Raw genomic sequence first — 72,089 nt, forward strand, 5'->3', positions numbered from 1 at the left:
GCAACTCAAAATGCATTTATTTTTAGTTTTTCTCAAGAACCCTAGTAAATAAGCACATAGTTCGATTGCTAGCTGAACAGTAGGGAATTTAATGCCTGATGGGAGAGGCTATTTAGGGCTCTTGCTATGTTCCATCTGTTGCTGAGCTAGCACAGACTGCTAAATCTAAACTGGCAAAGCATCTGCAGTAAACCCCAGAGCAGCTTACCCAATGCTTATTCCAAGACCAAAAATCCTTTTCCTGTGTGTCGAGGGTTTATGATTGTGGGGTGACAATAAAACCCTGGCAGATGTATTGTTAACCTCCTCTCCCCCCCACTTCCCCCTTTTGCCCCTCCCTCTCCCCCCTTCCCATTAAGGACAGGTGATCCGGAAGAAAAGAAGGACAGAGAGAAGAGAGTTGGAAAAATTAAAAATGTTTTACTAATGCTACTGATAAGAATAGAGAAAATAATACAAAATATACAAAACCAATCTTGAAAGTCTCAACAACTGCAGAGCCAGCACCCAAAGTCCTGGATTGGACTCTGCAGCCAACCGGAGCTGGATTCAGTCTCTCACTGGGCCTCAGTTCGCAGGGATGACTAGCAAGGTCCTCTCCTAATGTCGGCCATAAGCAAAAGGGAAAAAAGGGGAAAAAGGGACGAGATCCTCATGATCTCCCACTTTGTTGAAGAGATTTAAAAAAAAAACATTTATTGACAATTGCCTCATTAGGCATTCCCTTGAAAATTCAGTTATCAATAATGTATTACACACAAGTTACAAACACATGACATTTTCTTGTTTTCCAGGAAGAAAACACTAGTCTAAACTATGATTTTTTACTTTTTTTTTTTTTTTTTTTAAGCGAATGACAGTTTCAAGACCAGGAAGTATGGTTTCAGAGCTTAAAGACAGAACGGGAAGTGTCTTTTTTAGCATGCCCCTGTAAAGAAAGAGAAAGTTAACTTTAGTCCATGCAAATGAATTTGCAAAACATCCCAGTGCTTTAACAGCATTTTTAGTACTTGGTGAAACTGTAGCTACAGCCATCCTAGGGTACTCCTGAACCACAGTACAAGATTAAGTCAAAGGGACTGTTTGTATTGTTCTGTGCCTGTTGGACAGTTTCAAGTTCTGTTTGCCTTCACCAGTCACAAAGGGTCATGAGTTTTTAGCTTACACTAATATCTAGGCAACTCAGCCCACAAACCAGTTACGCTTTCTCTACTACAGGAAGCAATACAGACTGTGGAAGTGAGCTATTACTCCACAGAAATACAAGTAGATCAACAGATCATTTTTCTGGGTCTCACAACTGTTTTGAGAGTACCTTTGACTGGAGTACTGTAACTCATCTTCCAGCTCATCTGCTGTACCTGAGATGATAAGTTTCTAGTGTAACTGGTTGTGAGACCCAGAAAAATGATCTGTTGATCTACTTGTATTTCTGTGGAGTAATAGCTCACTTCCACAGTCTGTATTGCTTCCTGTAGTAGAGAAAGCGTAACTGGTTTGTGGGCTGAGTTGCCTAGATATTAGTGTAAGCTAAAAACTCATGACCCTTTGTGACTGGTGAAGGCAAACAGAACTTGAAACTGTCCAACAGGCACAGAACAATACAAACAGTCCCTTTGACTTAATCTTGTACTGTGGTTCAGGAGTACCCTAGGATGGCTGTAGCTACAGTTTCACCAAGTACTAAAAATGCTGTTAAAGCACTGGGATGTTTTGCAAATTCATTTGCATGGACTAAAGTTAACTTTCTCTTTCTTTACAGGGGCATGCTAAAAAAGACACTTCCCGTTCTGTCTTTAAGCTCTGAAACCATACTTCCTGGTCTTGAAACTGTCATTCGCTTAAAAAAAAAAAAAAAAAAAAGTAAAAAATCATAGTTTAGACTAGTGTTTTCTTCCTGGAAAACAAGAAAATGTCATGTGTTTGTAACTTGTGTGTAATACATTATTGATAACTGAATTTTCAAGGGAATGCCTAATGAGGCAATTGTCAATAAATGTTTTTTTTTTAAATCTCTTCAACAAAGTGGGAGATCATGAGGATCTCGTCCCTTTTTCCCCTTTTTTCCCTTTTGCTTATGGCCGACATTAGGAGAGGACCTTGCTAGTCATCCCTGCGAACTGAGGCCCAGTGAGAGACTGAATCCAGCTCCGGTTGGCTGCAGAGTCCAATCCAGGACTTTGGGTGCTGGCTCTGCAGTTGTTGAGACTTTCAAGATTGGTTTTGTATATTTTGTATTATTTTCTCTATTCTTATCAGTAGCATTAGTAAAACATTTTTAATTTTTCCAACTCTCTTCTCTCTGTCCTTCTTTTCTTCCGGATCACCTGTCCTTAATGGGAAGGGGGGAGAGGGAGGGGCAAAAGGGGGAAGTGGGGGGGAGAGGAGGTTAACAATACATCTGCCAGGGTTTTATTGTCACCCCACAATCATAAACCCTCGACACACAGGAAAAGGATTTTTGGTCTTGGAATAAGCATTGGGTAAGCTGCTCTGGGGTTTACTGCAGATGCTTTGCCAGTTTAGATTTAGCAGTCTGTGCTAGCTCAGCAACAGATGGAACATAGCAAGAGCCCTAAATAGCCTCTCCCATCAGGCATTAAATTCCCTACTGTTCAGCTAGCAATCGAACTATGTGCTTATTTACTAGGGTTCTTGAGAAAAACTAAAAATAAATGCATTTTGAGTTGCCTTTGACAAACGGAGTGGTTATTTTTCATTAAGTAGAGAGGATTTCCTGCTCTAGCTTTATGTCTAATTGATATTCTAAACAAAGCGGAACTTCCTTACAGACTATCTGTAGTGGGTTAACCTTGGCTAAGGGCTAGACACCCACCCAGCCACTCGCTCACTCCCTGTCCTTGGCAGGACAGGGAGAGAAAATAAAAGGCAAAAAAAAAGGCTCATGGATGGAGATAAAGACAGGGAGATCATTTACTAATTACCATCTCAGACAAAACAGATCCAACTTGGGGAAAATTTAATTTATTGCCAATTAAAACAGGTTTAGGTAGTGAGAAACAAAGAAAAACATTAAAACAACACCTATCTTTCCCCCTCTCTCAGGCTCAACTACGTTTCTTCATTCCTTACTCCTCTACCCCCCACCTCAAAGCAATGCAAGGGGAGATGGGTGGGGGTAGTCAGTTCTTCTCTACTGCTCCTTCCCTCTCATGTTTTTCCTCTGCTCTGGCATGGGATCTCCCATGGGCTTCAGGAAAAAAAAAAAAATCTGTTCCAGTGTGGGCTCTTCTAGGGGCTGCAGTTGCTATCAGGAAAGCTCTGTTCTGATATGGGTTCTCCATGGGCAACATTTCCTTCAGGAAATATCCATCTGTGTCGGCATGGGTCCTCCATGGGCTGAGGTGAATATCTGCTCTGGCACCATGTGGCATCTCATCCCCCTCCTTCTGCCACCTTGGTGTTCCTCTGTTGTTTCTCACTCTTTTTGTTCCCTCCTCCTCTCTCTCACATTTTTGCCCTTTCTTAAGTATGTTTTCATGAGGTGTCACCAACTTCACTGACTGGCTGAGCTGTGGCCAGCAGTGGGTCTGTTGCTGAGTTGCCTGGAACCGGCTGTCTCTGGCACAGGGCAACCCCTTGTCTCTTTTCACAGAGACCACCCCTACAGCCCCTCCTGGTATGAAAATGTTGCCACGTACACCCAATACAGTATCATATATGCATGCCTGTGTATTGGGGGATCCAGGTTTGTACCCAGATCTGCCAATGACTGAAATATAATGCACATCAGGTTAAACACTAGCAAAAAAAAAGAGCAAACTGCAGAAACAGTGTTCCAGAGACAGTATATATAAAAAGATAACAAAGTTTAGGTTAATACATCTTATACATTGGAAAACCTGTTTATACAGTGGAGCTTCTCTTGGTATATTTGTTTAGTAGATGAAGTAGTCATAATTACCCTCTTTGGATCAAAATTGCATTTTTTTTTTTCTAGTCCCTCATCAAGGCAAGAGAAATAAGGTTTTCCCATGGTGGTAGAACACATGGAGGTCATTAAAGGACATGGGTTAAGGAGTGCTCAGTTTCTGTGACTTCAGCTCAGAACTGCTAATTTTTCCCAAATCGAGGAAGTCAGACAATAAAAAAGTTTGTTCCTGTGTGATTCAAGTGTAAGGTTCTTCATTGTGTTACATCGCTCTCTACACTGTGTTAGATCACTCTCTACAACTATCTGAAAGGAGGTTGTAGCATGGAGGGTGTTGGTCTCTTCTCCTGAGCAGCAAATGATAGGATGAGAGGAAATGGCCTCAAGTTGTGCCAGGGAAGGTTTGGAATGAACATTAGGAAAAAAGTCTTCACGGAAAGCATTGTCAGGCATTGGAACAGGCTGCCCAGAGAACTGATGGAGTCACCATCCCTGGAGGTATTTAAAAGATGTGTAGATATCATACTTAGGGACATGGTTTAGTGGTGGACTTGGCAGTGTTAGGTTCATGGTTGGACTCGATGATCTTAAAGGTATTTTCCAACCTAAATTACTCTATGATTCTTGCCACGGTTTAAGGCAAGGCAGCAATAGTTGGTGGGGACATAGCTGTTATTTTGTTAATCACCTCTATCGGGATCTGGCGACACCCATCTTGCCATTTAATTCCCAGAAACTGAATCTCTCAGGTAGGTCCCTTGACCTTACCTCTCTTTATGGCAAAACCAGCTTTCAAAAGAATTTGAATTATTCTCTCACCTTTCTTGAAGACTTCTGCTGCTGTATCACCCCATACAATGATGTCATCAATGTATTGCAGGTGTTCTGGAGTTTTACCTTGTTCCAGTGCAGTCTGGATCAGTCCATGGCAGATAGTGGGCTGTGTTTCCACCCCTGGGGCAGTCGATTCCAGGTATACTGGATACCCCTCCAGGTAAAAGCAAACTGTGGCCTGCATTCTGCTGCTAAAGGAATAGAGAAAAAAGCATTAGCAATGTCAATTGTGGCATACCACTTGTCTGCCTTTGACTCCAGTTCATATTGCAGTTCTAACATGTCTGGCACGGCAGCACTTAATGGTGATGTAACTTCATTTAGGCCACGATAATCTACAGTCAGTCTCCATTCTCCATTAGGCTTTGGAACAGGCCATATAGGACTATTGAAAGGTGAGCGAGTCTTACTGATCACTCCTTGACTCTCTAGTTGTTGGATCAGTTTATGACTGGGGATCAGGGAATCTTGGTTAGTGCGATATTGTCATCTGTGCACCGTCATGGTAGCAATCGGCACCTGTTGCTCTTCAACCTTAAGCAGTCCTACAACAGAAGGATCATCAGAAAGACCAGGCAAATTAGACAGCTGTTTAATGTTCTCAGTCTCTACAGGTGTTATACCAAAGGCCCATCGATACCCTTTTGGATCCTTAAAATACCCACTCCTCAGGTAGTCTATACCAAGAATGCATGGAGCATCTGGACCAGTCAAAACGGTGTGCCTTTCCCACTCCTTTCCAGTTAGGCTCACTTCAGCCTCTAATACAGTCAATTCCTTAGATCCCCCAGTCACTCCATCAATACTGACAGATACTGACCCTTTATGATTTGATGGCATCATTGTACACTGAGCACCAGTGTCTACCAGGGCTTTATACTCATGTGGTTCTGATGTACCAGGCCACCGAATCCACACAGTCCAATAAGCTCTGTTGTCATTGTCCCTCTCCTCCACCTGGCTGGAGGCAGGGCCCCACTAATTGGTGCTTTGCACAGTTTCTGGTAGGGAGACACAAGAATCCCTCCTACTCTGTCTGGAAAGCCTCCCACTGGAAACTGGAGCAGCTTTTCTCTTGGGAGCTTTCTTTTTCAACTCATGTACTCGTTCCTGTAGGTCAGCAGTGGGCTTGCCATGCCAATTACTCATATCTTCTCCCTGGTCATGCAGAAAAAACTATAATTCACCTCGTGACACGTTGCGTTTCTCTTGGGCTGATGCTGCAGAAGGGCATCTCTTCCCAATAGCTGTGGCTCAGGCCCGTGCATGTGACGAGTAGGATCTGTCCTCCCTCTTGGACAGTTTGTCACACAGTTTCTCCACAGCTGCAACACAGGCTTGTAGGGGAGAAGACAGACTGTCTTCATACTGCCACAACGTTTGCTACTTCACCCACAGCTGACAGATCGTCCTTTGAAAGGGTGAATAACCCTGAAGTGCGGGCATAAGACGGTGGTGTGCTCTGCACAAACTTTTACATTATACCTCGGGTACATGGCACTTCATCAGGATCTATAATTGTCTGTGGGTCACTATAAATTATCTCTCGCACAGCCAGTTCTCTCAGATACCTAATACTTCTCTCCATACTAGTCCATTTGGTTGGGCGGCATATGATATCCTTTAAAGGGTACCTGATTTTTACTGCTGACAAAATTCTCCTCCAGAGGCTTTGACTTCGTTTCTTCTTTGCAATTGCCTTATCAATGCCACCATCTCTGGCCAGGGATCCCAGCTGACTGGCTTCACTGCCATCTAAGTCCAAACTATTAGCCCCATTGTCCCAGCATCAAATGAGCCAAGTGACAATTGGCTCACCTTCACGACGGCTAAAGTCTTGTTTCACAGCCCTCAGCTCCTTCAGGGATAAGGAACGTTCTATTACCTCATCCTTTGCTGGTCGCTTTGTTTTAGAAGGACCTGCTGGTGGCTTTGCTGTAGTAGCCTGGGATAGCGGTGGAAGGAGTTTAGAAAGGGCTATGGGAGGAGCTGTAGAAGGGCCCTCTTCTTCCTCCTCTGATTCTTCTTCATCATCACCTTGTTCTATTCCAGAAACAACCTCTCCCTGCTCTGTGGTAGAAGGACCCTGCTTCCTCTTCCTCTTCCTCATCTTCCTTCACAATGGATTCCAATTGTGCTTTCTTTTGCTTCCTCATTGTTGGGGCAACCAATACTGCTGAAGTCTGAATGGCCACATTACATGTTGTGGGGGTCTGAGTAGATGCAGAAACTGATGTTGCAGTTGTAGTGGCTGCTGTATCCAAGTCAGGAACTGGAGCTGCTGCAGAGTCTGTCGAGGGGGGCACTAGCTGTCACGGATGTTGTAGCTTTAAAAGCGGCAACTCCTGCCACAGGAGTTAGAATCGCTACAGTCCTTCTAAAGAGTTTTATCAGCAGCAAAGACTGACACACATTCCAGAGACCCAATAATACCAACAAGCTTCGCTCAAAGGTCCGGGGATATTCAGAATTCCCAAAAGCATCTGTAATTTTCTCTAATGACACAGGCAGAGAATAGTTAAATAGCTCTCCTAAAATCTCACTCCTGAAAGTGAGAAAACAAAAGGCACGGGTCGCTTTAATTTCTTCTGCTTCTACAGGAGAATTCCAAAAATGCATACTCCCAAAGTATGATAACAATGAGTAGAAATACATCATGGACTTAACTAAAATCACATAAATCAGTGATACACAACCCAGGGCCGCAGCTATTATAACAAGTTCATCTCTACTTCCAAAAGTAATGTTCTGCACAAAAACACAAACAAGAAGAATTAACCCCAAAAAAGGCATTATTAAATCCAAATAGATTTGCGACAGCATCCTTTAAAATCAAAAACAAACTCAAACCACAGTCTACTTTTATGACCTGTAAAGCACACAGATCTATCATCTCCCAAAGTTTCCTCCCACCAGAGGATTCAAACACAGGCCATGCACATAAAAGCCTGATGCTCTCTCACTTACACTACCTGGTAAGCTGTTTACAGTAACTGTCAGATACTGCTCATAGCCCGTCTCAGTCAAAACCCCATCCCTGCTCCAGCGCAATAAAATCTGTCACGATTTCTCATGTAAATCCAAGTCACGGCACCAATAAAATTTGTCACGGTTTCTTTTATCTCATCCCCATTCTCTCTCTCTCTCTGTACGGTCTCATTTCTCCCCGTACGGTTTCCTTTCCCCGTACGAGCCACCAATTAAATCTGTCATGGTTTAAGGCAAGGCGGCAATAAACCGTGGCAGACTCTCCCTGTTATCCTCTCACTTCCCACCACCCCTTTCCTTTAGATCGGAAAGATGATTGGAAAGATAAGAGGAAAGGAAGAGAGACTTAGACTTCAAGTTGGAGAGTTTTAAAGGGTTTTATTAATGCTACTAATAAATAGAGAATATATATACAAAATATACAAAACCAATCTTGAGTGCTCGATGTGGAGTTGGCGTCACTCCAGCAGCAGTGGAGCTGGGTGTGCGGAGCTGGTGTGGCTTCAGCAGGTGCAGGCCAGGCCCCTGAAAGTCATGGGCGGGACTTCACAGCAAACCGGAACCTGGTTGCAGGGATGCAGGGCCTGAGGCCTGTGAATCACAGGCAGACAGACAGGGTCTTCTCTAGATGCCGGCCATGGCCGAAGAGAACTTGACCCTCGTGATCACCCTCTTATATAGGGGGTATGACGATTATGGGATGGAATACTTCCGTTGGTCAGTTCTAGTCACCTTTTCCATCCACCCCTCCTTAAACACGCCCCTCTCACAACGGAACGTGGGAAAACTTACCAGTCTTTCTTAGCTACCATAGTAATAAATCTAAACACGAGCTTCTTCAGCATTCCGTTGGTCTCTTATCAGCACCGAGTACAGCATCCTAGGAAAAATATGCAGGCTAAAACTCAGAAAAGTACAGCCACCTAGAAGAACTTAGCTGAAAGAAAAATCACTAAAAGAGAACTGGTCTTGTTTTTAGCAAAACTAGGACATTCTATAATGGAATTATATTCAAGTTACACTAACCATATTGGGTGAGGATGCAATGTACTAATACTTTCTCAGATTTACCATGAGGTTCAATTAGCAAACAGTAATGTCAGCAACGTAGAACTAAAGTTACCTTGAAGTGACATTTTAGGATTTTCAAGCTGCGTCTTTGTTTAAAACAGACTCAGTGCAACTCTCAGCTGTTTGAAAACTACTGCTATCTTTATAGGAGCCCATAAAGAAAAGCGAAGACAAACATTTGCATTACTCAGACATGTTATAGCAATACAGGAATTAATACATATACTACATATAAATAGAAGTTTATAACAAAATTCCTGCAAACATTATGTATATACATTAAGCATATGTAAAGTGTACTCACTAAATGACTGGGCTTAGATAAAATGCTGAGCAAAGACAGATTCCAGGGCTAGCAATAGTATCCACGGGGATGCAGGGAGTTCCCTCAAGATAGGTTGGTTGGAAAGTAAGATGTGGGAAAGCAAGATGCCCAGAATATCAAGGTCTGATTACAAGCTCGCCCTCCCTTGGAGTTAACCCTCGTGGACTCTCAGCTAATGGCATTTGGCAGTCTGATGTTACACATGTTTCATTTTTTGGCCGTTTGAAATATGTACATGTTTCTATAGATACTTTTTCAGGTATGCTTTGTGCATCTGCGCATACAAGTGAGAAAAGCAGAGATGTTCAGCGTCACTGGACCCGTTGTTTTGCTATACTGGGAGTACCACAACAGATTAAAACTGACAACGGTCCTGGATACACTGCTAGATCCACGCAATATTTTTTACAGCAATGAGGTGCTTCACATGTCACAGGTATTCCACATTCTCCCACTGGACAGGCTATCATTGAACGAGCACATTCCACACTGTAACAGATGTTATTAAAACAAAAAAGGGGGAATATGACACCTCAGGAACAATTAGACAATGCAACATATACTTTAAATTTTTTGAATCGTAATATGCCTCCCTCCTCTATCGCAGCAGTGGAAAAACACTTCCGTGTTCCAGATTCACTGTCTCAGAGACCAAAGATTTTATACCGGGATCCCCTGCACAACAGTCAGTGGCAAGGGCCTGTAGAGTTAATCACCTGGGGAAAGGGGTATGCTTGTGTTCTTCTTCCAACAGGACCAAAGTGGCTTCCTGCAAAATATGTTAAACCTTTCTACCAGCTGGACAAACATGATGCGGGACCTAATGCCAGAGATACAGCATCTGTCCCTGCAGCAGAGGGCAACAAAGAAACAGAAGAGACCAAAGGAAGAGGCACTAGCACATCAGAATGATACAGATTTACATTATTTGGACTGGGGACTAACTGGCGAAAAAACTTTCAATGCATTTGTTTTCCTTATTAGTATGGCTAACCAGCTTTCTCCAATATTTGTTAATAACTGTAATTGTTGCAATTTGTATTATTCTGTTCTATTGTAGGTTAATTTGCAACAAGAATATGACACATAAGGTATGATGATCCGCAGTGGGCATTCAAACTCACCAACAGAATGCCCCCTTTTGACTTTGGAGGCAAGAGGTGACTGCACCACCACTCCAAAGTAGTTTGTCAGATGACTGTGGTCACAGGCTGGATTGTGAGGCAGTTACACATTCCCCTGAAATCTGGAGCTTTCAATGAGGAGGTTGATGGCTCTTTAGCACCTTCTGTGCCCCACTGTGCCTGTCCCCACATATATACACCTAGAATGGTACCAAGGTGTTGTCAATCAGCTTCACCTCTACCAACTGATGGGTCAGGAGGGGTGGGACCCTCGGTCAATTGACAGGGTCCTTAACAAAGGAGGTGCCCAGACTAGCTGAGAAGCTTCTGGACTATGTTGTGATGCCCACAGCCACATCTGGCCAAACAATGAAACGGGGTTCCCGCCAAAGACCCCCTTTGAGTGGTCTTCTCGGAGCTGCGGGTCTGTGAACTGGAGTCCTTTCCTTAGACAGGAACACCATCTAAGAAAACTTCCTGGGATTAATGACACCTCACTTCTTTGAGTGAGTGACTATTTCTTGTGAGTACCCTGAAGTAAAAGGCCTCTAGTTTTGTTTCTTGTGAGTGACTACATGCACGTTGTGAATCCTCATTATTCTTATGATATTGTATTTAAATAATCTCCTTAGCTGATACCTGAACCTGTATTTTCTGTTATCAGGGTGCTAAATATGTGTAACACCGTTGAAATTGAATTATAGTGTTTATGAGTGATTTGAAGTAAAATAACAGTCTTAGCTAATGTGCAAGGCCTGATTTAGGATTAAGCCAGTACCCTGCAAAATAATTACGTAATTTGTAAGAATTAGGACTGTAAGACAAAATGGCTAACATTATCTAATAGCATAAAGTGATTAGACCCTAAAACTTCATTTTCAGCTCTCAATCTGCATATATGGGTTTTTGTGGGAATTGGACATGCTTGTGTGATGTTTTTCCTTGTAGTCCTTCAAATCATCTGGAGAATGATACAGAATGCAAAGAAGAACAAAGCCAGGGTCCTTACTGCGCTCATTGAGAACCCGATGTTTAAAACAAAAAAGGGGGAAATGTTGGAAAGTAAGGTGTGGGAAAGCAAGATGTGCGGTTCCAGCCACCTGGATGATAAAGGAAGATCAATACTAACATGACCATCTGGACGGTCAAAGACATAATACTAACATAATAACATATAAAGGGCCTTGGACAGATTACTTTGGAGTACGTTTCTCGTAATTGTAAGAAGTTATAGCCCAGACTCGTGAGAATGGTATCTCGGGCCGGATAACCACCCCCAAGTGCATGGGATGTGTGAATGTCCTTGGGCCGGGTCTGTGAATGAGCGGAAAAACACGTGAGACAAACATCACATGAGTTTAGTGTGTTCTTAATAGCAATTAGTGGAAAAACACCTTTTTGTAAGCATCTTAGTCCAGGCCTGTATCTGTAAATCCTATAAATTGTCAATGGTGAATAGAGAAAGCAGCCTAGGCCTAGGTCAGCTCTCGGCTTGGCCAGACTCTGCGCTCCTTCCTGAACAAGATCTCTGCCTCTGCGTGAATTTCTGTCTGCGTCCTGGTATGCGTCGTTCCCAATCGCCGCATAGGTTTGCTTTTCCCAAGATTCCCATCCAAGATTCCTCAGCCAATCAGCCACCAAAGGGTAGGAAGAGGGGTTATTTGCTTTCCCAGTCTAGAAAAGCTACTGTAAAAATAAAGTAAGATAAGAGACAAACAAAGGATTGCAGAAGGGAAATGCAGCGTTCAAAAAGAAAAGCAGAAGTGCAAACTGAGGCAAAGGGAGGAATCTTAGAATCCTACTCCCACTAAAGGAGTTTGGCAAAAGCTATATTTCAGAATTTCTCTGATCTAAGCCTTTTATTTGAGTTGCTAATGAACTTCAGTCTTTCTCATTTCCCACATGAATTATTTTGGTAATTATTCTTTTGCAAGTATGAGCAAATGTCCTATTACAATGTGGTGAACGTCTGATGTGTAACCCTTGGAAACACTGGTCCGCGAGTTGGCTTCTGTTCATCGGAAGACAGAAGTCCTTCACTAGACTGGACCAGATTTTGGTGACTGAGAAGCACCTAGGAAAATGTACCTAGATTATGCTTAGTAACATCTCGTATTTCTGCAATTTTTTTATGATGTCTTGGGAATCTAATGGAGAGACTACCTAGGGGCTATCAGTTCCCCTAAATGTTTCATCACTTCACAGGAAGCTTTCAGTGTAAAGCAATACAAACTACTAAAGGGACCTTCTGACATTGCCAAATTTTGATTAACCAGGCCAAGACTTATGGTAGTCCAGGGCCATTATGGCCAAAGTGTTTAAAGAAAAGATGCTTTGAAATTCGTGGGAATTTTCACACAGAAGTGTACAAAAAGCCATTTGATTTCCAAGCAGGAGGTCGGGAAATGCCACCATAGTCCTATTGGTTCCCTGTTCCATGCAGCAATGTCTTTCTGTAGTGCTGGCTGTTTAGGGAAAATCAGTGCTGCTGGAAGATAATTAGCCTTGTAAATCATCATGCAGAGTAGGTGAGACATGGGATCTCCACCAAAAACAGTGGAGACTTGTCTGTTGACCATGTGCATTTTAGTCCTGAGGAGTGCAGCCTATTATCCGAAGGAATTTGATCTATAGACAGAAAGAATCTAGAAGAATAAAAGCAGAACAAAACTTGAGAAAGAAAAGTATACAAATCCACTGAGAGCAAAAGGAAGTGGCCTTTCCATAAGGTTCTTTTATCCCTCTCTATTAATATTACATGTTTTTATTTGCTGAAAGCTTATGCTATGAAATATTTTACACATCCTCTACTTTCATCTCCCCCACTGCTAGTGCCTCTTCTACTGCCTCACAAGGAAAATTCAAATTATTTAAATATTTTATGCTGTAGGAGCTAGCAATACAGTGCAATATATGTAGATACCATTGGGAAATGCATTTTAATATTACGTTTAGAAACACAAATTATTAATGCAGTGCAAATAATAAACCGGTGGAAAGCACAATCTGTGACAAAAGCACTTGCCTGTTTTTAACATTTTTTGGTGTAGTTGCAGTTGACAGCTCATCAGATGTTTAGTGCATTATTTATTAAATGTTTTAGCTTAACTTTTAAATATTCAGTGAACACCAAGCCCACAAAAGACGTGTGACTGAAGATGCAGTGACGCTGATGATAGAAGTATGTTGCATAGTTTACACTACTGCAACATGCAGTCTGCATTCTAAAAGAGATTATTTTTCTCTTCCTTGTATTACTCATTTGTTCCTTTTGGGACTATGCGGTTTATGCTTCACTGTGTTGAGAATGCAATCCAATATTTTATGGACTGCTGTGCATGGCTTTACTGTATTTAACTGTTGTGATGGACATGGTATGCATCTTGTTATGCCTTAAACAGCTGGGTTTTGCACCTTCTGGCAAGGAGGGAGAGATAAGCGCTGTGGAGACAGGGCTTGTCTCTTCCTTGAGGCCTAGCTATTTGCAAAACAAAGGCATCAGTCTTTGAGATACAGGCATTAAGGGTGTATCTTCCCTGAGGCCTCCCTATTATTTGAAAAAATGAAGGCCTCGTCAATGATATCTCTTCCTTGAGTCCTCATTAATTTGGCTTGAACAAAGGCAGGGTCATTCACTGACCAGCTGAGGGAAATAACCAACAACCCCTAGAGGATCAACCCACTCACTTCTAGGCACTTCTGGGACCACTGACTCATTTCTGAAACAAATCCTTCATTAGCATGAGGAGGGAAAAGAGGGAGGAGAAAAGCCACCCTCTCCTTTCTTGCGCATAAATGAACTAAAGTATAAAAACTTCTCACTTGGGACACTAATAATGAAGTTTCATTGCACCCACCGCCAAGAAAGCTACAGAGATCATCGCTGGATTGATGGACCGTTGCAGCGGTGAAATTTTATGTTTCTTCTGATATCTTAATTTATCTCTCTTTCCTCTCTCTTTCTAACTTTTTAGGCACATAAGGGTAATATTATTGTAAGTTTTGTTGTTGAAGTCTTGCTAAGTTTATTGATACAGTTACAAGCTTTTGCTAAGCCACTATTCAATATAATTGCAATGAGTTTTTAGCAAACGCGTCATTTAGTTGAACCTCTCAAGTAATTGTTGTTACTCCTAGTTACTGCACAGAGTATTTAAAAGCTAACTCTGCCCTCATCCCACTTTTTCTATGGTACCAACTTTAAAAGAATATATCGTAAATCTATGTCCACCTTAAGAATAAGGCTCGGTTACAGTTACCTGCCTTATAAGAATATACCATAAATCTATGTCAGCTTTAAGAACAGAGTTTGGTTACTGATTACAAGAGTTCTATGGCTACAGGGCTGGTTGCTATCCTAATATTAATTCAACTGTAACAGATCCAGCAGCAAAGGCCCACCCTGTCCTAACCGTAAGAGAACATGGAAGGAAACATCTTGTAAAGTTGATTCTGTTACTATCAGAACCTGACCCTCAAGCAGTTGCTAATTCAATTTGTAATGTTGAACAGAGGATGGCACCAGGACTGCGTCGAACGGAAGGAAGCTTTGGTCTGAAATAGTTGACATGCCTAATAGTGAGGCATGTTTGAAGGATGCATGCCTACATCAAAGTTGCTTACATCAGTCACACTGAGTTACGTTCTACCAGGGAACCTTGTACCTTGTGACTAATACAATTAGACGTGGTGTGCTGCAACTGAGGAAATTAAGAGACCTGAATCTGAAGAACCACTTACTCTATTTAACTGTTGGTAGAGAAGGCATTAGAGCTAACCCTCTGTACTCAAGTTTTTTAGTTTAGTTTTGTTTTGCTTTGTTTTTCCTTTTTGTTTTGTTTATTTTCCCCTCAGGAACAATAAGCTTTAAATTACCTTTACCTGGCCAGCATAACCATATCAAGAGTAAAGAAGAAACGAACTCCTTCAGAGAAGTAATAGTCACAGCAATTCTATAAAACGGTGATGTGGGTCTTCTCTTACCATAGAATTTGCAGTTTGTGAATTGAGTCCAAAGTCTCATTTCCAAAGAGATGTATGCCTCAATTAAGGCACAAAGTACTTCTCAGTAGCTGAACCTCACCTTAAAGCTACTCTTCTTCAAAGGTTTTCTTTTCTTTCTGCTGAGTATTGGCAGACATCTAGACCTTGTAGACTGATTCTCTGTTAAAAGAAAAAATCTCAGTGATTCAGATGGTTGCTTTGTTAGCATAACCTGCTTAATTTCTCCTGTTGAAAGAGTCAGTCAATACGTGCAGTGAAAATGCCACATTTTGGTTATCAAGAAAAACTCTGTTCCTAATCGTTGCATGGAAATAAAAACTGAAAATCATAGGACTGAAAGACTTTAAAGGGTCACTTAGTCCATGCCCCTATAAAAAGATGATCAAAAACATAGAGAATGTCTCTACCAAATGTCAGTTTAGTCATTGTTGAAATCTCCAAAAGACAAAATTCCTCAATCATGTTGCATGTGTGTATATTGCAGTATATAACTACACTTATAATTAACAACTGTTCTGCAGCCGCTCATCTAAATCTCCTTTGTTTTTAAATCCAATTAGTTTCTTTGTGTCATATAGCCAGTAAATTTAAAAAAAACTGTAACAGTTTTCTTCACAGAAGCTTTGCAAACATTGGAAGGAAATTAGTGTGCTTTCTTTCCTCTTCTCTTTCCTAGGCTGAGCAAGCCAAGCTCCTTCAGACATTTCTCCTAAGCTGTATTTTTCAAGTGTGTTATCTTTCTTGCTTTTCTCCTGCATAACAGGCCCTAAAGATGGTTCCTAAGTAGCACCAACTAGAGTAAAATGATGGTTTCCATCATGTTTCGGATGTTCCAGCCCTGTTAATACAACAGGGCATTTGATCTTTGATAGGACCATTGTGATGTGGAAGAAGAGACAAAGGGGTTGGACTAGATGACCTTTGAAGGTCCCTTCCAACCCAAACTATTCTATGAATCTATGAATCTATAAGTGTCGGCCACCATCTCTAAGCTAAGGACAGAAATAGAAAAGCAGCAGGAGATTCAAAAGGGAACCCATTTAGGTAAAGACTATCAAGGTTTATTTGGTTTACGTGGCAAGGTTTTGGTGGTATGGACAGGGAGCTGCAGGGTTGGCTTCTGTGAAAAGACACCAGGGGCTGCCTCCATGTCAGACAGAGCCAGTTCCAGTCGACTCCAAGACAAACCTGCCACTGGCCAAAGCTGAGCCAATCAGCAATGGTGATAATGCCTCTGTGATAAGAAGGAGGAGGGAGAGGAGATACTCCATGCACCCAAACAGAGAATCCTCTGCAGCCCATGGAGGAGACCATGGTGAAGCAAGTATTTTCTTGCAGCCCATGAAGAGGACCCTGCCAGAGCAGATACCAACACTATAGCCCATGAAGGACCCCCACTGGAGCAGGAGGATTTGCCCCGAAGGAAGTTGCAGTCTGTGGAGAGCCCACACTGGAGCAGGCTCCTGGCAGGACCTCTGGCCCATGGAGAGGAACCCACACGGAAGCAGGTTTTCCGGCAGAACTGTAGCATGTGACGAACCCATGGTTGAGCAGCTTTTTTTCCTGAAGAACTGTACCCCATGGCAAAGACCCATACTGGAGCAGTTAATGAAGAACTGCAGCTGGTGGGAAGGACCAACATTGGAGCAGTTTGTGAAGGACTGTATCACATGGAAGGGATCCGCACACTGGAGCAGGGGAAGAACGTTGTATTTGGTTTACATGGCAAGGTTTTGGTAGCAAGGGGGGCTACAGGGGTGGCTTCTATGTGAAGATGCTAGAAACTTCCCCCATGTCTGATAGACCCAGTGCCAGCCAGCTCCAAGATGGACCTGCCGCTGGCCAAAGCTGAGCCAATCAGTGACGGTGGTAGTGCTTCTGTGACAGCATATTTAAGAAGGGGGAAAACTGCTGCGCAAGAGCAGCTGGAAGAGAGGAGTGAGAATATGTGAGAGAAACAAGTCTGCAGACACCAAAGTCAGTGAAGAAGGAGGGGGAGGAGGTGCTCCGGGCACCAGAGCAGAGATTCCCCTGCAGCCTGTGGTGAAGACAATGGTGAGGCAGGCTGTCCCCCCTGCAGCCCATGGAGGTCCACAGTGGAGCAGATATCCACCCTGCAGCCCATGATGGACCCCATGTCGGAGCAGGTAGATGTGTCCAAATGAGGCTGTGACCCCATGGAGAGAGCTGGCAAGAGCTGTGACCCCATAGGGGACCCACACTGGAGCAGTCCATTCCTGAAGGACTGCACCCTGGGAGAATGACCCACGCTGGACCAGTTTGTGAAGAACTACAGCCCATTGGAAGGACCCACATCGGAGAACTTTGTGGAGGACTGTCTCCCGTGGGTGAGACCCCACACTGGAGCAGGGGAAGAGTGTGAGGAGGAAGGAGTGGCAGAGACAATGTGTGATGAAGTTGTGACAACCTTGAAGCGCTCCCCCTCCCCATCCTTAGCAGAACAAAGGACCATGTTATGCCTTAAACATCTAGGTTTTGTTACTTTGGGAGGATTAGATAGATGGCTGTGGAGGCAGACATCCCATCTTATCTTTCCCAAGGTTTTGTGATTGGTGGAAAAGATAGATAGCCGTGGAGGCAAACATCTTGTAAGATAAAGGCAATCAACAGTGTTGCTGTGAAGGCCCCATGGCCTAATTGGGATGATAATTGGAATGACAGAGGTGAACCATCTGTCGGACAACCAATTATCAGAAGAAACCACGAACCAACAGCTACCCCTGACAGGCAAAACAACTCACTTCTGGTCGGTACTGTGAACTTTCCCCTAGTTTGAAGACCCCAGACCCATTTCCAGAAGAGTCTTCCTAATTAGCATGAAGAGTGAACAAAGGGAGGAGATGAACCACCCACATGTAAATGAACTGGGTTATAAAATTACCCTGCGTGTGGCATCAAGTGTGGCGTGTATATGCTGTGCAGCGTGATCGAAGTCTTCAACGCGACCACCCTCTCTCCAGCGGACATCGCTGGACCGATAACCTGTGGAATGGTGATACCTTACTCTCTCTCTCTTATATCTTTGTTTTCCTTCTCTCTCTCTCTTTTCCTTTTTCTTGAACATATAAAAGTAATATCATTGTAAGTTCTACTGCTAAAGTCTTGTTAAGTTTTACATTATAGTTACTAGTTGTTGCCAATCCACCGTTTTTAGGAGGACTTTTGCTGTCGATGTATTGATAAGTTTTGCGATATTATACTTTTGCCAGGTCACTAATTGCTGTAATTTGTATTCCACCAAGTACTTTTAGAAAAACCATAATTGAATTGGACCTCTGGAGTGATTGTCTGTCATTAACTTTGCATTACCGCGCAGAAATACCCTAAGTTAACTCACACCTGATCTCATCTGTTGGGTCAGGGTGCGTATCGCGTTCAGAGTTAACTCATCCCTCATCCCATCTGTTGGGACGGGACAGATTTATGATGTCAGAAGTGGGATTTTCTGTGAGAAGTGGTTTTAGGGGTTTGGGGATAGGAGCCAGAGGCTTTAAAAGGAGAACTGATTTGCGGTCTGAACCGCGTTCTCCGGCAGTGGGTCATGGCATCCGGGGTTAAGCCAGACCTGGACTACTCCCCGTTGTTGAGTTTGCTAAAAGATTATAAGGCTTGCCTGACTCCTGAGGGTCTTAGGTGGGCATCTCCAGATATTGTAACTGAGTGAATAAGGGACATGGCAAAAGAAAGCAGATATGAGATCTGTGCTGTTTTGGGAGCGACATTGATAGCTGCCCAGAAAGACAAACAAACCCATCCCACACCCCATTCACCAGCTGTCCATGCGCTACCCATGCAGTGCCTCAACCAGTCCCTGGGCTGCAGTTTGTTACTTGGCCCTATCCTGATCGAGGTCATCCTTCTCTCAATTAGACAACGCCCTCCCTTATCATTGTTCTGTCTTCCAAGGATTTGTTTCTCATTCTTCAGATTACTCACTGTTCATTAGGGGCAGTCAACGGGGCTTCGCCAAGGGGTGACCAACCTCATAGCCTTTTATGAGGACATTAACGAGGTGGATAGATGATGGCAGAGAGGTGGATGTGGTGTACCTTGACTTCAGTAAAGCATTTGACACAGTCTCCCACAGCATCCTTACAACTAAACTGAGGGAGTGCGGTCTGGACGATCGGGTAGTGAAGTGGACTGCGGACTGCTTGAAGGAAAGAAGCCAGAGAGTCATGGTCGATGGGGCGGAGTCTAGTTGGAGGCCTGTATCTAGTGGAGTGCCTCAAGGGTCAGTACTGGGGCCAGTATTATTCAATATACTCATCAATGATTTGGATGAGGGAATAGAGTGTACTGTCAGCAAGTTTGCTGATGACACCAAGCTGGGAGGAGTGGCTGACACCCCAGAAGGTTGTGCTGCCATCCAGCGAGACCTGGACAGGCTGGAGAGTTGGGCGGGGAAAAAATTAATGAAATATAACAAGGGCAAGTGTAGAGTCCTGCATCTGGGCAGGAACTACCCCAGCTTCCAGTATAAGTTGGAAAATGACCTATTAGAGAGCAGCGTAGGGGCAAGGGACCTGGGGGTCCTGGTGGACAGCAAGATGACCATGAGCCAGCACTGTGCCCTTGTGGCCAGGAAGGCCAATGGCATCCTGGGGTGTATTAGAAGGGGGGTGATTAGTAGGTCCAGAGAGGTTCTCCTTCCCCTCTACTCTGCCCCTCAGTTCAAGAAGGACAGGCAACTGCTGCAGAGAATCTAGCGCAGAGCCACAAAGATGATTAAGGGAGTGGAGCATCTCCCTTATGAGGAAAGGCTGAGGGAGCTGGGGCTCTTTAGTTTGGAGGGGACTGAGGGGTGACCTTATTAATATTTACAAATATATAAAGGGTGAGTGCCATGAGGATGGAGCCAGGCTCTTCTCGGTGACAACCCATGATAGGACAAGGGGTAATGGGTTCAAACTGGAACACAAGAGGTTCCACTTAAATTTGAGAAGAAAGTTCTTCTCAGTGAGGGTAACAGAGCACTGGAACAGGCTGCCCAGGGGGGTTGTGGAGTCTCCTACTCTGGAGACATTCAAAACCCGCCTGGACACATTCCTGTGTAGCCTCATCTAGGTGTTCCTGCTCTGGCAGGGGGATTGGACTAGATGGTCTTTTGAGGTCCCTTCCAGTCCCTAACATTCTGTGATTCTGTGATTCCACTCAGCATAAAGTTAACCTGTAGTAACCCATGCCCTCTGTCCTACTTCTAAAGTACTCTACATCTCTCCCTTTTTTGTTTCTTCAATCAAGGAGCTGGCTGTGGCAAAGCCTCAAAACCCCCCAAGAGTTCAGCCTTTTCTTCATCTTGGGGTATTTCAATGTCTTCTTGTCAAATATCATTCATCTGGATGAGGTGTGCTTCTTTCTCGAGGGCAGCTTCTAATGCCGAGCCTATTAGTCCACAAATTAGTTTGAGCAGGCACGGTAAACGTGCAATGAAGACTAGTATTGCTATCAATATCATACATCCAGTGAGCAATAGTTGTTTCAGTCCTGCTACCCATTGTCCAAAAGGTCCAAAGAAATCTAGCTCATTGTGTATTTGTAGTTGTGATGTCAGCGCCTTCAGATTCTGGATACTTTTGTGAATAGACACAGAATGATCAGACAGGTTCATACAACACATTCCATCAAAATCCTCACAACCATGTCCTTGCGCTAATAGCAAAAAGTCTCTCGCGGCTTGATTTTGTAACGTAGCATGGCAAACCGAATCGGCATCAGCTAATGAGCCAGTTAAAGCAAGCAAAGTAGCATTATTTTGTTTTGCAAGCCAACATCCCAGCTTTGCAAGTTTATTCTGAGCAGCAGCTGCAGAACTCCTGGTGCGAATAGCGATGCTGATACTATTTCTCCAGTCCTAATGCAAAACAGTGGGTCCAGTGGCACTGAACATCCTTGCTTTTTTCATTAGTATAAGCAGATGCACAAAGCATACCTGAAAAAGTATCTATAGAAACGTATACATATTTCAAATGACCAAAAGATGAGATGTATGTAACATCAGTCTGCTAAATGGCATTAGCTGTGAGCCCGTGAGGGTTAACTCCAAGGGAGCGTAAATTTGTAATAAGTCTTTGACATTCCGGGCAAGAGTGAACTATGTCTTTTGTTTGTTCGAGTGTCAGATCAAACATCTTTTTTAAAGCAGCCGCATTTTGATGGAAAAAAATCATGTGATACCGTGGCAGACTGGAAGCTGACTGTAGCTACAGTATAGGAGTCCGCAACTGCATTTCCTTCTGTTATGGGACCTGGTAAAGTCGTATGAGAGTGTATATGAATAACAAACAATGGGTATCTGCAAAGCTGTAATGCAGTTTGCAATGATACAAACATTTCAAAGAACTACTGTTGCAAGATTTCTTTAAGAAAGGTGTAGGGGATGCATTGTAGGATCTCGACTATGTACTCAGAATCAAATTTAGAAGTTCCTCCTTAAAAAGCTCTAAGTCATGTAAAGCTGCACCAAGTTCTACTAATTGGACTGAGCCATCAATAATTTTAACAGAATGATGCCAATTGTTATCTTCACGCCAGACCACTAAAGCTTTATGAGATTTCCCCGATCCATCAACAAAAGCTGCGCGAGCATGTGGAATTGAAACAAATACAAGTATGGTCTGTGGCCTGATGTCAAAGACACGCAGATTCTGTAGTAATTTACATTTAGGCATGCCAAAAGCTGTACTGTTAAGAAAATCATCCAGTGCAATTTACAAGGACTGAAAAAAAAAAAAAAAAATCAAAATCAGATTTCAGACATGGTACATATATGACAGATGTGTCATGGCCTATTAAGACCTGGATCCATTCCCTGCCTTTTTTGATCAGAGTAACAATCAAGTCTAGAGGCTGAGTAATAGTTTTACAGAAAGAATTGGGAAAGAAAAAAAAAAATCCATTCCAAATATATCAATCTGCTTGCTTTCTCATCATATTGTCCTACAATAGCCACGAATTGTTTCTGTGTTGTAGCTATAAACAGACAAATCTGCAAGTGTAAGCCTGTAAGGCTGCCACAAACCCGTTCATCAAAGTCTCCAACCCCATTTTGGCTTTCATGTTTACTGGATACTGTTTTTCCTTACCAGATTGAAGTTCTGTTTTAGTTCTATCAGTGTAGTGTTGGCTTTACCAGATACTTCAGCTGCCCATACTAGTGGAAAGACAGCATCCAAAATTTCCTTGGAGATTTTTCACTTGCAGAAAGCAGATCTCTACCTTCCAACTACCTTCTTGCAGGACATGCAAAAAACCAGAATTCTCAAAAAATGTTATTTGAGCTTACAATTTACTTAACAAATCTTGACCTAAGAGAGATATAGGGCTTTCTAGCAAATACAAGGATTCATGTGTTAAAATTTGGCATTCGATTGGTTTGTTGCAGAGTCCAACTCAGGACTTCCGGGTGCCTGCCCTGCAGTTGCTGGAGCAGCGCTGAGTTTTGCTGGGGAATTCAAGATTGATTTTGTATGTTTGATATTATTTTCTCTATTTTATTAGTAGCATTAGTAAAACATTTTTAACTTTTTTCCAACTTGCAAGTCCTCTCTCTCTTTGCCTCTCTTTGCCCTCCTATTGCCTTTACTTAGTCGTGAAGTGGGGCTGAGGGGGGGGGAAGAAAGGGAATGGGGTTGACAAAGCATCTGCCACGGTTTATTGTCGCGCTGCAATCAAACCGTGACACCATATAACAGGCAAAGACTTATGAAAGTGTAATACGTTTAAACAGATAGCTACAAAGAAACAGGTTAATAATGAAAAGCATCTCGCAGAGTCTTCTGCGAGTTTTCTGTGACTCGTTTGTTATCAGTTAATTCTCTCTCAGCTTGTTGAATTTCAAACCGTTCTGCCTGTAAAACTGTCTGCAGTGATTTAATGATCTCTTGTAGAGATTTATTCAAGGTTCCATTCTCTGGCCACTTTTCCCAATCTTCTAACTTACACAGCAGCCACCATTGATTACAATATTTCACAAGATCCTCCTTCCTCATATTTGCAAGTGCTTTCTATGTTTTAAAACACCTCTCAAAACTGATTTCTTAGGAACATGGCTGAAAAGAGATGTTCCCGACCACATCTCGTAAGTAAAAACCATGAGAAGAGGAGGGGGAAGCACAGAACTGCTTGCAGTGCGAGTGGGAGAAGTGGGGAGAAGGTTTACAGTGCACTTACACAATACCACAAAGAAACAACTGTAACAACAACCAATAAAACAATTAACTCACATTCCTGACAAGCTGCTTGGCTTTCAGAGAGGCAACACACAGAAGCGTGTAATATGTACTGTAAAACTCGTGGATATAGCTTATACACAGGGGAAGTAGCTTGTTCCATTGCTAACGCAATCCCGCAACTCACTTATTCAGCGAGGGCTGCTTTCCCTGTTATACCCAGGGATTGTGTGGCCACAAAAATTTACTCAACCGTCGGATTGCGTGGTTGCCACCACATACACTGTTTGATGAAGAGCCTCACAGGGGTCAGACACTCCTAGAGCTTCTTGGCTCCTATCCTGTAGCTAGAGCTTCTTCAGTTACCGGTATCGTAGACGTTCTCTCCTGCGTCCATCCTGTCGAGCGTGCTCCACCGTATGATCCCCGATCGTCTATTTCTGTCCCTGTTCAGGCGCCAGTTGTGGAAGCACTGAGGAGCAGGGACTCTTGGTAGTGATCCAAGAGCATTTATTGTTCCTTTTCCAACTGCTTATATACCGTATTTGGAACCCTGTCCCACACCCCATTCACGAGCTGTCCATGCACTACCCATGCAGTGCCTCAATCAATCCCTGGGTTGCAGTTTGTTACTTGGTCCTATCCTGATCGAGGTCATCTTTCTCCCAATTAGACAGCACCCTCCCTTTTCTTTGTTCTGTCTTCTAAGGATTTGTTTCTCATTCTTCAGATTACTCACTGTTCCACTCAGCATAAAGTTAATGTGTAGTAACCCATGCCCTCTGTCCTACTTCTAAAGTACTCTACAGCCCTCTTACCTGCTTCATGAGTCCCCTACTCACAGGCTCGTCCAGCTTGATGCTCGCTAGCAGAAATGCATGCACTCTCACACACTCATTCCACATGCACTCCACACTCACAAGTGCCCCTAGGCATACCAGCATGGACCCTTTCCTGCCTAATACCCTTGCCCAGACCGAGAGCTTCCTACTAGCCATCTAGTCCAGCTTGAAGTTTGCTAGCAAATATGCATGCACACCCCACACACACCAGGTTTGGGGAAGATACATACACTCTGTTGGCACCAGCAGCCAGTGGGCTGTGCCCAGCATTCTCAGTCCAACTTGCCAGTCCTGAGCCCCTCACTTGCCCCACTCACTCTGGTCCCTCACAGTAGCTGGTTTTCAGGACACTGAAGGGGAAATCCTAATCACAACTGCTCAGCAGTGGTAATTTGTGACTGAGGAATGTTCTGGAATGGAGGGCAAGAAGGCCCAACTGCAAGAAGGGGTTAAACTAGCTGGAAGCAGGAATGCCAGAGACAGAATGACTTCTTGCAAGGGAGCGAAGTTTCCCTTGGTGATAAGAAACAGCTGCAGCATTGTCTTGTAGCCATCCTAGAATGGGAGTGCTCTGGGGCCCAAGCTCAGGGAATGCCTCTGGGTAGCAGAGCTGGGCTGGGAGATGGACTCAGGGCCAGGCTGAGGTGCCCCATGCAACCACTCAGGGCATTGGTTTATGTGCAAGTGTATATATGGAATCTACCCATGGCACATCTTTGCAGACTCCTTATACAACTGCTTATTGCGGTGGGCCTCCATCCAATGCACTGTTCATTAACACTGCTCCAAGGGGAAATGGTTAGTGACCTGCTACACCACTTGGACACCCACAAGTCTATGGGACCAGATGGGATACACCCAAGGGTGTTAAGGGAGCTGACGGAGGTGATCACTAAGCCACTTTCCATTATCTATCAGCAATCTTGGCTAACTGGGGAGGTCCCAGTTGACTGGAAGGTGGTTAACGTGATGTCCATCTACAAGAAGGGCCGGAAGAACAATCTAGGGAACTACAGGCCTGTCAGCCTAATCTCCGTGCTGGGGAAGGTCATGGAGCAAATGATCTTGAGTAATTTCACACGGCACATACAAGAGAACCATATGATGAGGCCCAGTCAACATGGGTTTATGAAAGGCAGGTCCTGTTTCACGAACCTGATCTCCTTCTACGACAAGGTGATCCACCTAGTAGATGAGGGAAAGGCTGTGGATGTGGTGTACTTAGACTTCAGTAAGACCTTTGACACCGTATCCCACAACATTCTCCTGGAGAAGCTGGCAGCTCATGGCCTGGATGGGTGCACTCTTCAATGGATAAAGAACTGGTTGGAGAACCTGGCCCAAAGAGCTGTGGTGAATGGAGCCAAAATCCGGTTGGCAGCCAGTCACAAGTGGTGTTCCCCAGGGCTCAGTATTGGGTCCGGTTCTGTTTAATCTCTTTATCAATGATCCGGATGAGGGGATTGAGCGCACCCTTAGTAAGTTTGTAGATGACACCAAATTGGGTGGGACTGTTGATCTGCTGGAGGGTAGGATGGTCATACAGAGGGATCTGGACCGGCTGGATTGTTGGGTGTGATGTCACAGCTATGTCCCTAAATGGCATTAGCTGTGAGCCCATTTTGGCTTTCATGTTTATTGGATACTGTTTTTCCTTACCAGATTGAAGTCCTGTTTTAGTTCTATCAGTGTAGTGTTGGCTTTACCAGATACTTCAGCTGCTCATACTAGTGGAAAGACAGCATCCAAAATTTCCTTGGAGATTTTTCACTTGCAGAAAGCAGATCTGCACCTTCCAACTACTTTCTTGCAGGACATGCAAAAAACCAGAGTTCTCAAAAAATGTTATTTGAGTTTACAATTTACTTAACAAATCTTGACCCAAGAGAGGTATAGGACATTCTGGCAAAAACAAGAATTCATCGGTTAAAACTTTGTTCCAAATTTGGCATTCGATTGGTTTCAAAAAACGGTCTGTCTTTCTTTCCCATGATCTCAAAAACTGTCACGGTAAATTTACTAAGAAGTCTCTTACAACCAGTTATCACAGAATAAGTCTATTAAAAAAAAAAAAAATTGTTTATTTTCCCAGCTTCATTAGAGCTATGTATGGATGCACTGGCGATGCTTTTAAATTTCACCCTCAGACTCCTTCATTCGGTATTACAGTTCTCTAGCAGTAACACTGCTGTGGGGGGGAGCGGGGGGGGAATAAAGCCCCCCTTTCACCGCTCCAGCAGCGGGCATGCAGGTTTTTTCTTTTTTTTTTTTCTTTCTTTCTCTTCTTGCTGCAGTTTAGACATAGCCAAGGCCATGCAGGTAATGTAATCAGTGATGCTAAGGGGGAGCTGCAAGACTACTAGGTTACAATGAGCTAAGTTTGTAGCTTGACACAGGCCTGAAATTTATGTTCAAGCTGTACAGCACAGGCCTGGGATATTTTGCTTTTTTGTTTTTCCATTTCAATCCAACCATAACACACTTTGTATGCAATTCTAATTAGCTAAGCTATAGTTACATTCCTCAGCCCCATTTACCTTTTGCAATTTCTTACAGCTATCAATAAACAGCATATTAAACATCAATCCGTTATTTTCATTTTCCTAGATCCAAATCAGTTTATATTCCAGCAGCTTTTAAATACAACCTCTTCCAAGTTCACATCCATCATAGCATTTAAGTTCCTTTCCCATATCTCCAACTATCACATAAATTCAATGCAAATCAGAGTTTAACAACTTAAATTCTTTTCTGGTCTCCAAATTATTAGCTAACAATATGAGCAATTACTCTAATGTGTAAGGATGCATCCTGAGGGGAAGCAAGGTGGTATTTTAGTATTTTAGTAGCGGAACCGGTTCCCATTTTATAATTATCTCCCCAAGCAAAATTCTTTTGGTACCAAATATAAATATGCAAATTAAAATACTGAGCTCAGATATGCGAACCAAACACCAAGTACAAATATGCAGATACTTATTCAAGACAATACCTCGAGTTTAGCATTGCAGCTTTGAACTGCTTACTGCTCAGCCAGGTGGAGGTGCCGCTGGGTCTCCCTGACAAAAGAGGGCAAGGCTTTTATTAGTGTCTTACCTGGGGTGCTACAATTGTTATCCCCAAAACAGGATTCTTTACTTGGTGTACATACAAAAGAGCCAAATGTAGTACACCGAGATGAGACAGAGCCTATCACAGAGTTGGGCAAGTCTGGATGTTGGAATAAAGCTAGCATGCTAGAAAGAAAAGTAACAGCTGTCACACACAAAATCTTATTGAGGTGCGGAATGACCTTACAAACCTTGAGGTTATAAGGAAGGTATGTATTTATTTACGACGTCGGACACACGGGGAATCATTTCATCTAATACGTGTGTAAAATTACAGTAGCTGTGAACTTGGTTAAAGGCAGTAAAGTGTTACATATTCATGAAAGTTTTAGGAACGCCTATACATATTCATAACCTGTCCCCGAGAAGGTGGTTCTTATTACTATGAGTTCCAGGAGACCATTTCCATAGTCTCCACCTCCGGTTCCTCCTGGTTGCAGCTGCGCAGTGATCGTGAACCCGGGTCCTCTTCCTCTGTACACGGTCACCTTTGGTCCAGTGTGATGAGTTGGTTAGGACTCAGACTGCTGAGTTGGTTAAAACTGGCCTATCTCCTGTGTTCAAGTTTCTGTAATCTAGTTCACCCAAGGATGCACCACGGACCGGCTGGATTGTTGGCTGTGATGTCACAACTATGTCCCTCTTAGTGACAACATTAACATGAGTTTAAATAGAATAGTTTAGACTAGTTGTGGTCAGAAACATGATTGCTGCATTTAGCAGGAGAAACAAACCCCTATTGAAAATTACAATACCTTGTTGTGATTGGTAAATATCTTAAGAAAATCCATTGTAGTGGGTTAACCTTGGCTGGCCTCCATGTGCTCAACAAGCCAGTCTCTCTCTCACTGCCCCTCCACGGCAGCATAGGGGGAGAAAATATGATGAAAAATTTATGGGTCTGATACCTGTATATCTGAATATTAAGATAGTATATGCCATGTACAGCTTAGAAAAATGTTGCTGATTGCTAGGGCCTTTGTGACCTTAAAGCTAACCATAAAGTTAAGTCTACTATGTAAGCAGACCATATACTAGAGATTTATGACATATTCTTTAGGAATAGGATGTTAAAGTAGTAATTAATTAGAGAAACTACAGGTGTTGCTCAAATAATAGCTTATGTACATAGCTATCTACTGAGCTTGCTCGAAGAACTGCCAACGTGGAGAGGTCAGTTGACAGACGTGATGAAGATGAGAAAAGACCCTTAAAGATGAAGATCGCGATCACCAAAGAGGCTTTAAGAGGCTGCAATAAAGGAAGCTAGATGGCAGCAAAGTGTGAAATAACTACGTTTATGTAATCATTTCTTAGTAGAGGTGCACTGTATGTTAAAAATTTCCAAGAATTGTTATAAATATGTAATTTTTCTGTCAAAATAAGCAAAACAAGAATGATCAGTTGTTGGCACAGTCATGGTGGAACATCCCCAGTGCGATCCCAGTGTTGAAGAATAAAAGAATGCTACTTTTAAAACCTTAAAATTGGTTTTAAGAGTTAATAATTTTTGAGATTTATGGTTTATTTTTGATGACCCAGATGGGACCAAGCTCCTGACCCTGATGACTCCTGGGGTTGTAGGAGTTCCGACCAGCACCAAGGGATTCTCAGGAAGCACCATCAACCCCCAGACTGGAGGGTGCTAGAACAAAGGACCATCCTATTCTGTAAGTAAAAGCATTCCCTTTAGGGGCTTGGGATGCTTGCCTCTAAGTCATAGTGAAAGCTTCGTAGGGTCGGACTAAGAAATCCGGATTGTGGGGTATTGGGGTCCAAGTCCCTGTTGGAACTGTTAAGTGCACTTTTGTTGAGCTATTTTAAGTTTGCTGCGGTAATTTTTGGTCGATTTATAGTGTATAAGTTAATTATTGTGTCGGAAGTTGTCACAGTTCAAGGCAAGGTGGCAATAAACCATGGCAGACGCTCCCTGTTACTCCCTCACTTTCCGCCACCCCCTTCCTTCAGATTGGAAAGATGATAGGAAAGATAAGGAGGAAGGAAGACAGACTTAGACTTCAAGTTGGAGAGTTTTAAAGGGTTTTACTGATGCTACTAATAAATAGAGAATATATATACAAAATAAACAAAACCAATCTCGAATGTTTGATGTGGAGTTGACGTCACTCCAGCAGCAGCGGAGATGGGTGTGTGGAGCTGGTGTGGCTTCAGCAGGTGCAGCTCAGGCCCCCGGAAGTCATGGGGGGGACTTCACAGTAAACTGGAACCTGGTTACAGGGGTCCAGGACCTGAAGCCTGTGAATCACAGACAGACAAACAAGATCCTCTCTAGATGCCAGCCATGGTCGAAGAGAACTTGACCCTCGTGATCATCCTCTTATATAGGGGGTATGACGATTATGGGATGGAATACTTGGTTGATCCTCACTTGGTCAGTTCTAGTCACCTGTTCCATCCACCCTTCCTCAAACACGCCCCTCTCACAATGTAACATGGGAAAACTTATCAGTCTTTTCTTGGCTACCATAGTAATAAATCTAAACATGAGCTTCTTCAGCATTCCGTTGGTCTTCTTATCAGCACCAAGTACAGCATCCTAGGAAAAATATGCAGGCTAAAACTCAGAAAAGTACAGCCACCCAGAAGAACTTAGCTGAAAGAAAAATCACTAAAAGAGAACTGGTCTTGTTTTTAACAAAACCAGGACAGAAGTGGTGCCCAGGTCATTACCCATGTTTAAATACAAAAATGGGGATGGGAATGACTATTCCTAAGGGGATACCTAAGAAGACAGCTTTGGAATGTGTTTTATGACACTGGAAAGATCTTGGGAATTTGTCGGGGGATAATACCAGGGGAAGATCTTATTAAATATTGTAACCAGTGGTGATTTTTGTTTTATTTAGATGATGGGAAGAAATGGCCGGAAAATGGAACATTGAATTATGACAGACACATTGTTGCAATTAATGTTGTTTTTAAGACAGGAAGGAAAATGGGATGAGGTTATGTATGCAGGTATGGTTTTCAGTCTGAGAAGACATTCTGAGTGGCAGAATGAGTGTGGAATTAATTTAGCCCCAAGGGATCCATTGGTATTAGCTTTGGAAAATGATAAGTGAGATTAGTGTAAAAGTAAGAAAAATGGAAAGGTGTTGCTCTTCCTGTGATATTGGACATAGGTGTTTGAAACTGACGAAAAGGGGGATGGAGGAAGATGTTGAATTGCTCATGGCATCCCGGAGACCGAGGGAAAGAGGAAAGGGGAAGGTGTAGCAGGTGGCACTGAAGGGGAGGATAATACTGGAGAAGGTAATGCTGGAGAGGGGGGCTCTAAGGGTAAAGAGACTCTGGTAGCAGGGAGAACTCATGCTAAACAAGGGAGTAGTATTCTGATAGCTCCGTTAAGACAGGCAGCTGGGTCAAAAGGGCAGATAATGGTTAAAGTACTATTCTCAATCGGAGATTTGCATAATTGGAAGATGGCTGCCAGGAATTATTGGGACGATCCAGAGAGAGTAACTAAGGTATTTAATACTATCATTTGGATTCAAGAATGACTGGAATAATATAGAGGCAATTATGGGAGAGTTGTGTGATAGTACTGAGGGAGATATGATACAGAAGATGGTCTGAAAACATGTGGAAGGACAGATTGCTGCTGGGACATTACAAGGGGGACTAAATACCCATTTACCCTTAGAAGATCCCCAGTGGGACCCAAATACTGGGGCAGGAAGGAGCTGGATTACACAGGATCAGAAGTTGATCTTGTATGGGATACAGAATGCTGTGCTATGAGTTCCAGGAGACCATTTCCATAGTCTCCACCTCCGGTTCCTCCTGGTTGCAGCTGCGCAGTGATCGTGAACCCGGGTTTGTAAATAACTGGAAAGGCGAAAGAAAAATCGCCATGCTCCATAGCCTTTTCACGGCATTTTTGCATCAGCCCTTTGTGTTCTGCTGCCTTAGTCATGAACGGGTTACTGTGTACTGTATAAGCATCATTAAAACCAAGCAAAGGAGGTGCTGAGGGCAGAGTTTTAGACTCCTGACCCAGTGTGGCAGGATGCAAACCTCCCCCCTCTCCCCCCCCCTCCTTCAGTATGGAAGGAGTAGGCACATCTCTCTCTCTATTACTTGAGGCTAACAGCTTCTTTTGTTTGGCCCCAGAGCACCCTGGCCAGGACCATTAGGAGAAGGGAGTGCCAAGGCGCCAGTGAGCCGCTGGGCACCTGTGACCAGTGTGGGGGATGTTTGGAGGCTTCAGGGGTACCCCCCCACACGGTGTGGGGGTGCAGAGAAACTTCTAGAATGCCTACAGTCAGGTCTGATCAGCCAGTATAAAAACGGGATTCTCGTCGAGACTCCGCCCATTGTCGCGGGTCTCTTGGAGCACAAGCAAGATGCTGCCACCAAGAGCCCCCCTCCCCAGGATGGGGACTCCACTTGCCTTGTTGCCACGTGTGTGAGTAAAACTTCTTGCAGGATTGCGAGTGTATTTATACTTTCCATGCACATGTGCACGTGTAACTTCCCATGTTTAATACAAGCACGAGTAACTTTCTGTGCACATTTGCACGCGTACTTTAAATTATTTCCTCGCACAATCGCGAGTGTATTTTCCTCCCGTGCTTCCACATAAGCACGTGTAGTATTCTGTGCACATTTGCATGTGTAAGTAAATTAACCCTCGCAGGATTGCGAGTGTATTATAAATTTACCCTTGTGGAATCTCGAGCGTACACTTTCCGTACTCACTATGAGTACGTGTATCTCTTTAAGAATAATCCCGCACCGTGTTCAGGCAAGTGTGTACTCCTCCTGGACTCAGGGACGGTTCCGGCATGGTTTTGGTGAAGCCACGTGCATGCACTCTGTGGACCGCCTGTTGTATTAGTTGCTGCCCCTTAATAATCCATGCTGGGCGAAGGAAGATGGCGGGGTGGAAGAGGATCCAGATGCCTTGGAAACGAAACGACACGACACCAGCAATGATGGGGTGGAAAAGGATCCAGCTAACATCAGCAAGCCATTCAGAAGGAAGGCAGTCACAGGAATGGAAACACTAACGAACTGTGACTGATGCTGGGACTCAATAATTACCTTGGGCGATTGTTGATTGTTGTAATTACTTTAATTCTATTGTTGATTGTTATTAATAACTGCTTTGTAAGTTTGTAAGTCAACATATGTTATATGGTGATCCACAGTGGACATTAAGGCTCACCGGCAGAAGTGTCCCCTTTTTACTTTGGAGGCAAGAGGTGACTGCACCACCACTCCAAAAGTATCAGACCATGACTGTAGTCACGGGGTGGATTGTGGCAGGATGCAAACCACCCCCCTCTCTCCCCCCCCCTCCTTCAGTATGGAAGGAGTAGGCACATCTCTCTCTCTATTACTTGAGGCTAACAGCTTCTTTTGTTTGGCCCCAGAGCACCCTGGCCAGGGCCATTTTCCTCAACTGATATCCGAACCTGTATTCAAGTCACTTCTGGAGTGCTAAAACCCTGTTTCTCATCGGTTTAATAAAAGTTGTTTTGGACCCTGTTGTCCCTTAAACTAACCTTGGGGTGCCTCTGTGACACCCTACTCCTCACAAATTTCTGCCTTATATTTACACAGTTGTGATGGCATTAATGATGGATATAAAACTGACTCTTTTTGATACCTACAGAGCCTGACTCAAAAGGATGAGTGCTGTCAAGACTCAAATAATTAGCAACCTGCTCATTTGTATTTTTCTGTCCATCCTCCCCTGTTTGCCCTTGCAGTATGTGCTCTACCGACTGCAACTGCGATAGTGCAGAGTACACAAATCTCCAAGTAATATGTAAACTATTGGGAACTGAATTCTTTTATGCGTGTAACTGTTCCCCGACCTGTTTCCAAATTTTACTGTCAAACGTCCCCTCACTCAGAAACCAAGCACAATGCTCTCTCACCCATACCAGGAGCAAAGTAAAACCTGCAAATACAATTTATGTTCCTGAGAAGTCGCTTGCCCCATACTAACCCAATCCCACAGTTCTCGTTCCACGAGGACTGCTTGTCCAGATATATACTATAGGGATTAATGTGGCCACAAATAAAATTTACTCACCTGTCAGACTGCATGGTCGCCGCCAAACACACTGCTCGATGAAGAGCCTCCAGGGGTCACACACTCACACAGGGCATCATTTGCAGCAATTAGAAATGATGCACACCGGGATGCAGACAAAGATTCACGCACAGACAGAGATCTTGTTCAGGAAGGAGCGCAAAGCTGGGCAGAGCAGAGAGCTGAGCCAGGCTGAGGCCTTCTTTATTAGTCAGTGACGGTTTATAGGATTTACAGATACGGACCTGGACTAAGATGTTACGTAAGATGTTTTTCCAATAATTGTTATTAAAAACACACCACACTGATGTTACCTTTGTTTCAGTTACGTTCCCACTCATTCACAGACCAGGCCCAAGGACATTCACACATCATACATATAGGGGCAGTTTTCTGACCCGAGATATTCTCACTGGCCTGGGCTATCACTTCTTACACTCATAAAAACCATACTTCTGTATAATCTGTCCATGGCCCTTTAGCTGGAACTGCTGTTCCCACAGCCTCCTCCCCTCCTCCACCTTTCTCCCAGCTTTAATTGCTGAGAATTCCATCATGTGGTATGGAATATCTCTTTGGTCAGTTTTGGGTCAGCTGTCCTGGCTATGTCCTCTCCCAACCTCTTGCTCGTCCCCAGCCTTTGGGGGCAAGGGGAGTTGGAGCAACAGCCTTAATGCTGTGCTTTGGCGCTGCTCAGCAGTAACCAAAGCATTGGGTTTGTTATTTACACTGTTCTAGCTACAAATACAAAGCACAGCACTATGGAGGCTGCTGTGGGGAAAGTTAACTCCATCCCAGCCAGACTCAATACATCCGATATTAATAGATTAGAAGTATTTACCATTTCAACTTCCCTACATTTTAAAAAATGTGCAGATGGCCTGTTAATTTGTTGAACTAGAATTAAATCATGTGGATATTAAGCCGATATTATTTACATCCACATGCTGTGTACCCGTGCATAGAGATAACAACATGAGCAAGTACTGTAGCGTAAACTTGCAGATTCTGTTTCTTCTGTTTTTCATTAATTCAGATCAGTAAAACTTTCATTGTTTGAAAAGATTTTGCTTTTCAGTGTCTGATTTTTACCTAGAGATAATTTTTCTTAAACACTCTAATACTTCTGAGAAGAAGAAATTTGAAAATAATGAACCTATTCTACACTCTTGTGAACATTTTTGTAACTAATTTGAAACACTTGAAAAAAAAAAAATGTTTAGTTGGTTGGGGTTTTTTTGTGAGACTGAATATTATGAATCAACAAAAGTGTTCAAAATTTTTAAATACTTTTAAAACAGTTTTGATTATAAAACTAGGAGTAGGTAGAAAATTCCTTTTTACATGTTTATCATTTAACAAGTCCAAATGCCAGATTCTGCACCTGAGATGGAGTAATGCTGGACACAAGTATTGATTGGAAGAGGAGTGACTGGAGAGCAGCCCTGCAGAAAGGGATCTGGGGATGCTGGTTGACAGCAGGCTCAATAAGAGTCAGCAGTGTTCCCTGGCAGCCAAGAGAGCAAACCACATCCTGGGGTGCATCAAACACAGTATAAGCAGCTGTTCAGGAGAGGTGATTATCCTTCTGTATTTAGCATTAGTATGGCCTCACCTTGAGTACTGTGTGCAGTTCCAGGCCCCACAATTTAAGAAGGATGTTAAACTACTTGAATGTGTCCAGGGGAGGGCAACAAAGCTGGTGAAAGGGCTGGAAGGCACATCCTATGAGGAGTGACTGAGGACGGTGGGTTTGTCTAGTTTGGAGAAAAGGAGGCTGAGGGGTAACCCCATTGCTCTCTACAGCTTCCTGAGGAGGGCAAGTGGACAGGGAAGTGCTGACCTCTTCTCCCTGGTATCCAGTGACAGAATACGTGGGAATGGCTCAAAGCTGCATCAGAAGAGGTTCAGAGTAGACATTAGGAAACATTTATTTACTGAGATGTTGGTTAAACACTGGAACAGGCTTCCTAGAATGGTGGTTGATCCCCAATGCCTTTCAGTATTTCAAAGACATGTGGACATTGCCCTTACTAAAACGTTTTAACTTTTGGTCAGCCCTGAAGTGGTCAGGCAGTTGGACTAGATGTTCATTGTAGGTCACTTCCAACTGAAATTCAGTTCTATTCTATTCTATTCTATTCTATTCTACTCTACTCTACTCTACTCTACTCTACTCTACTCTACTCTACTCTATTCTATTCTATTCTTACTTGGTTTTTTTAAATGTTATGAACTTGAATATTTTTTTTTAAAATGTGGAACGGTAACTTACTAAATCTCTTTTTTTTTCCCTTGTAATTTATCTTCTTGGTGTTTTCTAACACATTTCCTTTTTTTTTTTCTTTTTTTTTTTTCTTTTCCCTTCTCCTCCTGCTGTACCTCTCTTGCTTTGCATTTTTTTGTGACAAAGTCCACAGGAACTTTTTTTTTTCCAAAATAAAATTATATTATCTAGCTTTGATGGTTAGGACACAGAAGGGTATTTTGTTGAACACTGTGGAGTGCATATTTTCAACTTTACTCTTACCAAATTCTTAAGAGGAGCTTGACCTCTGAAGTTTTCATAGATATTTAGGAAGAAGGAAAGTTGAGTAAAACAATGTAGCAATTGTTAAAGGCCTATTGTCCTGATTAAATTCTTATGTGCTGAATTTAAAATTTTGCAGTCACACAAGGATTCTACAAGCTCTTGTTGAAAACTATGCACAGCAATTTTCTGTATACAACTGCTTTACTTCGCCATTTCCTGATTATTAGGGTTCATAGGTATAAAATAAGGTGAATTGTTTTTCTCTTTTAATGTCACTTTCAAGACATATGTGTCTTGCTCATCAGTGAATATAATATCTTAACAAGTATATTTTAAGATGTTTTGGGAGAAGTGATTCCCTTTATAAATTTACTTAATACACAAAAATATAAACAAACAGGCTACCAATTCAGAAGGGAGGGAATTGTGGATTTTGGAAACAAATAACAAACAAAAAACAGTTTGAACCTGAATACTCAAATTTTTAGCTGTTTGTATTGCACGTCATGATTATCACCAGTGATCTGTGAGACTCAGACTTCAAATTATTGAGTCTTTGTTTGTTTGTTTGTTTCTTTTTTCTGTTTTATTTTTGTGATAAAACTTTTTTCTGTCCTTTCTGTGAAAGCCTGGAAAGAATAATCAGAAAGACCTTGTATCAGCTTGAAGGTAATGTTACTGAGGAAAGAAATGCTATTTTTCACTTGAAGTCCAGCTATAAAAGCAGTGGTCTTATTAAAGACCAAATGTTTGTTAAGTAGTTAAATGAATGTATGTATGTGTTTTAAAAGCTTGTTTTCCATTGAAGATCACTTAAACCCCAGTAACTTAAGTGTTACTCATTTCCACAGTTTCATAAGTAAACCTCCATATGCCCTTAGGAATGAATATTTTAAATAAATGGGAAACATTTAATCTTTGCAGAATTAAATTGGAATTATTAGGAAAGGGACAACCAGAAACAGATATTTTTCGAAAAATGTAAATTTTCTAAGATGTGTGTGTGGTGTTTTGTTTGGTTTTTTTTTACATGTTTAGGATTTAACAAGTGAAACTGTTTCACTTTGGAAACTTCAGTTTTGGAAAAGGAAAATGTTGAGGCCTATAACAATATTTTAAATAGTTTGTATCTTTTTCAGAGCTGTACTGGTCAGTAATGGTGCCTGTCTCTTTGCTAGAATTTTGATATTTCCTGAAGGAAATGTAGCCCATGGAGAGCCCATGCTGGAGCAGGGAAAGTGTGAGGAGGAAGAAGTGGAGGAGAGGAACTCTTATGGACTGATCTAAATCCCCCGTTCCCCATCCCCCCTGCGTTGCCTGGAGTGTGAAGAAATATAGGAGTCAGGAATGAAGGAGTGAAGTTGAGTCTGGGAAAAAGAGCCGAGGAAAAGGTGTCGTTTTAATTCGTCTTTGTTTCTCACTATCCAAATCTATTATAACTGGCAAAAATTAAAGGAATTTTCCTCAAGTCTGTTTTGCCTGTGACAGTAATTGGTAAGTGATCATCCTGTCTTTATCTCAACTCATGATCTTTTCCATCTTATTTTTCTCCCCCTGTACTGTTAAGAAAGGGGAGTGAGTGGCTGGATGGGTGTCTAGCAGCTAGTCAAGGTTAACCCACCACAGTCCATAACTTGATGTTTTACAGTTGAAGATATGTGGCAGGATATAATTGATAAAGATTTCAGAAAATTTGTCATTCTGTGTGTCTGTGTGTAACTTTATTTCTCTTTACTACTACCCTTTCTCTGTGAGTGAGCCACTGGTGCTTTGAGTGCAACTGACTGAAGGCAGGATTTTTCAATAACATTCCATTTGGGCCTAATTCTTTGTTTCTGTAAATCAATGGAAATTTTACCACAAACTTCAAAGCAAACAATGAATTCTTCTTGGAATGGATTTTTCTAAACCCTAATACACCTTATCATCTTCACTTTTCTTTTTGTTTAATCCGTGATTAAGATTTAAAATTCTTCAATGCTGTTGTTCTTTACAGTGTTTCATTAAATAATATAGCTCTAGTCATCTGTTTTGTGGGGCTTTCTCATTATTTATAATGCACATTATAAGAAATATTCAGTTTCTCCTCAGTTCTTAGAAATCTTGGATGAAAAAAGACATAAATCTGTCACTGGAGGGTTCTTATTCACGTACTTTCTCTTTTTTAGTTAAAACAAACCAAACCAAAAAAACCAAACAACTACAAAAAATAAATTTAAAACCCAACATCTGTATCTGTGGCTTTGCACAGAGCTTGTTTAGTGCAGCAGTAATTTAGGACTCTGCCTGAGTTCACTAAATTTGGTTCAAGTTTTACTTTACGCATTGAATTATTTTAAATTATTATTGGCATTGACATATTTAGAGCATATTTTATAGCATCATTTTATATATCAAAATATAAGTCTTCTGATAGGCATCCTCCCCTCCTCTTATATTTGGCAGTAAACCACAGGCTAAAATTATATTTTTCTCATGAGTATATGATTAGACTTGATATACATGAGACGACCTTATGACATTACATTTCAAAACATTGGACAAGTTTCAGATTAGCTGCACTTGGTGGATAAAAACTATACCCTTTGAGCTAGGTAAACTTGGTTACTGTGTACACAAGCACAGGCACGTCGCGAGAAGAGCCAGAGACCACAAATGCAATTGCAAAGAGCAAGTTTTATTTTAGTTACCTCTCTACTGGGGGATCTCCGTAGCCGCACCTAAGCTCCCAAGCAGAGGCGGCGTAAGCGGGGACGCAGGTGCTGATAAGTTTAGCCCTGCTGGAAGATCATTAGGCCGACTACACTCGTCTATATTTAAAGGTTTAGAGCAGATGCAGCTTCTTGCTGTGCTCTGCTCTTTCTCAAAACAAAGCAGGAATCTCAGACATGATAAGGTACTATAGGGTTTCTCTCAGGCCTATGTTATCATCTCACACAGAGGTTCCACTTGTCAAGCACACAAGGTCAGTAAAATAATCAGTGTGATGTATGTGCTTTCTTTATACCCCAGCTGCGGGTCACTTGAGCGTGTTTACCTTTCTCCTCCTTGCCCAATCTTTTGCAATTCCCATACATTCCACTCCCTTGCCCAAGGGACCGGCTTTGCTGGGGCCAGAATAGCCATAGGTGTTCACGTGGGCGTGTAAAGTTCAGAACAGAGCAATTTACAGAGATACTCAACAAACATATACATCTACAAAGAGAGAAAAGGAACAAATATATGTGTGCAATAATAGGTTGCATCTGGCGTCCCGTCTATCTTCTCAAGAGATGAGATGAGTCTTTCAGCCAGGCACTGTCAGTGGATCTTTTAATTTGATGTGTCAGTCCCACAAGATGTTATCTTCTATTCTGGCTAGTTCATTAGCTGTCTTGAAGCCGCACTTGCCTTAAAAAAGTCAGGGTAGCATCTTCAGCCACTACCTACCCAAGGGAAAAAGAACAATGAGAAACATTAATGTAAAAAAAAAAAAAAAACAAAAAAACCCAACCGAAAACCCTTGGCATAATACATGTCTGTAACAGGACTATTGCAGTAATAAATGACAACAAGAGATCTGCAGCTATTAGTCCTGTGGAGGTGTGTCCTGCGTATTATACTTGTAACGTAGGGTTACAAGGCACGACGAGCCAATCTGTGATAAGGGGGGAAAACAGGGGCGTCTTCTCCTTCCAATAATACATACACTGTTGCTCCAGCTCCTTCAGCTAGTATTACTCCGGGTTTGACAACCTGGTGTGGGGTAATTAGCCACACAGACTGGAAAGCCGTGGCCTGTGCTTTCTCAGGTTGAACTTCAACACGATGTTGGGTCCACGACACCAATAACATCGTTCCAATGCTGTCTCCTCTAGACAAAACACAAGTAGTCATTGAAGATATCTGAAATACAAGAACTCGAGAGTCTGATATTAGGAAAGGATGCAACATAAGAGGAGAAGTCGGAGTACACAACCACACAGCATTCTCAGGAGTTATTATGTGGACTTTCACATCCAGATTAATAGGTTGCGGTCCCACTTTGCAGTCCATTGGGGTGAATAACTCCATTTCCCCTGTGGTTAGTATTTTGGGAGAAATACCATCTGGAAGGATTTCAATCTGCACCATGTTTTGCACTGGGGGTGTTGTGATGCGATCATAAGGTGTTTGATTATGGATAATCTGACTGTTAAGCAAAAAAACTGCTTTAGTCAGATGTGGGTTCCAATGTTGCAAAGTTTTAGCACTGGTTAATTTTTTCAATTGTTCCTTCAACATTCCATTCATCCTTTCAATTAAGCCATTGGCCTGGGGATGATATGCAATGTGAAACAACCAGTCTATCCCTAACCCTCGAGCCCAGTCTTGTACATTACATCCACTAAAGTGTGTCCCTTGGTCACTCTGTATTTGATGGGGAGGTCCATAGTGATGGATGAGTTGTTCTAGCGCCTCAATCGTATTATGTTGATTAGCATGTTTAGTGGACTTGGCAAATAATAGCCCTGACACCGTATCCACAGCAGTGAATACATATTGCCACCCCCTAGATGGGGGTAAGGGGCCCACATAATCAACTTGCCAGGTATTCAAAGCCCACTGACCAGGCTTTATCTGTCCCCATGGCCTACATAGTGCTCTCAGGTGTAACCGTGTACAAGTAGCGCAATTATGTGCACATGACATATAAGCATGTAGTGGCAAAGGGGTTTGGTTATGAACAATGTCCCATGCACGTGCGGTAGAAGCTGAGCGATGACCACAAGCAATATGTGCATGTAAGGCCTGAGCATGTATGTTGGCAGAGGTCATCTCATCTACCTCTCTGTTGTTCTGTGACTCAAGTGAGCCATCTTTTTGATGAGTTGAAACATGTCTCACTTTCAAAGGAGATGTCTGTACGTGCTGCCAAATTTGTTGCCATATATCTGCCCCCCATATTGGATATCTTTGTACATGCCAATCGTCCTGGGCCCAGCGGAGCAACCACATTGTGAGACTTTTATATACTACCCAACTATCAGTATATAAATAATGTGCCTTCCCTTCCAGGATAGCAAGGGATGCTGCAAGCAGTTCAGCCCACTGACTAGAGGCCTACACACCCGTTTGCCATAATATTATGCCTGGTAAAGGAGTATATGCAACCGCCCTCCATTGCCTTTGTCCAGTTGCAGTATATGTTGCACTGCCATCAGTAAACCAGGCATCCTTATTGTGCTCTTCTGTTAACTCGTCATAAGGAGGAGCCTCCTCCACAGGAGAGGTCGGGATTTCTCCTAGAGGAAGAGCTTCCCCAAGTGCAGGCACATGATTGAATGATATTGTACCAAGAAGGGTGGCATGTGGGGTAGTCACATGTGAGTTTCCTGGTAAAAATCGTTGCTGCAGATAGTGTTTCCACTTCCAGTGCGTAGCTACCTGAGCTACTCCTGCATGGGCCCTAACAGAGTCATCTGCAACCCAGCCATGAATAGGTATGGGGGTGTGTACGGTTACACTATCTTGACCCGTGATATGTTCAGTTTCCTGCAGTGCCCAAACAACAGCCAGAATCTTTTTTTCCATTGGGGTATAAAGAGTAGCAGACCCTTGCAGTGCTTTAGACCAAAACCCTACGGGTTCCTTCTGATTTTTTGGTCCAGTCGTCTGCCACAATCCCCAAGAGACTACATCATCCAAAATTGTTACTTCTAGTTCAAAAGGATATCCTTGCCTGGGAGTATATAATCGTGCATGTTCCATCAAGGCACTTTTACAGGCATCAAAAGCTTCTTGTTGTTGTTTGGTCCACTGCCAGATAGCTTTCTTTCTAGTTAGTTTCTGCAGAGGCCTCATTAAAATTGCCAAATGTGGGATAAAAGTCCTCCAATACCCCAGAAGTCCCAAAAAGGTCTGTAACTGCTTTACCGTTGCTGATACAGGAAATTGCTGAACTGTCTGCTGCACTTTATTTGGTATTTCCTTAATCTGCCCATGCCAGATGACCCCCAAGAACTGTACAGTGGTACTAGGGCCTTGTATTTTCTTTGGATTGATTGTCCAGCCCCGGTTCTGCAAATGTGACTGCAATGACTCAGCAACTGCTTCAATTTCTTGTTGTGACTCTGCCATAAGCAAGAGACCATCAATATAATGGTATACAGTAAGAGTACCTGACCATGATGCTACATCAGTTGCTACCATTTGATGGCATATAGAGGGGCTGTGCTTGTATCCATGGGGCAGTACCTGAAAGGTATATTGCTTTTGCTGCCAGGTAAAAGCAAACTGGTCTTGACTCTCTGGGGCAACGACAATTGAAAAGAAAGCATTAGCAAGATCTAGTACCATTTTCCATGGCAATAAGTTCTTGCCAATTTTTTCTATGAGTGTAACCATATCTGACACCATAACTGCAAGGGGGAGCTGACTTTATTCAATTCTCTATAGTCTACAGTCATTCTCCAAGTCCCATCTGTTTTTCGAACAGGCCAGATAGGATTATTGAAAGCCATCATGGTTTCATTAATAATCCCCACTTGTTGGAGTGCCCGAATAGTCTCGGTAATTTCTTCCTCTCCCCCTGGGATGCGATATCGTTTTATAGTCACCACCTTGGCAGGTGCAGGCAGCACAACAGGATCCCATTTTGGGAATTCACGCAAGACAGTTACAGAACAGATAGCAAATCCAGTGCGTGGAGAGCCGAAGAAAAACGACCATTTAAGGTTTCGACTGTCCGCCCTGCTAGGACATCAATACCCAGAATATATTCTTTAATTGGGGCAATCAACTCTGTTGCAGTAAATGGCTTGGCATTTGCGATTGTGAGGGCAACAGTAGCTTGGAGATCAGGGGTTGGATGTCCCCCCAAACCACAAATCTGTGATGTAGTGTCTTTGTTCTTAATATCACTATGTAACACCATGACCTCAGCCCCCGTATCCACCAGAGCTAACACATTCAAAATCCCCCCAGACCGCCACTCTATGGTTAAAGGAACATAAGGGCGTCGGTCCCTGTGAAGGGGTTTCGTTAGAAGGAGATATGTTGTTGAATTAGTCAGGCCCAAAGGAATCTCAAGGCCACTTCGAGAAGCTGAGAACAGAATCTGCTGTGAGAAAGAGGGGCGTTTCTTCATTAACAGGGTCTCAGCATGGCGTGAGTCGTCGGACCTATCATCGGTGGGGCTCCAGCGTGTGGACTGCCCATGATACTCATTTAGCGAATCCATGCTTGGAGCATGGATTCGTGATTAGGGAATAGTTGTGTATATAAGGAGACATGTTTCTGTAATAAATGGCTTTTGCGTGATTCACATTGAAGCGGAGTGCTGAGTCCTTTATCGTTCTAACAGGTCCCCTCATGATAGGAAGCTACAGTGGAGGCAACCTCGGGGGACCTGCCAAACCTTCAGTCCCGCTGTTTAGGCAACTGCCAAGCAGTGCCTTGCTTTGAAGCGGCAGGCGGGGTGGAGGGACGGTGCGGGGGGGCCGATGTGGCTGGAGATGGCTGGCTTTTTGCCATAGATATTAACTGTCGCCAGCGGCGGAACAGTTCTGCTGTTGACAGCCCACTTAGTTCCGATCGTGGGACGCCAACCTGTAAAAGATCATGCCACATCTGTCTCCTCGTCACCTGTGCTGTAGACCCTTTTGATTTTGCTGACTTTCCCTTGTTCACCATTTTACAGAGGGTCCTGAGAGCATAGTCTCAAGATCTTTCATGGCGGTCACCAGAGCACCTACATTACCCGCGGCAGCTTGTATTGTTGATATAAGGCAGGGTTTCACTGAGACAGGTGCTCCCTTCAACAACTCCATCCTGATACTTCTTGTGATTGGTATATCATCTGGACTAGTCCCCGTCAACAATGCATGAGCCATTCCCATTTGCTGTAGCAAAGTGGTACCATCTCATATTGTAGACCAGCTTCCAAGGGAAGACATTAACTCCCTAGGGTCTGCATGTGTTCTTAAAACTGCTGCACACAACCACTGATATACTGTAGGTGCGGTAATGTCTTCCCCATTTGTATTTCTAATATTCCGCAGCTGGACAAATTCTCTTTGTATCAAATCATTCTTAGATATAGGACATAACAGATCATTTTCAGCCGCTAACAAGTGGATTGATGCAGCTCCATTATCCCATGCTCGCAAAAGCCACTCCAATATACCTTCCCCATTCTTTTGCTGGTAAAACTCCAAAAATTCTTTTAACTCTTTCGGAGTGTAAGTACACATAAGCTGTATCCCCCCATCAGCCTGTTCCTGCTCTCCCATCATCTGTATGAGGGGTCATGCCTGCATCACATCCCTTCCGTTTGAATCTGAATCCAACTCAAATTCAACTTCAGAATCTGAGGATGCCCTGCAAATATTTCCATCCCATTCATTGGGATCCCAGGAATGTTTCATGGTGAGAGCACGAACCTCGGAAATCGAAACTCTACGTGACCCATGTCTATCTCGCTGTTTATTAGCAATACGCGCTACCAAACAGTCCACCTTGTCCTGCAACCCAGAGCAGAGCTCTGATTGAGATGCAATTACTTCATGCACCATCACCTTTGCCTCTTGCAAAGTCCCAATTTCCTTCTCTAAATCTGCGACTTTACTCCGTAATACAACAACTTTACGGTTAAGAGATCTAAGACCAGTATTAAATAGCCATCCCAATCTTCCCGCTAACTTGCGAGAAGATTTACAAGCCACTCTTCATGGAAACTTTAGTATGGCTGCTTCAATTCCCTGGGGAGTAACCACGCCCCCCCCCCCCCCCCCCCAGAAAGGCCTTCTTCCTATACAGGCCTTCTTTATTAGCCATTGACAATTTATAGGTTTACATATACGGGCCTGGACTAAGATGTTACATAAGATGTTTTTCCAATAATTGTTATTAAAAACACACCACGCTCATGTTATATTTGTTTCAGTTATGTTCTCACTCATTCACAGACCAGGCCCAAGGACATTCACACACCCCATGCACTTGGGGGCAGTCATCCAGCCCGAGATACCATTCTCATGAGTCTGGGCTATAACTCTTTACAATTATGAGAAACGTACTTCAACACAATCTGTCCAAGGCCCTTTATATTTTGCTATGATCTGATTACGTTACTATTATTTCTTTGACCGTCCAGATGGTCATGTTAGTATTGAACTTCCTTTATCATCCAGGTGGCTGGAACTGCACATCTTGCTTTTCCACAGTAGACAGAGACAAAGAAGGCCTTCAGTAACTCTGCCTTCTCTATATCTTCTGTCACCAGGGCACCCACCTTGTTCATCAGTGGGCCTACATTGCCTCTGGTGTTAGTTTTATCTGTCACGTATTTGAAAAAGCTCTTCCTGTTGTCCTTGACCCCTCTCACCAGATGTAATTCTAAGGAGGCCTCAGCTTTCCTAGTTGCCTCCCTACACCCTCTGACAACAGCCTTATATTCTTCCCAAGTGGCCAGCCTCTCCTTCCATGATCTGTAAACTCTCCTCTTCCACTTGAGCATACCCAGCAGCTCCCTGTTTAACCATGCAGGTCTCCGGGCTCCCTTCCTTGACTTCCTATGTGCTGGGATGCTCTGATCTTGAGCCTGGTAGAAGCAGTCCCTGAACACTAAACAGCTATGTTGGGCCCCTTTACCTTCAAGCAGACTTTGCCCATGGGATTTCCCCTAGCAATTGCTTGAAAAGGCCAAAGTTCACCCTGCTCAAGTCCAGGGTTGCAATTCTGCTTGCTGTTCTGTTCCTACCACACAAGATCCTGAACTCCACCACTTCATGGTCGCTGCAACCAAGGCAGCCCTCAACCTTTACCGCTTCAACCAGACCCTCCTTGTTAGCGAGGGTGAGGTCCAGCAGTGCACCTCTCCTAGTTGGCTCCTCTACCATTTGCATCAGAAAGTTATCGTCAGGGCACTGGAGGAACCTCCTAGACTGTGGCTGGCCGGCCGAGTAGTCCTTCCAGCAAACATCAGGAAAGTTAAAATGCCCCACAACAACCAGGGCCTGTGACTGTGAGGCTGCTCTCAGCTGCCTGTAGAAGGCTTCATCAACTTCCTCACCCTGATCTGGTGGCCTGTAATAGACACCCACAACAGTATCACCTCTGCCAGACTGCTGCTTAATTCTCTCCCATAGACTCTCAACTCACTCCTCATCCATGCCTGGACAATACTCAGTACACTGTAGTTGCTCTCTCACGTAAAGAGCAGCTCCACCACCACGCCTAGCTGGCCTGTCTTTCCTGAGAAGTACATAGCCATCCATGACCACATTCCAGTCATGTGAGCTGTCGCACCATGTCTCTATAATTGCCACCATGTCATAATCTCCTGCCCGAACACAGGTTTCTAACTCCTCCTGCTTATTCCCCATGCTGCATGCATTGGTGTACAAGCATTTCAGAGAGCGAGCTGGGCACACTGATTTCATGCTAGGGGTATGGGCAGCTTCCCAGTCTTCATCAGTTCTAGAGTACTGCCCCACTAATTCAAGCCCAGCTACAACCCCATCCCCCTTTGAGTCTAGTTTAAAGCTCTCCAAATGAGCCCTGCTAATTCCTGTCCCAGTATCCTTTTGCCCCTGTGAGATATATCTTTCCTGCGTATCACTGTTTGGACTGGTGTCTTGTAAAACCAGCCATTATCAAAGAATCCAAAGCCCTGCCTGTAGCACCAGTCTTGTAGCCAATTGTTTATGGACTGAATTTTTATTTTCCATCCCATGTCATCACCCAAAACTGGAAGGAGTGAAGAGAAGATCACTTGAGCCCCTGAGTCTTTCACCATCCATCCCAAGGCCTTGAAATCTTCCTTCATTCCTCTCAGACTGTGGGATGCAGCTTCCTCCCCATCTGTCTGGAAGATCAGCAGTGGGTAGTAGTCTGGTGGGTGCACCAGGTTGGGGAGTGCCCTCCCTGGTGATGTCCCTGATCCAGGCTCCAGGTAGACTACAAACTTTCCTACGATGAGGGTCAACTCTGCAGATTGGGCCCTTTGTCCCTCTCAGAAGGGAATTGCCTACACAATTACCCTTCTTTCTCATCTGAAGCGGTCTTGAGGTGTGGAGTCAGCTGCCTCTTTCTTTGTGACCTTGGAGGCAAGCCTTGCACTACATACTCACGTACATCTTCATCAAGATCCAGGTCCTCAAACTCCCCAGGGGCACCTGAGGAAGCAAAGCAGGTAAGGAGGGAGGTTGCCCGCGGTGCCAAACTGGAACTCACTTCCAACTTTCATCATCTTTTTGGTCCCCTTCCTCTGCCCGACAGCGACAGGGCAGGGACCGTCTCAGGTCTTCCCTCTCTGCCCGACTGGGCAGGGGGTCCATCACCTTTTCGGGGTTATCTCCCTGAAGCCTCTATGAGTTACTCCACCAGTCAATCTCCTTTTCACACTCCCTCATGGACCTCAGCATCTTGACGTCCTCCTTAAGTTTTGTGACCATGTAGAGCAGATCTTGCACCTGCTCACACCTCACGCAGGTAGAATGCTGGTCGTTCTCCCCTGGCAGCAGCAGGCTCTGGCACTCCCTGCAGCTGGAAAACTGAACAGCCACGGTTCGGGGCAGGTTGTCAGTCTGAGTTGCTACAGTCTTTTTGAGACAAGCTCTCTTTCTGGAAGAGACCATAGTAGGCAGTGGTCTGGGACACTGGCAATAGGTGAGAAGGTCTAATAAGCAAAAAGTGACAACCTCTGCGCCCTACTGCACAAGCTATCACACCCCCTGCTGCAGAACAGTGTGACTGGTACTCACTCGTGTCACGAGCTGGTTGCCCCTCACAGCGCCTGGTAGGCATCGCTGCCCTCCCTGAGGTGATACATGGAATTAACAACTAACTAATTAACACTTGAAGAACTAACACTTAAAGACACTTAGAGAGTTAACACTTTAACCCACATCACTATTGCTGAGCCTTGCTTAGCTTTGTGTAACTTATTATACGAGAAACAGGAGTTCGCTGACACCTTGCAAAGATAATAATCCTTGGGTGCATTCTTGAATGAAATAGATAACAGAAACTTGGGCAAAGGACAAGAGATATGCCAGTTTTAACCAGCTCAGCAGTCTGAGTCCTAACCAACTCATCACACTGGACCAAAGGAGATGGTGTACAGAGAAGAGGATCCGGGTTCACGATCACTGCACAGCTGCAAGCAGGAGGAGCCAGAGGAGGAGACTATGGAAATGGTGTCCCGGAACTCATTGTAGTAAGAACCGCCTTCTCGGGGACAGGTTATGAATATGTACAGGCATTGCTAAAACTTTTGCGAATATGTAACACTTTACTGCATTTAACCAAGTTCACAGCTACTGTGATGGAATTAAGGAGCTACATGAGCCTTTGAAGAACTTGGTAAGGCTTTGATGACAACACCTACTTTAGGACTCCCAGATGTGAGTAAACCATTTTTTCTATTCTATCAAGAGAAACAGGGAATAGCCTTGGGTATACTGCCACAGGATCTTGGCCAGTAGCGGCGAACACTGGTCTGTTTCTCCAAACACTTAGATGCAACTGCAAAGGAGTGACCTGGATGCAGTTAGAGCAGTGGTACTGAACATACAGGAGGCCTGGAAATTTAGCATGGATCAGAAAATGACCGTGCTAGTATCCCACATAGTGTCTACAGTTCTAGAAGCAAAAGGGAGACATTGGCTTTCCCCACAAAGATTTCTCAAATATCCGGCTAAATCATCGTTAATACCATTATCAATCCAGGTTCTCTCCTCAGTGGTAACATTGAAAAACCAGTTCATCATGATTACCTGGAAATCATGGAAGAAACATAGTCCAGCCGACCAGATCTAAAGGACAATCCTATGGAAAACACTGAGAACTGCTTTATGGGTGAAAGCAGTAATATCCTGAACAGCAAAAGACATGCTAGTTACTCAATAGCCATGAAGCGATGGAATCTGGACTTCCGCCTAGAAGTACTTCCGCACAAAAGGCAGAAATAATCGCCCTTATTTGTGCTCTGGAACTAGCTCTAAGTAAAACTGTGAACTTTCATATGGACTCTAAGTATGCTTTCAGGGTTGTGTATGTGCAGGGAGCAATTTGGATAGAAAAAGGACTCGAACTCTCAAGGCAAACATATCAAACATGCAGAAGAAATATTGGCAGTTCAACTTCCTAAGAAGGTGGCAATCATGCATATCAAGGCACACCAGAAAGTGAGCTCAGAATTGGAAAAAGGAAATGAGCTGGTGGATAGAGAGGCAAAACTGGTGACTAAGCAAAAGGTAAAAGCAAAAAGTGCCCTAGTCCCCAACAGACAGGTCTATTTAGAAGGTAAGCCAGAATACGCTAAGGAAGACTGAAAACTTATTACAGATCTAGAGGGATCACATAATTAGGAAGGGTGGGCTCACACCCCACAGGGAAAACCTATTGTTACCTCCTATTTAGTTTGGTCTTCGGTAAGGGAAGAGGACAGAAACAGACACTGAGGAGCAGAAGCACTATATAAACATTTGATCAGGGAAAATAAGAGCTAGAAATTTGTATACTACTGTAAGACAGGTGACACATCAATGCAATCTTTGCCTCCAGACTAATCCTAAGAATATACCCAAGCCAGAAACGGGTCAAATTGGGAAAGGAAATGGACCTGGGCAACAATGGCAAATTTATTTTTTGGAACTCCCAAGAAAAGGGGGATGCCGATATTTGTCGGTACTAACTGATACCTTTTCAGGTTGGCCAGAAACACTCCCTACCAGAACATCAAAAGCTCGGGAGGTGACTAAAACATTAGTACAAGAAATAATACCAAGGTTTGGAGTTCCAGCTGTTATATCCTCTGATAAAGGGCCACATTTTCTTTCAAAAGTTGTACAGCAAATCAGAGTATATATATTACATTGCCCACTTCTGCAGGAGAGAGCTTTAAATTTGTAGTAATTAACCAAAACCTTTCTGAAATTCTATCAAATAAATTAGGATCTCTTTACCTTGACATGTTTTAGTCCTTCTGGACCTTCTGGGTGATCTTTTGGTCCCTTTGGTCCTTTTGGTCCTTCTCGGTGACCAGGCCAGGTGGCACTTACTAATTCAGCAAGAAGAAACCCAAAAGAGAAGACAAATGCTACAACTGCAGTGAGCGGGGACACCACGTCAAAGAATGCAAGCTCCCGTTGCAGCCCAAAAGATGCTGTTTCTGCCAGAGCACCAGCCATATGGTTGTCAGCTGCCCGAAAAGAGCTCAGCAGTGCAGTAGACAAACACCGGAAGCCTGACGTTTGCATTAACATTTAAAATCTGTTTAAGGATAGTGTTACAGTTTAAGGCAAGGCGGCAATAAACCATGGCAGATGCTCTCTGTTATCCCCTTTACCTCCCACCACCCCTTCCTTTAGATCGGAAAGATGATAAGAAAGATAAGAGGAAAGGAAGAGAGACTTAGACTTCAAGCTGGAGAGTTTTAAGGGGTTTTACTAATGCTACTAATAAATAGAGAATATATATACAAAATATACAAAACCAATCTCAAGTGCTCAATGTGGAGTTGGCGTCACTCCAGCAGCGGCGGAGCTGGGTGTGCGGAGCTGGCGTGGCTCCAGCAGGTGCACGCCAGGCCCCCAGAAGTCATGGGGGGGACTTCACAGTAAACTGGAACCTGGTTGCAGGGATGCAGGGCCTGAGACCTGCACATCACAGGCAGACAGACAGGGTCCTCTCTAGATGCCGACCATGGTCGAAGAGAGTGTGACCCTTGTGATCACCTTGTTATACAGGGGGTATGACGATTATGGGATGGAATGCTCAGTTCATCCTCAGTTGGTCAGTTCTAGTCACCTTTTCCATCTACCCCTCCTTAAACACACCCCTCTCACAATGGAACGTGAGAAAACTTATCAGTCTTTCTTAGCTACCATAGTAATAAATCTAAACACGAGCTTCTTTAGCATTCCGTTGGTCTCTCATCAGCACCAAGTACAGCATCCTAGGAAAAATATGCAGGCTAAAACTCAGAAAAGTACAGCCATCTAGAAGAACTTAGCTGAAAGAAAAATCACTAAAAGAGAACCAGTCTTGTTTTTAACAAAACCAGGACAGATAGAGATGGGTTTTTTCAGGTAGAAGTAGCCTTCTTACCTGTGGCCAGAGAAAACATAGATAAAGAATCATCAGATTGGTAAAAGAATGTATTAACCTCTTAGAAAAAGGGGGATGATACAGGGAATAGACAGTTAACTAATTAACACTTAAAGAACTAACATTTGACACTTAAAGAACTAACCCTACCCCACATCACTAAAGACCCAACAGAGAGCTAACCCTTTAACCCACATCACTATTGCCTAGCCTTGCTTAGCTCTGTGTAACTTATTGTACGAGAAACAGGAGTTTCCTGACGCCTTGCAAAGATAATAATCCTTGGGTGCATCCTTGGTGAATCCTTGGGTGAACTAGATAACAGAAACTTGGGCACAGGACAGGAGATACGCCAGTTTTAACCAACTCAGCAGTCTGAGTCCTAACCAACTCATCACACTGGACCAAAGGTGACGGTGTACAGAGAAGAGGACCTGGGTTCACGATCACTGCGCAGCTGCAACCAGGAAGAGACAGAGGTGGAGACTACGGAAATGGTCTCCCGCAACTCACTGTAATAAGAACCACCTTCTCGGGGACAGGTTATGAATATGTATAGGTGTTCCTAAAACTATCATGAATATGTAACACTTTACTGCCTTTAACCAAGCTCACAGCTACTGGAAATTTACACAAGTATTAGGTGTAATGCTTCCCCGTGTGTTCGGCACCGTAAATAAATAGGTAAAATACATACCTTCTTTACAGTCTCAAGGGTTGTAAGATCATTTCCGCACCTCACTACTTAATAGTTCCTCGCTGCATAAGCGACTGTTTTTTATTTCCTCACAGGATTTGCGGGTGTTTTTGCTCACTAGACAAAGTGAGGGCATTCTGTGCTTAAATATGAGCACGTGTATTTGTTTCCTAAAGTCAGGGACAGCTCTGACGTTGTTTTTGTGAGCCACGTGTATGCACACTGTGGATATCCATTGTTACTATCTGCTGCACCCCAATAATTTCCTCAACTGATATTCAAACCTCTATTTATGTTATTGAAGTGCTAAAATCCCATTCTTTACCGGCTAATTTGCTGCATCTTTTTGACCAGAATTAAAGCTTGTTTTGGACCTTGTTGTTCGCCTAAAACTAACTTTGGGGTGCCTTTGTGACACCTTCTTTACAATCTCAAGGGTTGTAAGGTCATTTCTGCCCCTCACCAGAACCCAACAGGGCCTGTCAGATCCTGACAGTACCTGACAGAGCCCGACAGGGCCCATCAAAGCTTGAAAGAGCCCAGCAGCGCCCAATGGAGCCTTACAGAGCTTGACGATAACCAACAGAGCCCAACAAAGCCTGAATAAGGACAAGAAAGTCCGACAAAGCCCGACAAAACCCAACAGAGCCTGACAGACTGTGACAGAGACTCACTGTCTCGGTTGAGACGGACAAACAACATGCACCATGTTCTTCTCAGGATGAAAGTAGTAGATACCATTTATTGCTACAAGTGCATTTTTATACATTTCTACCAATTCATGTGTCTCTTCACTATTGGTTACAAGTGACAGCAAGTAACATCTCATTGGCTAATTTTTGCTGTCATCAATATTACTCTTTTACTCCCTTCTCCCTAACGGGTACATCCCTTCTATCTCATGGGTACAACTTAATATCTCTGGATACTCCTTTACTCCCATCCTTCTCAAGGGCGAACCTTAATATCTTCAAGGCTGTTCTCTGTTCCCATACCCTCTGTCAGGGATTCCACAGACCTGCTGTAGTTTCCCACAATTTTCCCTTTTTGTATTTGTGCTAAAAAAAATGCCTTCATTGTCTGCTGCAGGGCCCTTTGCAGCAGAGAAATCATGCATGGCAACATTAGTAACACAACCACATCAATCATCAGAAAGATCAGTCCCATTTTCACTACTGATAACAACAACCCTGAAAACCCCCAGCCACTAAACAATTTATTTAACCAATCCCATCCATCATCAACTTGTAACTTTTGTACTCCCTCTTTCAATAATTGTATACTTTTACGAATTGACTCAGAATGATCTGACAAGTTCATACAGCACATACCATAAAAGTCTTCACACCCATGTCCTTGAGCTAATAACAAAAGTTTACTGTGGCTCTATTCTGCAGTGTAGCATGTCTTACAGAATCTACATCTAACAAAAGTCCACTTAAAGCCTTAGAAGTTCTGTTAGTTTGCTTAGCTAGCCAACATCCTAATTTTTCTAAAGTATTTAAAGCTTTAGCTGTGCCAACACCAGGTACAAGAGATCCTAAAACCCTTAATCCTGATCCCCAACAATCTACTCTGTCATCACATTTTGACTTATATGCATGCAAAAAGCATATTTCCCGTGTCGCTTTTCTGTGATCTACTATCATGGATCCATTGGGCATTAAGAGAGTTAATCGTCCCAAACTACATGGTCCTCCAACAGCATTAGAAGGAATTCCTGGCCAGGCTCTATCTCCGCAGATCAAGAATACAACATATGGGAGTTTTCGGGGTTGCTCTCCCACATTCTTAACGACACCCCTTGGATTCTTCTGCGAGACATTGCACCAATGAGTTTCATTTCTGTAGTCGTCAAGGGTAGCATTAACATTTTGCAGTTTTATCCATTCATGCTTTAGCATATCGTCCTGACACTTTTCACAAATCAGATGGCTACAAGCGTCCATGGGCACAGATCCCAGATTCCAGTTCCTGTGATTCAGTGTCTATTTCTGGGAGGCAATGAATCCAAAGTGCCATGTTGGTATTATTACAGTTTGTCTCAATGCCTTTGCACCAACCACTATTTTGAAACAGTTGTGTGATGCTGCTGTAATCGTCAAGGGGGCTGCCAATCAAGCATGTGTGGAACGGGTTTTCCGGAGACGCCATAGCTAGGCATATGGAGTCCTGGCCAGTCATGTTGGCTAAAGTAATCTGCATGTTAGTCTTTGTCTGTGCAGACATCCAAGATGCAGCAGCTGCAGCAATCATCATTAGGAAGGCAACACAGGTTTCACATTTCGTGCAGGCAAGCATTGCGACCCTTGATCTGTAGAGACACGAGCATAGCCTCTCCCCCAGGTTAATAATTCATGTGGACCCGTCCATTGTCCCATGCGCAAATCCTGCACCAACACTTTTGCCCCTGGACTCACTCTCTCTTGAGCCACTAAAGAGGAAAAATGATGTAGAATGGGCGGCATCTGGGCATCATCAGAAACCTGAAAAAAGTTTAAAACAGACGTGGCTTTAGCCAAGCATGCATCAGGTGGCTCACCCAACATTCCCCCTTTTTGTTTTTGAAGAAAATGCTTGAGTGTTCCATGAGCACGTTCCACAATGCCTTGCTCTGTGGGAGAGTGAGGAATACCTGTAACATGAGATACCCCCTAAAGCTGTAGAAATGAAGCAACTTTCCGGGATACATATACTGAATCATTGTCTGTTTTTACCTGTTGCGGAACGCCCAAAAAGGAAAATGCATACTGCCAATGGTATATTACATCTCGTGCAGATTCTGCAGTATGAGCAGTGGCAACGATAGCAGAAGAGAAGGTGTCTATAGAGACATGAACATACTTCAAGTACCCAAATTCAGGTACATGCGTAACATCGGTTTGCCAAATTTGCAAGGCTCAAAGTCCACGGGGATTGGTGCCATAATAAGTAGGAATATGCTGATTTTGACAATCAGGGCATTTGGCAACAATAGTACGTGCCTCTGAACTTGAGATGCCAAATTGTTGTCTCAAAGCATGGTAACCTTGGTGATAGAAATGATGTGAAGCTATTGCCTGTTGCTTAACATCAGGAACAGGTCCTAAAGTCGCTGCTGAAACTAAAGAATCTGCTTTTGCATTTCCTTCTGTTATGAAACCTGACAATGTATTACGACTTTTAACATGCATGACATTATATTCATGAAGACGCTTCTGAATTTCAAGCCATAACAGTTTTTAAGTACCAAATAGCTTTTCATTAGACACATGTCCCAATACAGCTTTATCCAACCGTTGTACAAGCCCAGTCACATAAGCAGAGTCTGTCGCAATATTCACAGTGCCAGGGAAGACCTGAAATGCCATGATTGTTGCTCTAAGTTCAACCACTTGTGGTGATCCTTGATATTCTCCTTGATAATCCTGATATTCTACTTGATGTTGCCATTGTGGTTCATCCTTCCAAACAACGGCTGCCTTGTCTGTCCTTCCTGATCTGTCTGTAAACACCGTAGGTCCATTTACTGGGCTCAACTGATTCAATTGCTTCTGACCAAATCTCTCCAAACTGCCTAATTTAATCACTGGATGTGAGGGCAAATGATAACTGATTTGACCCGTATAATTCATCATGGCTGCTTGTAGTGCAGAATTATTAGCCATACACCATTCAAAATAATGACTTTGCACAGGAAGCACGATCGTTTCTGGATCTCTTGCCATTAATTCCATGCTACGTGATCTGATTTTAATAATTACCTGAGCCACCAGTTCAAAAAGACCTGGGGCTGTCTTTTTTGACTTGGCTGGTAAAAAGACCCACTCTAAAATATGTAAAGGATCTCCCCACTTCTCCTGCCATTGTGCGATCATAGCAAAAGGAATGCATTGATCAATCAAAACAATTGCTTGTACAGGCACCGTCAAATCAATTCTCCATACATGTTTACTACTGATTGCTTGTTCAATTTCCGCAATTACCTCCTGTGCTTCTGTTGTCAAAGTGTGAGAGGCAGAAATATCAGTGTCTCCTCACAATAGGTCGAACAATGGCTGCAATTGAGAAGAGGGGATTCCTACAAAAGGCCTCATCCAATTGATCATTCCTGCCAATTTTTGCACATCATTCGGTGTTTTGATTTTTACTTGCAACTTTATAGATTGTGGTGTCACCGTCTGATCCAAAATTTTCATGCCCAAATAAAACCATGGCTGTTGTCGTTGTACCTTCTCAGGTGCAACAACCAGCCCATAGTGATTTAATTACTCACATGCCTTATTTTCCATTTCACTCAATTCTTGTGGCGTTGCTGCGGCCAACAAAATGTCATCCATATAATGATAGCAATACCCTGATGGAAACAAAGCACGTACTGGACTCAGAGCTTTTGCCACATATCATTGACATATGGTAGGTGAATTTTTCATCCCTTGTGGCAGCACTTTCCAATGATTCCTTTTTGCTGGCTCTCCATTATTTACAGATGGAACAGTAAAGGCAAACTTTTCCATGTCTTGTTCTGCTAAAGGAATAGTAAAGAAACAATCTTTCAAATCTATTACAACAATTTCCCATTGCATTGGAATCATTGTAGGAGAAGGTAAACCTGGTTGCAAAGCTCCCATAGTTGCCATAACCTCATTAAACTTTCGTAGGTCATGTAATAATCTCCATTTTCCAGATTTCTTTTTGATAACAAACACAGGAGTATTCCAAGGGCTATGTGAGATCTCTATGTGTCCCGCAGCCAGCTGTTCCATCACAAGAGATTGCAGGGCTGTAAGTTTTTCCTGAGCAAGGGACCACTGACCGACCCATACTGGTCTTTCAGTTAACCATCTTAGTGCTAAAGTGGGTCAAGAAACACCCTGCATCACAGTGACCCCTGCTAAAAATCCGTAGTTATCCGTGCTCCCCACTGCCCTAAGCAATCCCTCCCCCATAAGTTCAGCGGGGCTGGGGTCACATAAGGTCTCACTGTAGCCCTTTGGTTTTCAGGATTAGCAATCACTATTGGTTTAGCTGACATCAAACTGTTTGCGACTCCACCCAGTCCCATCACCCCCACAGTATTTGAAACCAAGGGCCAAGAAGGAGGCCAGTCTTGTTGCGAAATTATAGTGACATCTGCTCCTGTATCAAGCACTCCAGTAAGCTTCACCTGGCTGGGGACAAAAGCATTCATTATGAGTGTACAAACCATTTGTGGTCTTTTCTCTGACACTGTTTGAGACCAAAAAATAAGTGGCTTTCCAGTTGAACCAGGTCCACTGTCCCCACAAAGAACTTGCTCAGTCCTAGGAACAGAACTCAAAAAAGGCACAAGATGAGCTAAACGTGTTCCTTTTTGTATTGTTACAGATGGGGTCACCATGGAAACCAAGGCGTAAATTTGTCCTGTATAGTCCGCATCAATAATCCCCACGTGTACCATTAATCCTTGCAGGGTACTACTTGATCGTCCTATTAACAAAGCACTTAGTCCCCTGCCAATTGGCCCCCAAGCATCCAGGGGCACTTTATGCACCTCTTGAGTTGTTATAGTTACTGTGTGGGTGGTGGATACATCCATCCCGGCTGCTCCACTGTTTTTTCCTGACAGTCTGTCACAGAGGGCTGCCTGTACACTGACCTCAGAAACGGGCTGCCAGGGTTGCAAGGCGTTGCTGAAGGAGGCATTTGTGTCTGCACGCGTCCCTTCGCGCTCTTCTTGTCGTTTCCCTGCTGAAGTGGCTGTCCCTTAGAATGATACTTAGAATGACGCTGCCTAGAGAAATGTCCCTTTTTTCCACATTTGAAACAAATTACTGAGGCTGTATCATATCCAGGTGTGTACACATACGCAGGCACATCGTGAGAAGAGCCAGAGGCCACGAATGCATTGCAAAGAGCAAGTTTTATTTTAGTTACCTCTCTACTGGGAGATCTCCGAAGCCACACCTAAGCTCCCAGGCAGAGGTGACACAAGTGGGGACGCAGGCACTGGTAAGTTCAGCCCTGCTGGAAGATCACTGGGCCTGCTGAGCAAGCCTGTATTTCAAGGCTTCAGGCAGGTGCAGCCTCCCGCTCTTTCTCACAACAAAGCAGGAATCTCAGACATAGTGATACGGTGCCTAGAGTTTCTCACAGGCCTATGTTATCTAACACAGAGGTTCTACTTGTCAAGCACATAAGGTCAGTAAAACAATTAGTGTGATGTATGTGCTTTTTCTACAGACAGGTGCAAGTCACTTGAGTGTATTTACATTTAACTAATCTCCTCGCCAAATCTTCCACTTTATCCCCGTACACCAGGTCTGCTTACAGTTTTTGAAACCCGTTTGTTTTTACGTGGACAGACAAGTCTTACATGACCATTCCAACCACATTCATAGCATTTTTGATCTTGTATTCTTGCTATTGCCATAGCAGCAGCGATTGCAGTCATTTTACGTTCCACTGAACCGACCTTGACACAAGTAGTAATCATTGCTTCTGAAGTTGGATCCCCTGGCAAAGTTTCAATCAGTTTCTGGCAATCTGCATTAGCATTATCACGAGCTAGCTGTTTTACCAACAGTCCCTGAAGGTGCACATCAGACACCTGATGTTCGACAGCCGATTGTAATTTTTCAACGAAGGAAAGAAACGGCTCTTTAGGACCCTGCTTGATAGTGGTGTATCTTTCTTTTGGTTCCGCCAACTCTGCCATTACAATTATAGCTTCCATCCCTATGGCCTTCACTTGTTCAAGCGCCAGAGGAGGCCATTGCACTTGAAGTTGCGGATTAGTATACTGTCCCAAGCCCAGCAATACATCCACACCACTAACAGAACGGGGATCAGTGTCTGGGTATTTTATGTTTATCACTGCTTATGCCTCAGCCCTTTGCTGCCAAATACTTCGAAACACCATGAGCTGTACAGGTTGAAAAATAATCTGAGCTAACTGAGAAATATCATAGGGAGTCATAGTTTCCATGGATAACAAGCATAACAGCTGCATAACCGCAGGCGAATTAGATCCGTACTGGGCAGTGGCTTTTTGCAAATCTTGAATTACTTTCCAGGAATAAGGAATGTGCTCGTGGGGCTCCTCCCCTGCAGGATTATGATATACTACAGGAAATGCCATAGATCCAGCAGATTCAACAAGTGGCGGCTCAGCAACAGGGGAAGGAACCAATATATTTTCTGATAGATCCCAGTCCCCTATTTCCATAGCTTCAGCCTTCACCTTTTTCCAAAAACGCACAGGGTCCCGTGGTCTAACTGTAATCGAAGCTGGAGGAAAATCCCAGTTTTTTTGAAAGTTCCGTCTATGCTCTGAAGCTCCGCCTCCACCCTCAGGAATTTCCTCTGCAGCAGCGTGGGGGGGGGAGGGGGCAGGTTGGGGGGATCCGGATTTATAGAAATTACATTATTGGACTCGCTCTGGCTCACCACAGGACAATCCTCCTCATCTGAATCTCTAGGCAAGGGGGGATATGAAAAAAAATGTCCACCTTTTCCTTTTGTGACTGATAGCGGTGGGGTAGAAGTTTGAACTGTGATTAATGGCAACGGCACAGACGGTTGAACCGTGGTTGATGATGGTGGCGCAGACAGTTGAACGCACTGCTCTGACTGATGCTCCGGGGGTCCCTCCCGAAATTGTATATAACCCAGTGCTGTTTTTTCATGTGAGTCTTGCATAGCTTTTATCTATCGGGGCCACACATACGTATGCTCCTTATCTATTCCTTTTAACTTTCCAGGAGAGTGCTGCGGACCCTTATCTATATCATCAGATAACATGGACTTGGGCGATGTTGATGAATCTTTAGTAACGGGGGGCTCAGAATAGTACATAATCTCAGTTACTCATTTCTGTATCATCTGGGCTTTCTTCTGTGATACCGAGTATCCTTGGAGCCCCAAAAAGTTCAATAAAATTACAGTTCAGGTTATGCACATCTCATTTGGTCGGGTAGCGATCAAAATGTCATCCACATATTGTTGCATCTGTCCTTCATCAGATGGGGTTTCCAAAGATTCAAGATCTTTAGCAAGCTGATTTCCAAATGTTGTTGGGCTGTTCTTAAATCCCTGTGGCAACACCGCCCATGTGAGGTGGGTTTTACGTAAATATTGTCTGGCTGGCTTAATGAAGAGGGAGGCAAAAAGGCATCTTTTATATCTAAAACAGTAAACCAAATCAAAACAGAGATAATACAGTCAGAAAGGTATATGGGTTTGCTACCGCTGGGTGGAGGTCCTCTGTTATTCTGTTTATAACCTGATTTGTATGAATTTTTCTATTACTGGCCGAATTCCTTCCCTGTCCTCTCTTTTCTAAGGGTATTGCTTTATTCTTACCAGCTTTTCTCCTTCTTTGATTTTTACCTTGATGGGTGGAGCAGTTTTGGCCCTTCTAGGTACATCAGTAGCCCATGCCCCGGAATACACTTGATTCACGACTTCTTCATTAATCTTACCTTCTGTGGGAACAGTTGCTAAAAGCAACCCCATGAGAGGCATACGGATTGCCCCAGTCGCCTTCCCCTCCCTTCCGTAGCTTCTAGCGATTTTTCCTTTTTTTTTTTTTTTTTTTCCCCTCCTTGCTGCAGTTTAGACACAGGCAAGGCCACGCGGACAGGGGAGACTGAGTTTATCTTGCAGCTTGGCACAGACATGAAATTTATGTTACAGCACAGGCCTGGGATATTTTGCTTTCTTGTTTTTCCATTTAATTCCAGTCATAGCACACTTCACATGCAATTCCAATTAGATTGGCAATAGTTACATTCCTCAGTCCCATTAACTTTTGCAGATGTCAGAAAAACAGCATATTAAACATAAGTCCATTATTTCTGTTTTCCTAGATCCAATTCAGTTCATATTCTAGCCACTTTTAAAGCACTTTTAAATACAATCTCCCAAGCTCACATCCATCGTAACATTTAGTTTGTTCTTTTTCCATATCTCTGACTAGCACATAAATTCAACACGAATTTAACAAGTTTAACAACTTAAATCCTTTCCTGGTCTCAAAATTATTAGATAACAATAAAAACAAATTAACTTACAGTACTGTACTTCATCCTATTTTTCCCAAGTTCTGCAGAACAAAATTAATTGCCACTAATTGCTATAACTCCACATTCAAACCACAAGTTAATACAATATTGTTTCAAACTTTATCAGGATTCCCCACTAAGTTACTCTAATGTGTAAGGATGCATCTTAAGGAAAACATGATGGCATTTTACTATTTTAACTGAACCGGTTCCCATTTTGTTATTATGTCTCTGGTTTCGAAGGGTGAAAAACGTATCTGCATATACTTTCTTACACCACACACACTGTAATTTAACTCATATGTCACGTGACTTAAATCAAGGTGTTTTAAGCTCATCTTCTGCTTTATACAGATCACAGGCTAAAGCGTATCATCATACATTTAAACAGTAATTACTGTAATTAGCACACACTCACACAGCTCACACAGACAGGGCTGGTTGGTTTTACGACTTAGGATTTACTTTATGGTTTAGAATGGAATGCGTGGAATGACCGGGCACTTACAAAAGATAACACACAGTTATAGACCAATTATTCTTTTTTCACTATTACCTTTTTCAGCAGCTGCAAAAAGAGAGATTTCTGCATTACCCTTCACTCTTGCTAAGAACAGTCATTAGCAAAAGTCCATTCTGGCTCCTGAAATCGAGATGCATAAACCTCAGGGTTGCTCGATCTACTCCCAAGATTGCTAGTGGTCGACTCTCAGACAGTAGTCACCACTTCCCAGGTACTTTTTTCGGTGCAGAAACTCTGGCCACACATGGGGTGTCCCTCCATGTCTTAGTGGTTCCCCAGCAATTGCAATTAAATGCAATTTTATTACAACATACCTTATATGCTGCTTTTACCGGAGGTCTTTTGTCTGCTCCCGCAAATGAACAGATGGGAGTGGAGGTTTTCTGAAAAAGCTTTGGGGCGCTCCAAAGTCGTCCATTCTCAGCTGTTCATGCAGTCAAGCAGAACGCCCTCCTTACTGGCTCACCAAAATGAGGCGCAGAAATGACCTTACAACCCTTAAGATTGTAAAGAAGGTATGTATTTACACAGTGCCGGACACACGAGGAATAATTTCACCTAATACATGTATAAATTTACAATATCTGTGAGCTTGGTTAAATGTAGTAAAGTGTTACATATTCATGAAAATTTTAGGAACACCTATCCATATTCATAACCTGTCCCCAAGAAGGCAGTTCTTATTACAGTGAGACCATTTCCATAGTCTCAGCCACTGGCTCCTCCTGCTTGCAGCTGCGCAGTCATCATGAACCCAGGTCCTCTTCTCTGTACACAGTCACCTTTGGTCCAGTGTGATGAGTTGGTTAGGTCTCAGACTGCTGAGTTGATTAAATCTGACACATCTCCTGTCCTGTGCCCAAGTTTCTGTTTCACCAAAGGATGCACCCAAGGATTATTATCTTTGCAAGGCATCAGTGAACTCTTGTTTCTCGTACAATAAGTTACACAAAGCTAAGCAAAGCTAGGCAAGAGTGATGTGGGTTAAAGGGTTAGCTCTCTTTTAGCTCTTTAAGTCTTGAAGTGTTCGTTCTTTAAGTGTTAATTAGTTAATTATTAATTCCCTGTATTGCTGCTGGACTTTATAGTTCTCTGTCAGGTGCTGTCAGGATTTGTCGGGCCCTGTTGAGTTCTGTTGGGCACTGTTAGGCCCTGTTGAGCTCTGTCAGGCTTTGTCAAGCCCTGTTGAGCTCTCTCGGGCTTTGTCAGGCTTTCTCAAGTTCTGTTGGGCTCTGTCAAGCTTTGTCAAAATCTGTTGGGCTCTGTCATGCCCTGGCAGGCTCTTGCAGTTTGTGGTAGTCTCTTTCAGGCCCTGTCATGCTCTTTCGGGTTCTATCACCCTTTGTCTTTCTCTGTTGGGCCTTGTCGAGCTTTGTCGGGAACTGTTGGGCTTAGTTGGGCTCTGTCACATCCTGTCAGGTTCTGTTGGGCTCTTTCAAGCTCTGTCAGGCTCTGTCAGACTCTGTTGAGATCTGTAAGGCTCTGTCAATCTGTGTCAGGCCCTGTCAGGCTCTGTAATGCTTTGTTGAGCTCTTTTAGTCTCTGTCGCACTTGATCAGCCTCTGTCAGGTCCAGCCGGGCTCTATTGTTCGCTATCAGGACCTTTCAGGATTTGTCAAAACCTGCTGAGCTGTGTTGGGCTCTGTCAGGCCCTGTCGTGCTCTGTCAGACCCTGGTGGGCTCTCTCGGGATTTGTCCGGCTCTGTGTGGCTCTTGCGCACTCTGTCAGTTGCTGGCGGGCTCTGTCGGGTTCTGTCAGAATCTGTCAGGCCATGTGAAGCTCTGTTGGGCTTTGTTGGGTGCTGTCGTACTGTGTCAGGCCCTGGTGGGCTCTGTCAAGCTTTGTCAAGCTCTGTCGGGCTTTGTTGAGCCCTGTCATGCTCTGTCAGGCCCTGTTGAGTTCTGTCACAATCTGTCAGGATCTGCTGGGATTTCTCAGACTTTGTCGGGCTCTGTCATGATATGTCAGGCCATATCAGGCTTTGTCAAGCTTTTTTGGGGTACATAGGGCACTGTCAATATGTGTCATGCCCTGTCAGGCTTTGTCAGGCCTTGTAAAGCTCTGTCCAGGTCTTTTAGGAGGTGATGGGCTTTGTCTATCAATATTGGTTTCTCTCAGGCATTTTTGGGCTGTGATGGGCTCTATCGGGCTTTGTCAACTTCTGTCTGACTCTGTGGGGCCTGCTTGGGCTCTGTCAGGTTTTTTTGGGCTCTGTCAGTCCCTGTCAAGCGTTGTTGGGCAGTTTTGGGCTTTGTTGGGCTTTTTTTATTTTTTTGGGGCTTTGTCGGTCTCCGTCAGGTTTTGATGGCTTATGTCAGGACCTGTGGAGCCCTGTAAGCCCCTTTCAGTCTCTGTCAGTCTCTGTCATGATCTGTCAGGCTCTATTGGGCTTTGTTGGGCACTGTCGGGCTTTGTTGGGCTCTGTCAATTCCTGTCAGGTTCTGCTGGGCACTTTCAAGCTCTATCTGGCCCTGTCAGGCTCTGTAATGCTTTGTTGAGCTCTTTTAGTCTCTGTCGCCTTTTCTCATCCTCTGTCAGGTCCTGCCAATCTCTATTGTTCACTATCAGCTGCTGTCAGGTGTGGAGGGGTTTCTGTTAGATGGAGATTTATTATTGAACTAGCCAGGCCCAAAGGAATTTCAAGGCCACCTCGGAAAGCTGAAAACAGGCCCTGCCGTGGGAGGGAGGCAGTTCTGCAATAACAGGGCCTCAACATGACGCAAATCAACAGACCTATCAGCAGTGAGACTCCAGCTCGTGGACAGCTTGTGAGCATAGATGATATCCACTTAGTGAATGCATGCTTGGAGTGTGGACGCATGATCAGAGAATAGTTGCATATATAAGGAGTCTTGTTTCTGTATTATTGGATCTAGCATGATTCACATTGAATTGGAGTGCAGAGTCCTTTATTCACTCCAACAAATGGTGATCCCGACATGATACTCTGAACGGCATCTCACTGCGATCAAGGAAAAGCCTGGAGCAGCCCAACCGGAGGTGGATTAGCTGGACTGAGAACCGGGCAGAGGCGTGCGGTCATTCCACGGAAAATTTGTCTAAGAAATCACTGGAAAAGGTGAGCGGCAGGAGGCAGGAGGAGGGAAGAGTGAAGTTATGGGGCAAAATGCATCCTCTGAAGAACAAGCCATAGTAAAACTCCTCCTGTATATTCTCTCTGTGAGAGGACTTAAATATGAAGAAAGTAACATACATAGACTATTAGTTTGGTGTAGAACTAACGGTTACATGTCAGAAACCGAGAAGGCTTTTAAACTCGAACTTTGGGATGATATAGGGCAGAAGTTATGGGATAAGGTCAGCAATGGAGATAAAGAAGCTAAATCATTAGCAACTACATGGAAGCTTATAATTACCACCTTAAAAGATCTTAAGGCTGAACAATCTGCTGCTGCCGGAAATTTTGCAGCGTTACAGCCTGATAAGAATCCTGAAAATCGCTGTGAAGCTTACCCGGTTTGTGTCTTTGATACCCTCCCTACTCCATCCCCTGCTGTGCCTTCGGCACCCCTGATGGTTCAGCAGTCCTGGGTGGGGGGAGGAAAAATGCTGAGCGGGTGGCCTCCTATACCATTACCCAACCGTGATGAGAACAGCAAGTCCAAAGGATTGGAATCAGACGACTTGCCCAAAGAACCTGTGAAAACTGAGAATGCTAAAGTCGTAAACAAGTCCGTTTACCAATTTGTATCCGCCTTTACTGCCATCTACCCCTCTAACTCCTACAAGAGAGCAGGAGTCACCAAATAAGAACTGGACAAAAGAACTGTGTGAAAAATTAGATCAGTTATTAGTGAGAGAATCCAGCAGTCAGCAGTGCGATCATGCTGATTGTGACGGGAAAGGGGGTGTGCTGGGGGACTCGGGTTCTACGAATGATTATGATCCTAAAAAGCGTTGGCCCGGAATTATCAGAAATGCAATGATAGAAGGTGAAATAACAAGTGCATATCCGGTCTTCTATCAGCGAGATGAACAGGGTAATCAGCATCCTGGGTGGGCTGGGTTGCGTTGGGAGGAGATAAAAGAGGCTAGAAAAGCGGTACAGCAGTACGGTTTACATGGAAAATATACTCAAGGCTTTATTAACACTCTCTTTGATGGACAAATATTAACCCCTTTCGATTGTCATCAGCTAGCTACGCTGCTACTAACCCCAGTGCAAGAGGTTCTCTGGAGAAGCAGGTGGATTGATGCCTGTGAGGATGCAGCTGTCCTTAATTCAGACCATAGTGAGGGAGATTTGTTACGCCTTGTTTCAAAAGATATGCTAAAGGATCAGGGGACTCTGCTGACCCTCAAGTACAAGCACAGTTAAATACTGCCATCTTGCGGCAGAGTTCTACTCTAGCAAGAGATGCTCTCTGAACTCTGACGGAAGATGGAAAACCAGTCCCTCCATACTCTCAGATTAAACAAAAAGAGGATGAATCATATATGGCCTTTCTTGACCGACTAAGGGAAGCTTTGGATAGGGCACTGATTGATGCTAATGTAAAAGAACCTCCGCTAATGACACTTGCGATTGAGAATGCTAACTCGGCTTGCAGAAAAATTTTGCTTGCTTTACCAAAACATAGCTCAATAGCTGAAATGATGGATGCTTGTGCCGGGGTGGACTCAGAGGAAGAGAAAGCTGGTTGGCTTCTGCATTTGCGGCTGTTATTAAGCCCTTGTTAGCTCACAACTCGAATAGATCAGGCCAAATTTGTTTTAAATGTGGAAAACCAGGGCATTTTAAAGCCCAATGTTGTGATAATCAAAATGATCACAGATCAAACAAGAGTGATAGAGGAGGTCCAATAGGCAATAATGCATGTTAGTGTTGTGGAAAGTTTGGACACAAAGCTAATGAATGTAGATCTAGGTTTCACAAAAATGGGCAGGCATTGGGAAATGGGGAAATGAGCGTATCAAGACCTGGCGCAACGACACAAGTGAGGTCTCAGGCTGCTTGGACAGCGTCGTCACTGTCACGTCAGGGAGTGCCAGAGTAGATGTAGAAACTATGAATGATGTAACATTAGTTGACACTCAGGTACAATGCATACCAACAAACATGTCTGGACCATTAGGGCATGGTTTAAGTGCCTTGCTTCTAGGGAGATCATCTGTCACTAGAAAAGTCATTTTTGTACTTCCGGGTGTAATTGATGCAGATTTTACTGGTATCATTTCAATAATGTTATGGACTCCTAGTCCGCCAGTCTATGTTCCCAAAGGATCAAAAATAGGCCAATTGATTCCGTTTAAAGCAAGTGTTCCAAAAGTCTCAATTAAAGAGCGTGGCGAAGGATGTTTCGGCTCTACTGGTGCTGCAGAATTGTATTTAGCTCTAGACGTAAGTAAAGCAAAGCCAATGGAAAAGGTGACTCTTTTAGACAAAAACGGTCGTTCAAAGACTCTTCAAATTCTGGTAGACACAGGTGCTGATGTGACTATTATCAGCAAAAAGGATTGGCCAGTATGGTGGCCTCTCGAGTCTCCGCAAATACCAGTCATGGGTGTTGATGGTCTGTAAAGTATCCCGGTGAGCAAAAGCCATTTACAAATGAAATTGTCTGATGAATCGCAATGCTCTGTATGACCTTATGTGATGTCTATCCCTATTTCCCTATTAGGACGAGATGTTTTGGGACAATTAGGAACAACTCTGATGACAAAACAACAGCATTTCTAGAAGCAGCCATTGATGATGGGCGACCAGTACTGAAATTACAGTGGAAAACTGATGACCCAATCTGGGTAGATCAGTGACCACTCACTAAGGAAAAGCTCGCCCACGTCGAAGATCTGGTGCAAGAGCAGCTTGAAAAAGGGCATTTAGAACCGTCTACAAGCCCCTGGAATACTCCTGTGTTTACTATTCAGAAAAAATCAGATAAATGGAAGTTGTTATATGACCTTCGAAAAATTAATGATACCATGGAAGACATAGGAGCATTACAGTCGGGACTACCATCCCCAGTCATGATCCCAGAAAACTGGCAAATCTTAATAATTGATTTGAAAGACTGTTTTTTCAGCATTGCTTTACAACCTGATGACTGTAAACATTTTGCTTTTTCCATTCTTTCTGTAAATAAGGGTGAACCTGCAAAGCAGTATCAATGGGTAGTTTTACCACACGGAATGAAAAATTCTCCAGCTATGTGTCCAATTTATGTAGCTTGGGCCTTGCAACCAATTAGAAAGTCTCATCCTGAGTTAGTGATCTACCACTAAGTGGACGATATATTAATAGCTGGGGAAAGCTTTTCGACTGATCTTTTGTTAGATGAAGTATCAGATACATTGAAACATAGAGGAATACAAATTGCTCCAGAAAAGGTACAAATTCAACCAGCATGGAAATATCTTGGTTGGGAAATTTCTCAGTCCACAGTGAAACCTCAAAAAGAAGTATGTCGGCCTGTTATTCAGTCTTTAAATGATGTCCAGAAACTAGTGGGTGATCTGAATTGGGTCCGGATCATTTGTGGGATCACGAATGAGGATTTAGCTCCAATTGTAAAACGGCTAAAAGGTGATAGTGATATTAGTTCTCCTAGAACGCTTACTGTTGAGGCGAAAGCTGCTTTGCAAAAGATTACATACAAACTTGTGAAAGCTTTTAGCCATAAGTGGAATTCAGATTATGTAATTGGGCTATTGATTGTGAACAATACTAATCATCCTTTTGCCCTTATAATGCAATGGACAGCTGATAAGGAACCCTTAAAGGTCTTAGAGTGGGTATTTTTGCCTTTCCAACCCAAACGAACCATTACAACCAGGGTCGAAGCCTTTACCCTGATTATAATGAAAGGGAGACAGAGAATAGATGGAATCTCAGGTAGTGAGCCTGCATATATCATAATTCCCCTTGTCTCAGAGTATTTACAGTGGGCTTTGCAGAATTCGCTGCCCTTACAAACTACATTATTAGGTTCTCAAGCTTTAATCAAGGTACACTCCCCTCCACATAAGCTAATGTCGATTTTAAATATGGCATCGATGGAGGAGGGTCCCCCTCTTCTTTCAGAATTTCCAGTTAAAGGACCCACAGTGTTCACTGATGCAGGGGGTAAAACGAAGAAAGCAGCAATTACATGGAAAACAGATGGTAAATGGCAAGATTTGGTAATAAATATCTGAAAGGATCAACTCAGCATTTGGAACTCAGGGCTGTAATAGAAGTGTTTAAGAGATCTGCACATAGCCCAGTGAATATTGTTTGTGATTCTTTGTATGTGGTAGGCGTGGTAGCTCTCATTGAGAGATCCTTACTCAAGGAAGTTCAAGATGAACAACTGATGTCTTTGTTTAAGCATTTATGGCTATTAGTTGAGGAGAGAGAACACCGATACCTTATAACATATATCTGTAGTCACCTGACGATTCATGACAATTTAGCTGAAGGAAACCACCGAGCTGATTTCCTTGTATCTCCTGCCTGGGTCCTACCTCCAATAGATAAATTCGATCAGGTGGTATGGTCTCATAGTTTCCCTCATTTGGAGAGCTTTAAACTAGACTCGAAGGGGAATGGGGTTGTAGCTGGGCTTGTATCAGTGGGGCAGCACTCTAGAGTTGATGAAGGCTGGGAGGCCTCCCATAACCCTAGGGTGAAATCGGTGTGCTCAGCTCACTTTCTGAAATGCCTGTACACCAATGCATGCAGCATGGGGAATAAGCAGGAGGAGTTAGAAACCTGTGTTTGGGCAGGAGACTATGACCTGGTGGCAATTACAGAGATATGGTGGGACAGCTCACATGACTGGAATGTGGTCATGGATGGCTACGCCCTTTTCAGGAAAGACAGGTCAGCCAGGGGTGGTGGTGGAGCTGCTCTTTACGTGAGAGAGCAACTACAATGTATTGAGTACTGTCCATGCACAGATGGGGGGCGAGTTGAGAGTCTATGGGTGAGAACTGAGGGGCAGGCTGGCAGGGGTGATACTGTTCTGGGTGTCTATTACAGGCCACCAGATCAGGGTGAGGAAGTTGATGAAACCTTCTACAGGCAGCTGAGAGCAGCCTCACAGTCACAGGCCCTGGTTGTTGTGGGGCATTTTAACTTTCCTGATGTTTGCTGGAAGGACTACTCGACCAGCCAGCCACAGTCTAGGAGGTTCCTCCAGTGCCTTGACGATAACTTTCTGATGCAAATGGTGGAGGAGCCGACGAGGAGAGGTGAACTGCTGGATCTCATCCTCACTAACAAGGAGGGTCTGGTTGAAGCGGTAAAGGCTGAGGGCTGCCTTGGTTGCAGCGACCATGAAATGGTGGAGTTCAGGATCTCGTGTGGCAGGAACAAAATAGCAAGCAGAAATGCAACCCTGGATTTCAGCAAGACAAACTGGCCTTTTCAGGCAATTGCTAAGGGAAATCCCATGGGCAAGGCTACTTGAAGGTAAAGGGGCCCAAGATAGTTGGTTAGTGTTCAGGGACAGTTTCTACCAGGCTCAAGATCAGAGCATCTCGATACCTAGGAAGTCAAGGAAGAGAGCCGGGAGACCTGCGTGGTTAAACAGGGAACTGCTGGGTAAGCTCAAGTGGAAGAGAAGAGTTTATAGATCATAGAAGGAGGGGCTGGCCACTTGGGGAGAATATAAGGCTGTTGTCAGAGGGTGTAGGGAGGCAACTAGGAAAGCTAAGGCCTCCTCAGAATTACACCTGGCAAGAGAGGTCAAGGACAACAGGAAGAGCTTTTTCAAATACGTGACAGATAAAACTAACACCAGAGGCAATGTAGGCCCACTGATGAACGAGGTGGGTGCCCTGGTGACAGAAGATATAGAGAAGACAGAGTTACTGAAGGTCTTCTTTGTTTCTGTCTACTCTGCCGGAAGCTTTCCTGAGGACTCCCATACTGCTGAGGACCCAGAGGAAGTCAGGACAGTGGAGGAGTTTTCCTCATTTGATGAGAACTGGGTTAGGGAGCAATTAGGTAATATGGACATCCATAAATGGTGGCAGAAGACACAGAGAAGGCAGAATTGCTGAATGCCTTCTTTGCCTCTGTCTACTCCGCTGGAGGCTGTCCTGGGGAACCCTGTACCCCTGAGACCCCGGATGAAGCCAGGTTAATGGAGGAGTTTGCTTTAGTCGATGAGGACTGGGTTAGGGAACAATTAAATAGTCTGGACATCCATAAATCCATGGGTCCAGATGGGATACATCCGCGGGTGCTGAGTGAGCTGGCTGAAGTCATTGCTAGACCGCTCTCCATCATTTTTGCCAAGTCTTGGGAAACGGGAGAGGTGCCCGAGGATTGGAGGAAAGCAAATGTCACTCCAGTCTTCAAAAAGGGCAAGAAGGAGGACGCGGGTAATTATAGACCGGTCAGCCTCACCTCTGTCCCTGGGAAAGTAATGGAACAGCTTATCCTTGGTGTCATCTCAAGGCATATCAGGGATAAGAGGGTCATTAGGGGCAGTCAGCATGGCTTTACCAAGGGTAAGTCATGCTTGACCAACCTCATAGCCTTTTATGAGAATGTAACAAGGTGGATGGATGATGGCAGAGCGGTGGATGTGGTCTACCTTGACTTCAGTAAAGCCTTTGACACAGTCCCTCACAGCATCCTCACAGCTAAATTGAGGAGGTGTGGTCTAGACAATAGAGTAGTGAGGTGGGTTGCAAACTGGCTTAAAGAGAGAAGCCAGAGAGTGGTGGTCAATGGTGCGGAGTCCAGTTGGAGGCCAGTATCTAGTGGAGTGCCTCAGGGGTCAGTACTGGGGCCAATATTATTCAATATATTCATTAACAATTTAGACGAGGGAACTGAGTGTACTATCAGCAAGTTTGCTGATGACACGAAGCTGGGAGGAGTGGCTGACACGCCAGAAGGCTGTGCTGCCATCCAGTGGGACCTGGACAGGCTGGAGAGTTGGGCGGGGGATAACCTGATGGAATTTAACAAGGGAAAGTGTAGAGTCCTGCATCTGGGCAGGAACAACCCCAGGTTCCAGTATAGGTTGGGGAATGACCTATTAGAGAGCAGTGTAGGGGAAAGGGACCTGGGGGTCCTGGTGGACAACAGGATGACCATGAGCCAGCACTGGGCCCTTGTGGCCAGGAAGGCTAATGGCATCCTTGGGTGTATTACAAGGGGGGTGGTCAGTAGATCGAGAGAAGTCCTCCTTCCCCTCTACTCCGCCCTGGTGAGACCCCATCTGGAATATTGTGTCCAGTTCTGGGCCCCTCAGTTCAAGAAGGACAGGGAACTGCTGGAGAGGGTCCAGCGTAGGGCAACAAAGATGATTAAGAGAGTGGAGCACCTCCCTTATGAAGAAAGGCTGAGGGAGCTGGGTCTCTTTAGTTTGGAGAAGAGGAGACTGAGGGGTGACCTTATTAATGTTTATAAATATATAAAGGGTGAGTGCCACGAGGATGGAGTCAGGCTCTTCTCAGTGGCAAACAATGATAGGACAAGGGGCAATGGGATCAAGCTGGAACACAAGAGGTTCCACTTAAATTTGAGAAGAAAGTTCTTCTCAGTGAGGGTAACAGAGCACTGGAACAGGCTGCCCAGGGAGGTTGTGGAGTCTCCTTCCCTGGAGACATTCAAAGCCTGCCTGGACACATTCCTGTGCGACCTCACCTAGGCGTTCCTGCTCCAGCAGGGGGATTGGACTAGATGATCTTTTGAGGTCCCTTCCAATCCCAAACATACTGTGATACTGTAATACTGTGAAATCCATGGGTCTGGATGGGATGCACCGACGGGTGCTGAGGGAGCTGTCTGAGGTCATTGCTGGACCGCTCTCCATCATCTTTGCC

The sequence above is a fragment of the Patagioenas fasciata genome, chromosome W, assembly GCF_037038585.1.
Source record: "Patagioenas fasciata isolate bPatFas1 chromosome W, bPatFas1.hap1, whole genome shotgun sequence".
Lineage (NCBI taxonomy): Eukaryota > Metazoa > Chordata > Aves > Columbiformes > Columbidae > Patagioenas > Patagioenas fasciata.